The sequence below is a fragment of the Peromyscus californicus genome, unplaced genomic scaffold, assembly GCF_007827085.1.
Source record: "Peromyscus californicus insignis strain IS unplaced genomic scaffold, ASM782708v3 Scaffold_41__1_contigs__length_357258, whole genome shotgun sequence".
Taxonomy (NCBI): Eukaryota; Metazoa; Chordata; class Mammalia; order Rodentia; family Cricetidae; genus Peromyscus; species Peromyscus californicus.
This window is the reverse complement of record NW_026294553.1, coordinates 286,412-357,259: the sequence shown is the minus strand read 5'-3', so window position 1 is coordinate 357,259 and position 70,848 is coordinate 286,412. Positions and strand designations below refer to the sequence as shown.

At 45.0% G+C, this 70,848-nt stretch overlaps 2 protein-coding genes and 1 long non-coding RNA gene across 3 annotated transcripts; all 3 read left to right on the top strand.

Annotated features, from left to right (window-relative positions):
- The first annotated feature begins 20,742 nt into the window (after nucleotides 1-20,742).
- Nucleotides 20,743-39,256, top strand: LOC128123704 (uncharacterized). Its single transcript, XR_008222787.1, has 5 exons — nucleotides 20,743-20,897; nucleotides 23,575-23,631; nucleotides 23,951-24,222; nucleotides 27,691-27,962; nucleotides 31,410-39,256. It is a non-coding gene; the product is annotated as an uncharacterized LOC128123704 (long non-coding RNA).
- A 12,175-nt stretch (nucleotides 39,257-51,431) lies between these two features.
- On the top strand, nucleotides 51,432-56,255 carry LOC128123702 (homeobox protein Rhox13-like). Its single transcript, XM_052759972.1, has 3 exons — nucleotides 51,432-52,964; nucleotides 53,640-53,685; nucleotides 56,022-56,255. Exons 1-3 carry the CDS (start codon nucleotides 52,573-52,575, stop codon nucleotides 56,139-56,141), a joined length of 558 nt encoding a protein of 185 aa, XP_052615932.1. The 5' UTR covers nucleotides 51,432-52,572; the 3' UTR covers nucleotides 56,142-56,255.
- A 5,692-nt stretch (nucleotides 56,256-61,947) lies between these two features.
- LOC128123703 (homeobox protein Rhox5-like) lies at nucleotides 61,948-63,057 on the top strand. Its single transcript, XM_052759974.1, has one exon. It carries the CDS (start codon nucleotides 62,409-62,411, stop codon nucleotides 62,913-62,915), a length of 507 nt encoding a protein of 168 aa, XP_052615934.1. The 5' UTR covers nucleotides 61,948-62,408; the 3' UTR covers nucleotides 62,916-63,057.
- Nucleotides 63,058-70,848: the final 7,791 nt, after the last annotated feature.

Genomic DNA, 70,848 nt, shown 5'->3' with positions numbered 1-70,848 from the left:
CCTGTTCAAGGCAGCCTTAGAATGGTTCCTTCTGAAAGAGAGAAACTCAAGCATACCCAATCTCACAAGGCGACCTTCGATGTACTCCTTCTGACCAAAGGGATTTCGGTGATGTGCCCTCTAATCAAGAGTAGGCCAGAACTTCAACTTCTGCCCTAACAAACCCCCGACATACTCCTCCTGCCCATGGTGGCTTCAGTCCTTACAAGCCTGTCAAATTGAAGTTCTATTGATATTCATCTCAAAAGGGGAGCTTGGGCCCTACTCTCTCTTACCATGGCATCATCAGATCTACTTATCCACAAGCTGGCCTCATATTTTTCCACTTTGTGTCCCACATGAAAAATGGGAGTTTAGAATGTTTCCTTGTCATCAAACATCTGTCAAAACTTTGACCTCCATTCCATGCTACCTCCAATTTATTTGAGGCATCAGACAGGCCCCCCTGACTATGAGCAAGGCAGATGTTTCCCTTCTGATTAAGAACAGACTACAGGCCGGGCGGTGGTGGCACACGCCTTTAATCCCAGCACTGGGGAGGCAGAGCCAGGTGGATCTCTGTGAGTTCGAGGCCCAGCCTGGGCTACCAAGTGAGTTCCAGGAAAGGCGCAAAGCTACACAGAGAAACCCTGTCTCGAAAAACAAAACAAAACAAAAAGAACAGACTACAGTTTCTACCCACAACATGCTAAACAATCTATTACCCAGTGAGAACAGCATGTGCTCCCCACTGACTAATGTGGCCCTAGAATGACTTCATCTGACCCAGAGGGAGAAAGGATCAACTCCCTCTGCCTAAGAGGCTCTTAGTGTTTCTTTTTCTAATCATCTGACTTTATGACCTCTGTGCAAAAATAAAAGGACCTGATGCCTGAAATCCTAGATCCTAAGAGTATCCAGCAGCACCCTAAACTCAGGAAATATGTATTTAACTCAGTCAGCAGAAATAAAGAAGCCATGCCCTTCCTGTTCAGAAGTAGGTAGCTGAATTGGTCAGGAGACCTAGCTGGGAACTGCCTGCTAGCATGTTGGAAATTGATCACACTGCTGCCTGCCCTGCATGACATGGATGTCCTAGATTCCCAGGAAGATTGGATAAGGAAATGTTCTGGGCTTCTCTAATCCCCAAATTGACACTTGATGTGCCACTGTTCCCCATCAGACTCTTCAAACCTTTCTGCTTTCCCCAACATAGAATGAGACTTTATGCCACCAAAGAATGGTGTCCTCAAATACCCTGTTTGCCTGTGGGTGCCTCAAACATTCTGACTCTGTCCAAGGGTTCTCCAAATTGTGTTTCTAACAAAGGGGCCTCAGACTTATTCCTTCAGATCTAGGAAGACTCATACTTTCCCCAGTGCCTGAAGTGGAGCTCAGATTGTTCTCAGGGGCTCATGGTGTGCTCAGGGACATCTCTTCTGAACCAGGAAGACAAATGGCGCTCCACTAATTCTCAAGCAGGCTTCAGACCTACCACCTGATAACCACAGGTCTTCAAATGCAGTATGGACTCAGGGGGGCTTCGGTAATAAGCTTCAAAACCAGAGGCTCTCAGGTCTTCCCCAATGGCCAAGGTGGCCTCAGTTTTAACTGTCTAGAACTAAGGTAACTCACAACTTTCATCAGTAACTCAAGGGGAGTTTCAGATCTACCCCCTTGACATCAAAAGCTTCAGCCATTCCCCAGTGTTCAGGGGACACACCTTTCCTTTGAGAACCAGAGGCTTTCAGACATTTACTAATGGACAAGTGGACATCATATTTACCTCTTCAGAATAAGGGGGTCACACACATTCTTATTGACTGAAGGGGGCCTGATGTATATAACTTGAGAAACAAGTGGCTTCAGACCTCTCAAGTGTCCCAGGAAAGCCACAAATACAACCCCCCGTTAAAATCGATGGGCCACAGAATTTCTGCAAAGTCACAATGGGGCTTCAGACTTACCCTTCCAGAATGAGGGCAAGTCATGCCTCCAGCTAATAACACCATCAGGAGTTAGATATGCCTCCTCAGAAGGAAACTAACTCACTAATGCAGGGGACTTAACACTCACTGGAACATCTTCTGAAGAGGGCCCTAGACTTATTTCCTCCAACCATAGAAGCCCCTGACTTTCAAGGGATGCCAAAGGCAGGCTGCTGTAACATACCTTTGAACAAGAAAATTTTAGTCATTGTCTGTCTGTACTGGAATGGTCTGAGATGTACCCCTTTGATGAAGCAAGCTGTAGAGCTGGCCCTGTGACTGAAGGGAGTGTCTAAAACATTCACACTGCTGACAGGTACTTGAGACTGAGACCCTATTACCAAGAAAACATAGGAGCTTCTGCTTGTGTTCATGGCCAGCTCAGGTCTACCAAACCATTAAGAGAGACTAGAACTTCTCACTCAGAACTGAGTGGCTGGGAAATACACTTGATCACCAAAGGAACCTCATGGAACTCTAGATTGATGTCGCATGGCAGAAGAATAAACACCTCACCTGGAATCCAAGGCCATTTATTTTCAAGCTGCTCAACAGAAAGGTGACTGTCCTCCATGTTCACACCTGTGCAGCTTATCATGAGTTTTAGTAGGGAACAGACCCAGGGACTGTGACCCACTTGTCAGAAGAATGCTCTGATTGCTGTCAAGCCTCAAGAGGAGTCCTCAGAGACAAGAATTTCCTAGAGTTCCCTGAAGATTTGCAGAGTGACTAGAGAGTGCCTGGACCGTCCTCCTCTAGAGAAGGTAAGCAGGGATGTTCCCCTCTGCTCAACAAGGTCTGGGGTTGGTCTCCATTTCCAAACCTTATTATTTTTTGATCTGATAACTTGGGCCTTAAAATTTGCCCTTTTACACAAAGGGCCATCAGGACTTTCTTCTCTGAGCAAGGGCATGTGTGATATTTCACCTCAGACCAAGGGGCATTGGTCACCCTGGTTAGAGTTGACAGAAGAAGAGCAAGGAAATCTGGAATTTCTCACTCACTTCTTTGAGTGAGACCACCTGTCATGGTGTGGAATCATCATTCCCACCTAGTTCTGGTTGGATGAACACAATTCTTAGGAGTCAACCACACTGAGGCTCCTACCCAAGCTGCTAGTGAATCCTGGTACTGAAGTTGGCCTCTTGTAGATTCAGCTAAAGATATGGACATCCGAAACTGTGAAGAAGAGTTAGAAGTTGAGGCAATGCTAGGACCTTATGAGGTATGGCAGTCAAATTAATTTTTGTTCAGAGTTGTATGGGATTTTCACACTCTGACCACATCACCCCTGTCGCATGGGCCTCAGAAACGCCTCTCTCTTCAAGGGTACTCAATCCTTCTCCCTTTGGTTAAGGAGACATCTGATCTTCCTCCTGAAATAAAGGGAGCCCTATGTCTTTCTAGTGTGTCCAAAGGGGGCCTAGACATTCATTTTGTGTGAGTGGGCCACACACTGCCTGATATTATGGAGTGGTTCTCTGACATTCTCCTTATTAAATGGGTCCCAGATTTGCCCTTTAGTACAAGGTAAACTGTAAGCCCAATACTGATGTCATGAAGAACCTCTGACATAAGACCTTGGCAAGGAAGTTGGCTACATTCTACTTTCTCTGAACAAGAGGTCTTTAGACACACCATTTCACTTCAAGGAGACTGATACAAAATTGACTGATTAAGCAGATACAGAACAGGCCAGTGACATGAAAATTCACACAGATGTTCATCTTTTTTTGAAGTACACTTCAAATCAACACTCCCTGATGAAGGCTTCCTCAGAGAAACCACTTGTAAAACCACTGTAAAAATCTGACCCCCGATTAAACACCTTCTACTTTTAAGATTCTCACCAGAAATGGAGCGGTCCCATCTTTGTTGCCCATGCCTGCGCTGAGAATGAAAGGCTTGTGGAGGACACAGAGCCAGGGATTACCAACCAACCTGTAAGAAGGTCTCTCTGCTATTACAAGTAATACCCAAGAACTTCCCTTTCTGTCCAAGGAGGGTTATAAGAATGATTGTCTTTTACTATAGCAATCTCAGCATTTCAATTTTGCCCAAGGGGACAAGGATCAAAGGGTCCTCAGAGCATCCCCCGTGTGCACGTGGGCCTCCAAATTTTCCCTCTAATGGAGGGCCTTAGATCTTTTCCCTCTAACCACGGCCACTAGAAAATACATGTGTGACCCAGGGGACTTCACTTTGTTCTGCATTGAGTTGACAGAGTCTGAAACTTAGGTCACCTGTCCTACATTCTAGTCACTGAAGTGAAGAGGTTGCATCCTTCATGTACACACCAATGTAGCTGATGATAAGAGGACTTAGAGACTGAGGTTGGCAATCGTGACTGATGAAGAATGCACAGATTGCTGCCAGGCCTGCCACAGTGTGCCTGAAGATGTGAATCTTCTAAACTGTGATGGAGTCCTTCCTCCACTGCACAAGGTAGGCTAGGACAGTCCCTTCTCCCTACATGCTTTGTGACTTTGCTACTCTCCCTACATCTGCTCTAGTCTTCCACTCATAAACACCATCAATTTCTGCACATTAGACATCAAATGCACACTCTATAACCAACAGGGCCTGATCTAACCTGCATGACTGAGGGAACCAGAGATCATCTCTACTTGCCCACGGCCCCAAGGCTTTCCACTTCCAATCAAAAAGGCCCTCAAAATTTGCTCTCTCTGACCAAGGATTCAATCATTCCCTTTGAGAAGAAGGAGGGTTCAGACTTCTATTTAAATATGTCTTACCTCTAACACCTTATCTGAAAGGGACATCAGAACTAGTCCTTTGGTTTCTGAGCCCTCAAATTTTCATCCTCTGGTCAAGAGGTCTGAAAACCTCTTTCGTTCATAGAGGGGATTCAGAGCCTCTCGCTCTGCCTGTGGGAGCCTCAGACACTCCACTTCTACTCAGAAAGACTTAGTTTTTCTCCTGTGCCAATGCATTCAAGGCTATTCACCACTTTCTGTTACTTCAAGTTCAGTGTCACTGGGTTTCTGTTGAGGTTTGAGATCCATTTGTACTTGAGTTTTATGCAGAGTGATTCCTATGTAAACCAGCCATCGGGCTACTCATTTTTGTGGCTCCTACATGCTCTCTGGTGCTCTTGGCTTCTAGTCACCTCTCTTGCTCTTCTCTTTTTTCCTGCTCTCCACCCTCTCTCCTTTCGTGGCCTGGTTCAATCTGGACCCTTCCAGATGTCTCTGGCTCTTTTCAATCTCATATTGACATTAAGACCTCTCCTCAGCCATGCCAAGGAGCAGTTATGAACAAGATAAACAAGAAAGAAATCATTATGGCATAACAGTGATTTGTTTGTGATTCAAGTTGACAAGGGGTCCATTGGCCTGCCTAATTTTATGTCAATTTGACACAAGCTAGAGTCATCTGATATTAGGGAAAGTCAATTGAGAATAATCCATAAGATCCACCTGTAGGGAATTTTCTTAATGAGTGATCAATGGGAGACGGCCCAGGCAATGGTGGATGATGATCTGTCTGGGCTGGAGTTTCTGAGTTGTGTAAGAAAGCAGGCTGAGGAGGCCATGGAAGGAAGCCTGTAAGCAGCAGGAAGAGAGAGCCAATGGGCTTGGAATGAGATTCTGAAACCTAAAATCCCAACCCCCAGTGACACACTTTCTCGCACAAGGCCATTTTTCCTAATCCTTTAAAATAGTGCCACTCTCTGGTGACCAAGTATTCAAATCTATGAGCCATGGGGGCTCAATCAAAACCACCACATCTACAGACATAAAAAAATATATAAAACCCCTATTCCTGTAGGGTATGTTGGTGCACAACTTTGATCCCTGTACTTGAATGCAGAGGCAGGTGAATCCCTAAGTGTTTGAGACCAGCCAGCTCTGTATAGAGGGTCCCAGACCAACTAGGGACACACAGCAAGACTCTGACTGAAAAACCTAAATCAAACCAAACCCTACCCTCCCAAAACAAACAATCAGAATAACCTATTGTTGAAGATACATACACTTCAATCACGGAGTTGAGGAAATCAACTCAAAGTTGGTACTGACCTGAAGTGTTTCTCCCTGATGCCTAGATCTCATAGTGTTGGAAGGTGCTATGCAGGCTTCTGGGGGAGAAAAGCTTTAAGCAGTCCTACCGTAGAGCCCATGCAACACAGTCCCTGCGGTAGAGAAAAGGAAGCACAGCAATGTTCACCAGGCGAGATATGCCCAAGGGTGCAGTACTGGCACTCATGCCCAGAGGAAACCAACACCTGTCCATTGAACTTAAGGAAGGAGTTTGTGCCTGGTGTTTTAAACTTAGCCAGGAGCACACAACAGAAACATACAAAAGAAGAATCAATCAATTTAAAATAAACCGAAATAAAATGAAACAGTCATCTGAGAGTATAGTGAAATGGAAATGAAGGTTCATCAAAGACAGGCTGGACTTGCTGGCCTGTGCTTGAAATCCCCACCTTCAGAAATAGAAGTTCTTGGGTTTGAGTTCAGTCAGAGCTACTGAAGGAAATCTCAAGAAAAATAAAAGGGAAAAAAGAAGAAAAGAAGTATAAAAAATTCTTTGAAATCAATTGTTTCTTAACCAAACAGTGCAATGTTAAGCAGATTCCAGGAAACTCCTTAGATTACTGTTTAAAGGATGTTCAGCTGCATCTGGATGTAGTGCACCACGTGTGTGCCTGTTGCCTGACTAGGCCAGAAGAGTGTCTTCTATCCTCTGAAACTGGAGTTACAGATTTTCTGAGCCACCATGCAGGTACTTGGAATTGAACCTGGGCCTTCTGGAAGAGCAGCCAGTGAGCCATCTCTCTAGGCCATGTGGGAAATATTTTGAAGCTTCAAAGTTCATCACAAACAAAACAAAAAAGATGAAGAAAATTTTTATTTTAGAGAGTTCAAAGGTTTAAAGTTATTTTCATAGAAATTACAAGATGGCTTTGCAGGTAAATGTACCTAATGGAAAATCTGATAACCTTAGTCTGATTCCCCAGTACCCACATGGTGAAAAGCGTGACTGAGTCCTCTGAGTTGTTCACTAACCTCCATGCACACACCGTGAGCACACATCCCACAAACACATGCACACACAAATAAATAAGATCATTGGAATTTAAATATATGAAAACAAAACTATAAAACCAGACACTGTGGTCCAAGCCCAGAAGTCAAGTACTCAAGAGGCTAAGGCAAGAGAAATGCAGATTCTAGGCTAGCCTAGGCAAAACAGCAAGATTCAATCTCAAAATAGAAAAACACACAAAAAAGCCTGGAGTGTAGCTGAGTGGTATAGGGCTTGGGACAATTGAATAAGGCACTGGACTCCATCCTTAGACCCCAACACATCCCATTATAAGAACTAGGTATGGTGGGTGTCAGAAAATACAACAGTAACCTCAGACATCTGGAGTCTGGGGCAGGGAGATTAGGATTTCAACAGCAGCCTGGGCTACACAGTGCAACACTGTCAAGAAACAGATAAAAAACAAACAAGCCTAAGAATTTAGCACTGTGTTTGACCTTCAAACTTTCAACTCATTCTTTAATGGATTATAGAAACAACTTAATGCAAGACAGTACGAACTTGCAATAAGGCAAAGATGACCCTTACAAGCATTTCTGGCCATACCTTAGAGTGTTTGTCTATACCTTTTATTTTATTGAAACACATTGTCCAATCATGCCTCTCTTACATGCTGTGAATCAAGCACTCTTGCAATATATGCTCAGTCCCAGCACTAGCAGGGCGCTTGCTATCCCTTACCAGAAGCCTGAGCCTTGGAAGTCTCTCACATTCCAGCAACACGCCGGTCTTCCCCACCATCACTTCCATTCTTCACTAAAGACCAAGACTGTGCCCTAGTTTGCTTGGTCACCCATGATAATTTCATAAACACATGCTGGTAAACAGTCCTCAGCAGTGCTTTTTAGGACAATGAAAGTGCTGCTCTGCCAAACTAGGTATATCATTTCACTCATCTTTGAAAAGTATTTGTAGTGGATATGATAAATTTTAATATCCATGAAGATTCCTGTTGCAGTATCTCGGAAATGCTTCCTGGATCATTTGAGGTGTGCTCCTGCCTGTTTTCCTAGCTGCACCTGTCAGACTTTCCATCTTGCACTTTGCCTGCCCTTGACCCAGCATCTCTCTGTGTAGCATGCAGATCCTATCTCTACCTCTTCTTCAGTATTTGGAGGTACTGGGTGCATTGACCTAAGCACCTGAGTTTTACTTCTGGCGCTGAAGGGTTGGGAACTAACACACACCAGTCCCTCAGTTCCATCCCCAGCACCACATTCATAAAAGAAAAGTATCTGTTATCTCATTACACTGCACAGAGAATTTCATAATTGATTGTGCAGTCATCCTGCACAATCACATTTCATTTTCCATGAAGTCACTGCTTCAAGCTTTGGTTTCCACTTCACATTTGGAAGAAAAGAGTAAATAAAGTCCAAAACAGTAGATTGAAAAATATTGGTGTAACGTGAGGCTGGAGAGATGGTGACTCAGTGGTTAAGAGCACTTGTTGCTCTTACAAGGACCTGAGTTCAATTCCCAGCACCCACATGGTGGCTCACAAACATCTGTAACTCTGCTTCCAGGAGAATGAATTTCTACTTCTGACCTCTTTAATCACCATGAATACGTGTGGTGCCCTTACTTGCATGAAGAGAAAACAGGCATACACATAAAATAAATCTCATGTTTAGATTTAGAGACTCCAAACTTCCTCTATATTAGAAGTAGCCAGCTATCTTACCAAATCTGTAAAGGATTTTGTGACCAATAGCTCCTTTTGGAATCTCCTTTTAAATGTGGGCATTATAGGAGCATTAATCATTCTGCTTTCATTCCTTATTCCAGTCATCTTCCAACGTCTAGGATCAGCTGTATGAGTTACCCAGAGAGAAGTCCACACATTACAATTATTAAACGAAAAAAGGGGAACTGCTGCAGGCCACAGGAATATATCATAAGAACTCAGCTGGTTATGGCAAAGTCACTACCTGGAGGAATCAGGGAATTCCTCCAGAAGAAGCCAAATCCCAAGGAGTGTTTGGTGTTACTTGGCTTGTTGTATATGTTATATACATAACAGCTGTATTCTGTTATGAAAATCATGTGTGCCTTCATAGTTTTCCCAATTGATTTTTCCCTAAGAAGGGCTAACAATGTGGACTGAATCACTCTCTAGACATACACATTCCAGGCATTTGGAGAACAGCCTCAGGAAAGGCTTTCTCTGGAATCAGATAGCTCCCTTGGCCACTTTCAAGGACTAGCAGTAATAACAGTCCACATGCAATTTTCCTGATTTAAGGTAAATTCCACAAGGAGACACCACCTAGGTCAGGTGGACGTTAAGTAGTAGCTTTACACAATTCAGCTTGGACCCTCCTTTCTAACTTTGTAGACCGCTAACTCCTTACCTAACAATTTCTAGGAATATTTAGATAACCTTCTGCACTGACAGCTATGCTCAGCCAGAACCCCAGTTCAAGCCTCCTGTAATTTTCGTCATTGGCAGCATCCAGCCAGGTCCATCCCCAGTTGGAGGAAAGCACCTTCTCAGAGATACCTCCGTACTCTCTAAGAATAGACTTAAGCATCCAGGCTACCTGTTTGAGAAGGCCTGGCGGGTGTGCCAATTCAGCCTTACTTCCTCTTTTCCCAAACCTTACCTGTAGTTCCAGATCTCCCTTTAACTATCACCAGAGGCATCTAGGTGTACACAGGTTGCCTAGCGACTGAGCACACTTTCCCCCACCCTGCAGAAAAACGGCAGATAGCTTGGACAGATAGCAGCCATAGGAAAAAAGAAGACAGTTTTATTTTCTCCATTGACCTAGCAACTTATAGATTCTTAACATTTTCTACTAATCATGTTTAAGAGTTTAATAGTTGAGCGCATAAGATCCCTCTTCCTAGATATTACCTGAATTTAGCCTTTAGTTAGTTCATTTCCCCATTGGTCACTTCCTTTGGGGTTTCGAAAGATAATTAACGGTTATTGCCTCCCAATGTGATTCTTATCACCCCTCCATCTGACCCTGGAAGCCTGGCTTTGCATTGCTAGGGAATACTGCTTGTAATTGTACATATACCAGGACTTCCAGGGCACAGGGGGATGGAGAAGAGAAAAGAGAATGGAAGAACTAGACGGGTAAGAACTTGAGAGGAACAAACTGAGATGGGGAAGAAATAGATTGAAGGGCTAAAAGAGAGGACTAGAGGAACGAGATGGAAGATGAGGAAGAGCCAGATGGAGAAGAACAAGATGAGGAAGAGCCAGATGAGAGAGAAGGAGACGGAAGAGGAGCTGATAGGGGAAAGAACTAGATAGATGAGAACCTAGAAGGGACAGAACTAGATGAAGGAATTAAGATAGAACCTAGACGGGCACAGTAGATAAATATAGAGAAATCAAGCAAGAAAGGAGCTAGACATGAGAGCAGAATAGAAGCTGTGTAGAGAGAGAACTACCACAGAATTAATAAAGTGTATGAACTAGGAGTCTCGTGTACATAGATTCATTTCTTTTCATCAAAGATTAATTATCAGCTGGTTGTAGATTCTTCCTGGACCCTGGGAGAGGACTATTAAGGGGCTGGACCCCCTTAGTCCCCGATACAACCAAAAAAATAAAACAGAAAACAAATGTGAAATTTTTCATTGGCACTTTCTGTTTGCTGAAACAACGTCCCACTGTGTAGTTCTGGCTGCTTTCAAACTTACAGTGACCCTTCTGGCTCAACCTATGTCTCCAGAGTGCTAGGGCTATAGACTGATAAGCATGTGCCACCATGCACAGTTCTGTGGTGTGTACTTTCCATACAGAACATTTGCAACCCAATCACTAGTTTATATAAGAAGAAAGAGATGGTGTCCTTGGGGCTGGAGATATGGGTCAGTGTTTAAAAGCACTGGCTGTTCTTCTAAAGGATCTAAGCTTAGGTCCCAGCACTCACAGGGCAGCTCATGATTTCCATAACTCCAGGTTCCAGGGATCAAACACGCCTCACACAGACATACATGCAGGCAAAACACCAAAGCACATGAAACAAAAATAAATGAATCTTCTTTTAAAAATTCAAAGGTTCCTTTGACAAAGAAAAATCTCGCCTTAATTTTTGTCTCCTCAAAAACCAGGTATGCAGTATCAATAGTTAAAAAGAATCGAAGCCAGAGTATATGCTCTTCCCAAAGACCTTGTGGAAGTAAAAGCCAAGATGGTCATGACCGTGTTTGCCTGATCACATCTATCCTTTTCTCCTTGTCGTAATAAAACTCTTGTTAGTGGATTCTGCTGTGTTTCGTCACTTTTCCTCGCAGGGTGAGAGCGCACCTAAAAACCATCAGGAGGAGTCTCAAGCTCCCTTCACTTCCCACTTCCTAGGAGATGTAATTGCACCTGAGTCTTTGCCCCTCCCCCAAGCATCCCTCTCCAGGGGAAGGCAATGGGGATATTGTGAGATTTCTTGCTGCCCTGGAAAGCAAAGAAACACACCTCCTTGTCCAAGAGAAAGAACCTCATGGGCTCCAATGTCCTCCTTGCCCCTCCCCTCTGAGTTATCTATTTCTACCCCAACAGCCAGGAAGTGAGTGAGAGATAAACAAAGCCTGTGAAGTCAGGGCCTTTGAGCCAAGGCTGGGCGCCTCAGCAGGCCCTTGGTCAAAAGGGGAGCCTCAGCTGGGAAAGAATACTGGGGGTTGGGATTGTAGGGAATGGAGGCAGAAAACTCCACACTGATGGAGGCATTTAATAGCCAGTTGAGCGGCTGCTGGTTTGGCTTGGCATGTCTGAGAACCTGGGTTCCATCCCCAGCTCCTCATTTAAAAAAGGCCATTTTAAACCACTCCTGCCTTGGGATTTCAGTGGCTTTACTTTTTACTTTCTACCGTGGATCTGGTTTCAAAAGGATACTCCTGATTGAGACATCCCTAAGGAAATATTTTACAGAAGCCTGTTTCAAACAGGACTTTCTTTCTCTTGTAATTTTGATGGTGTGACCTCCTAGGCTTTTGCTGGTGCAGGAGACAATGCCCTGCCCAAGGCCTAGAGATAGTAAACAACTGCTTGGGCTACTGCCTTTCACATGTAAAATAACTATAAGCTAACTCACCCTCCATCCCAACCCTTCAGGAGTATTTATTTCCCTACCCTAATCTCCCTGGGGCCAGTTACTAGGTAAGACTGGCCTCACCCACTGAAACCATTCAAATTAGTCAGTCTTTAACCTGAGCACCTAGCCTAACCCCCTTCTTACCTATAGAAATCACAACAAAGGGGCTTTTCTACAGTCCCCAACCCATTCCTTCTTCACATCAACCCCCACCCCGCCCACCCTAGTGCTTCCCACTGTGGCCAACTTCTCTCTTAGGACCTATGAACTATATAAATGTGTTCTAAAGAATCTCTATAGTAGAATCGGAATCCCTCTTCAGGCAGGTAAGAATATATGCAGAACACTCATACACAAAATATAAATAAATAAAAATTTAAAACATCGCCATCTTGGGGCTGGAGACTTGGTTCAATGGATAAGAGCACTGGCTGCTCTGCCAGAGGACACAGGTTCAATTTCCAGCACCTCCATGTCAGCTCACAGCTGTCTGTAACTCAGTTCCAGGCAAGCATGAACTACAGGAGACCCTGTCTCAGGTGAACAAACAAACAAACAAACAAACAAAAGTGGCTTTATCTGGGACTGGGAGGCTTGGACAAGCCCTAGGACCTTACACACGCTAAGCATTCTTCCAAACTTGGCTGGCTATTTTTAGTTCAGTAAGATCATGAAGCAAATGAAAAGACAAGAGCGAAGTCCTATTCCTTCTGTATTTCTGGCCTGTGAAATCGAGCAAGAGGAAATTTTAATGTTACTCACTTCTGGTCAAGGAATGAAATCATGTATCCAGACCTAGTAGGCAAATAATGGTGGTGTTCCTTTACCTTTGATTGGCAGTGCTGGCATGGAACCCAGGGCCTCCTGCATGCTAATCTAGTACTCTAGCTACACCTGTTATCCGTGTGCCTCTTGAGAAGATTGTGTCTTGTCTTTGGTTTTGAGACAAGATCTGGCTACACAGCATAGGCAGACTTCTGTTACCTCTGCCTTCTAAGTGCTGGGGTCATGGATGTGGATCACCAGGTCTACCTCACATAGATTTATGGAAATGATATTAGTTAAAAGTTTAACTAAGCACCTAGACAGCTACTTACTGACAAACAGAATAGGAATGTATGCAAAGATGATTCAGACCGAACACCACTGGAGTAACTGAGCTAAGGTCTACTTCTGCAAACAACACAAAACGCCACGCAGGACCCAGAGGGAAAAGACCAACAGCACTTTCTGGGCCAGAGGGAAGACAAGGAGTTCTCACCATGCAGCAAAGGTGTTAATACAGGTGAGGGGTGGGAACACAGTCACAGCTGTGTAAGGGCCACATATCAGACTCTCTGGAAATGAACTGGTCCATTTACAAATGCATTAATTGTGTGGGTATATGCCAGAAACACTTATATCAAAGCAAGGGTCTCGACTTCCATGTAGTTTTACTATGTAACACTTTAATTATGCCTGACTACAAATGGCCGTTTCCTGTTAACTGAAGTTCCAAGCTTTGGGCAGTGTGTGTGTATGTGTGTGTGTGTGTGTGTGTGTGTGTGTGTGTGTGTGTGTGTGTGTGTGTGTGTCTGTGTGTGTGTGTGTGTGTGTGTGTGTGTGTGTGTGTGTGTGTGCACAAACCAATGTTAAAGATTCAATGAATCCAATTAGTTTGTTGGAACTTCTGGTGGATATGAAGAATAGGAAGGATGCAAGACCTGAGACAGAATATCTTGGGCTATCTTTACCCCATTAAGAGCCACCTAATGTTCACCTCTGTAGGACCAATTGCTAAATGGTCTTATTAATAAAAAACCCGGAGCCAGATATTGGGGTAAAAAGCTGAGAGATCAGAAAAGCAGAAAGAAGTGAGCCATGTTCTTATCACTTTGAGATCCTCTGCCAAAGAGACCTACTTCCTGTATACCCATGCCTATATGCCTTTCTGTTCTGCCATGTCATTCCCTCTCTCTGCCCAGCTACATCACTTCCTCTTCCTACCCAGCTCTGTTACTACCTGTCTGTCTGTACAGACCTCCAGACATTTATGGTTAGTGCTGGGATTAAAGGTATACACCACCATGCCTGGCTCTGTTTGCAGTGTGGCCTTGAACCTGCCTTCCAAGTGATAGAATTAAAGGCTTGTGCTACCATTTCATGACCTCTATGCTTACTATAGTGGCTGGATTTTTCCTCTGATCCTCAGATAACCTTTATTGATGTACACAGATAAAATATCACCACATTACCACCTTTTTTGTCTAAACAAAAATAAAATAAAGTTATGACTAATATAAGAAAAACTATATACAATAAGAACAATAACTATGTACAACATATACAAGCAATAAATATATCACAATGTCTGGTCCATTTGCATTTGACAAATTCAGTGAAAATATTCCACTATCTACACTATTTTTGTGAATCCAAAGGATTGTATCTAATTTACGTTCGATCTGAATTTGCATTACCAAAACTATCTTTTGATGTCTTTCAAACTTTTACACTTTACACCTCTTAGTGAATTTCTTTTCTCAATTTCTTAACAAAGAAATCTGTAACTATAACTATCCAATCTTCAACTCCCTCAGAGACCTAATAAGAAATTAAGATTACCTAGGAAGTACAAATATGCGACTTCCAAAAAATGTGAGTTATGACAGAAATAGCCAGCCGCCTGAACAGTCACCCAAGTTTTCTCTGCGATATTGGGGCATCATTTTCAGTCTACAGGCTTAGCATATCTGACAGAGTCCTATGGGAAGCAAGATTTTCTACAGAGCCTTCCTACCTTGTCTTGGCAAGGATCAGCACTCCATTGTTTTGTACCCTGCTTGTTCATTTTGGATAGCATACTGTCAGCAGTTGATGAGAGGGCACTTTCTTGCCCAGTGGCTAACTTTTGCCACAATGAAAGTAAACTCCATATGAAGTTTCTTCAATACCCATCTTCTCTGAAGTAGGTTGGTGCTGCCAGGAGCAGACATGTCTCATAGTCATAAAAAAATGAAAAAAAGTCCATGTTATGAAAATATTTTAAATGCCTTATTCCATAGATCTCTGAAGTGTTTGAAGATAATCTGTCTACCTAAATTATATTCCTGCTTGACCTTGAAAACATACCTAACATGACTACAAGTTCGATTGCAATGACTAACTACTAACTTTCATTTCTTTATATCCCAGTAGTTGGTAATGATAACTTTCAAGGACTTGTAAATTGCATTACACTATTAAATGAACTGTAGAGGTACAATATCTTGAACAAGATTAGAAATAGTCGTAGAGTATTTTCTAACAAAATCAATCCCACCTTTGTATCAATATACATAATTTGTATACAACATACAAAAATCCAATCCAATGTAAAATATATGAAATTAGTAGTTGCCTTCTAAAAGTAGATTCAATAATTGAACATTTTGTCTATATCATATCTAAATCCTCGCTTTTTTCTTTTTAGAGTAGATTCAATAATCTACCCTTCATAGTATCATCTCTGTGTCTTTTTTTTCAGGGTAGATTCAATAATCTATCTCATATCTCTATCTTCTTTTTTCTTTTTCCTTTTTTTTCTTTTCTTTTCAAACAAGAACCTACCTACAAGATTTATCTAATCTCCTTTTTTATCCTTTTTTTTCTGATCCTTAACAATAACAAATTGTAACGAACCATCCTAAACAATAATTATCATAAACCCATAAACAGACCAAACACCACTCACACCACCTCTTGGGAATGTGGGCGTCATGTTAGTAAAATTAATTCCTGCTGTTTGGGGACAAAGGAATCTTTAGGGGATCCTGAAAAGAAAAATTTTGAATTAATTGTCAAGTCCTGGGGGAGGTAGCTCTATCATTTGTTGTCCAGTCTCTGCATAATGCAAAAGTGCAGGGATTATCTCAAGTCCTTGTTCAAGAAGTCTGTGAGGCTGGATCATCGCAGAGAGCCATTTTGGAATTGTCCTGAGCAGTTTGTAGTCCAAAGCTGATCTTTGGGTGATGTTTGTCAGCTTAGTGGTATTATTATTGTCCATGTGGAATAGTCATTGTGGGGCCCCATCATCTTTTTAGAGACTTCAAACTGGCTGTTAGGTGTGGTCGTGATTCCTTGCAGAAAACTGAGAGAGACTCAAACACAAAAACTTGTACAGGCAGCCAGCTATCTGTGTTATTTTAGATTTTTTGAAGTTGCTTACAACGTACTTCCTGTTTTCTTAGGTAATATATCCTTCTGGAGTCTTTGATGTAGTTGAAGAAAAGATAATTATAATTATAATTTTTCCTTAATTATGATAAATGATCAATTAAATACAAAACTTTAGACTCACAAATATAGGCTAGATAGAATATTTTCATTGATTTTTGCCAAATACAAATAGTCTAGATATTATAACTGCAATTCTTGCTTGATAACTCTTCTATTATATGCAGTTTTACTATGTGAAAGTTAAAACTTTCCTTTTTATTAGATAGAAAAGGGGAAGGGCTGTGGGATCTTTCTGTATGCTGTGAATATGTGTTGCTCTGATTGGTTGATAAATAAAGCTGCATTGGCCTATGGCAGGGCAGGAAGGAGCCAGGTGGGAAAATCCAAGGGAGATAGGGAAAGGAAAAAGAAGAGGCAGGAGAGACACTATCTTGCAGTCAAAGAAGCAGCACGTAATGGCACACAGGTAAAGCCATGGAACACGTGGTGACATATTGATTAATAGAAATGGGCTGATTTTAGTTATAAGAGCTACCTAGTAAGAAGCTTGAGCCATAGGCCATCACCATACAATTCATAATTAATATAAGCCTCTGTAAGTTTATTTGGGTCTGAGCAGCTGTGGGACCAGGCAGGGCACAGGAAAACTTCAGACTACACACCTCTCTGTATGAACTAATATCCCTGTACTATCAAGTGAAATCCTCTTGGAATAAAGCAACAGATCACTACTTTCTACCCACCCAAAGGCTTGGAATATTATTAAATGATTATTGAGCTTATACTAGATTTTACCCAGCTAGCTTTAATCTCCCATACTTGATGCTCCCATCAATAGAACTGGGGCAGAGAGAGCGAGAGCACACAGGGCAGAGGTGGCACATGCCATTAGAAATTCATTAACAATATTTATTCAATAAGCAGGGAATTCTTTTTCTATGCCCTATCTTATGTCAATTGTTCTGGGTGTGCTACAAGCACATATTCATAATCCTATATTGTTAATGGTGCCAAAAGATTTTGAAAACTCTAATTCAATATATTGCAAGTGTATCATGGGATTTTATCATTGCTGGTTTTTCTAATAGAATTTCTTGCCAGGTGGTGGTGGCTCACTCTTTTAATCCCAGCACTTGGGAGCCAGAGGTAGGCAAATCTCTGTGTTTGGGGACAGTCTGGTCTACAGAGCTGGTTCTAGCACACTAGCACAGTGTGGTCTACATGGTGAAACCCTGACTTGAAAACACACACACACACACACACACACACACACACACACACACACAGAGAGACAGAGAGAGAGAGAGAGAGAGAGAGAGAGAGAGAGAGAGAGAGAGAGAGAGAGAGAGGTTAAACTTAACACCAAAGATGAGAGGAGAAAGATCACCAACCCAAGTCATCATTGCCAAATTAATTAAAGCAAGCTTTTTTATTTTTATTTGTGTACATGGACTGCCCTCCCCTAAGTTGGAGTCAAGAGGTCAACAATGGACATGAGGAAGAAAAAGGTTTTGTAGCTTAGAGGTAGGGGCTTTCCAAAAGGGAGGATTTGGTGGACAAAGTAGGTGGCATTACAGGAAGAGAACAAAAGCATAACAAGTTCATCATAACAGTCTCCTCAAACAAAGACATAGTGGCAAGGTGGGCATAACAATCTAGTTATAACAACAGGTAGTCATAACAACTTTTTGAAACAAAGATATGGTTGTCTTTTCTCAGAGCAGGCCATAGAGAACCATGTGTAGATAAGGTTACAGGTGAGATATAACCCAATCCTTGAGAAGCAAAAGTTTAATCATAAATAGGAATGAACATAGTTTCTCTTTATTATAAGATGATCTTTCACTCTAAGATGGAGGAAGGCTGATTCATCAGTAGCCCAGGCTATTCTCAAATTCACTATGTAGCCAAGGATGATCTTGAATTTCTGATCTTCCTAACTCTACCCCTTATGTGCTGGGGTTATATTCATGTACCACCATGCTTGAATTTTGTGGTGCTGGGAATCAAATCCAGCCAGGACTTCCTGCATACTTGGTAAGCAATCTACCAAATGAGCTCTCTCTCTCCACAAAAGCTGTTTTTGCATTGACAGAGGAACATCTGGCTTGAACATTGTACTCAATTGTAATTTCTAGCTGGCTATAGACTGCTGTGGAACAATCTCTGTACACTGTAAACATGTATTGCTCTCATTGTGAATAAAAAGCCGATTGGTCAATACCTAGACAGGATTTTTTTGGGCAGAGAGAATGCTGGGAGGGACAAGGGCTGAGTCTGAGTGTCATTGGCAAGATACAGAGGGAGCAGGATATGAGGTAACAAGCCATGAGCCATATGGCAGCACATAGATTAATAGAAATGGGTTAATTTAAGTTACAAGGCCTAGCTAAAAATCAAGTCTTAGCAATTGGTTGCACATTTATAATTAATAAGAAGTTTCTTTGTGGTTTTTTTGGGGGGAACTGGCTGGTGAAAAATGAAAGTCTGACTACAATAGACAGACACAGGTGCTCCTAGTAACTTTCTGAAACATGATGTGTTATCCATATTCTTCTTTGAATCAAGCAGTAAATCCATTCGAGCAAAAAGAGTATTCATCCTGCCCTAACCCAATGCTAGGCCATATGTAGTTCCTTAAATGACATAGTGAAATAATAAGGAAATGTAAAGATATAGGGGCTAATGTAGAGTTGTAGGGACTGGGGTATATATTAAGCATGAGGTTCATTTCTCAGCACAGTCACCCAGAATAGGATGCAAATATTTAATGATATACAAATATGTTGTCAATGTTTTAGAAAATGAACAGAATAACTTACAGAATAATTTGGATAAGATACTTGAATTAAACTATTCCTCACTTGCTTGGCCTGGTAGTGCAGACTTGTAACTCCAGCTGCTCTGGAGGTAAAAGCAGGAGGGTAGGAAGTTCAAAGCTGGCTTGGGCAACTTAGCCAGACCCTGTCTCAAAATTTTTGATTAAAAAGAGCTAGGGATGTAGTTCAGCCAGCTCAGGCTAGAGTGTGAGTCCTTGTTTCAGAAACAACAAAATGAAAACATTTAAGCATTTTGTTTAAACATTCATCAGAAAATGGACATGTGTCTTGTTTCACACTTGAGGTCATGTGAAAAATGGTATCAGGAACATACATGGAAGGAATTTTTAGTAGAATGGGCTGCTTTCAACCAAATAGGAGAAGGACTATTTGAGTGGAGGTACAGGACGATCAGATAGAAAGAGGAAATCAGGGGTACAGGGTAGAGTGGGGGAAGGGGGAATGAAAAAGTAAAAGGAAACACGTCTATAAAAATGTCATTTCATCAATAACGAAAGGCAACAATTTGTCTGCTAATTTAAAAAATTAACACTGGGAGGTGGTAGCACACATATTTAGTTCCAGTACTTAGGCAGATGCAGGTAGATCTCTGAGTTTGAGGCCAGTCTGAATCTACAGAGCGAGGTCCAGGACAGCCAGGGGTACACAGAGAAACTCTGTCTCTAGAAAAATGAAACACCAACAACAGCAAAAACCTTTAACAATCACAGAGCACATATAAAAAAGGAATATCTCTTTTGGTTTCTTGGCTCTGTAGTAGAGCACAGGTACCATGAAGACAGGAAGGGGAAATGGGGGGAAACATAAGTGGGGAGGGCAATGAGGGGGGTGGGGGTGGGGGTGGGGGGAGGGTGATGTATGGGGTGGGAAAGCTAGCAGGAGAGGGGATGGATAAAGAATGCTTTGGGTGTTTGAAAAAATCCATAGGCAGATCTAGTTCTCATAGGCTTTCTTAAAAATGCATATACAAAATATGTACATGTAGTTTAATTGGAAATATCCCATCCTGGGGAATAATGCCCTCCCCTGGAAGCACAGACATTAGGAGAAAAAAATCTGGTGCCAGGTGTGTGAAACCTCCTTTGAGTTTTGTGGTTTGATAGTCCAAGAGATTTCCTCAGACAATATAAACTGTTGCCATTGGTCTGGTTGCCTGCCAGAACTTGAGGACATGCCCCTCCTGAAGAGCAAGCAACCACTGCTCTTCCAAAGGACCCAGGCACAGTTCCCAGCACTTCTGAGGCAGCTCACCGCCATCTGTGTCTATAACTTCGGTTCCAAGGGATCCAGTGCCCTCTCAGTTCCTCTTCTGTCCTCTGTGGGCACAAGGAATGCTTGTGGTACACACACATATATGCAGGCAAAACACCCGAAGGGGTGTGGTGGCACAACACTTTAATCTTTATTAAAACCTATTTAAGCTTGTTTCTCCCGTAAATGCTAATTTCCCGTTATATGGTTCCCTCAGTCACCCTTTGTCTCACTTAATGGAGCCAAAGATTTTCTCAGGAAGTAGCAAAGAAACCCTCGCTGCTTTCCCAGGTCCACAGCTCCCGCCCCTTTGAGACTCTGGGGCGGATCTAGGATAGATCAGTTATCCGCTGGGCGGGGCCAGCACTCAGAGGGACAGGAATTTCCTTCTTCCTTTCCTACTTCCCCCTCAACCAAGAGTTGGGAGAGTGGGAAGAAGGCGCCAAGTGCACGCTGCTGGCGGTTGCAGCTCCCCAGAGGCCTGAGATCCGACCACAGGACGTCCCTGCCTGGACCACGTAAGATTCTTGCATTATCCCCACCTTCCTGGTAGCTTGAGCGATCTCTCTGGAGCCAGGGCCTCTCCAGTCCCTGAGTGTGGGACCCTGAGCCTGGAGCCTTGGGACTTGGCGCTCACTGGGACGGACCCTCTGGCAGGTGGAGGAGACACCACGTGGGATGGCCTTGTTCATGAGTTTAGGGACACTTGAGTTTGTGCACTGGGCAGCATCCGGAAAGCCTGGTGGAAGGGCCTCGTGGGGGACCCGGAATCACTTCCCTGGTCCAGAGGAGGCTGCGGGAGGCCAGAGAGGGCTCAGGGACTCAGCACTAAGCAGGGCCCCCTACTCTCTGCCTGTGCACCGCCATTTAGGCGCGGGTGCTGTGGTGGTTTGAGCTAAGTAATCGCTAAAGTGTAGCCGCCCTGTGCAAGGCTGTGCGGGTTCCCCAAACTTAGTGCAAGAACGTTTACTTTCGGGGATGTTTCAGAGGGGAAAACATCACCAAAAACAGCTGCCTTTCTGAGTGTGCATTGGAAAGATCTCACAAAATTTCAGGGGCATTTTATTCTTTCCAGAAAGACAGGGTTTCTTTGTGTAGCCCTGGCTGCCCTGGAACTCGCTCTGTAGACCAGGCTGTCCTCCATCTAAGAAATCCTTCTACCTAATTCTCCCAAGTGCTGGGATTAAAGACAGGGACCACCGGCCAGTCACATTTTCACTGGTCTAGACTCTAGAGTTTTGTGAACTGGAGAAGATATGAAATCATGGTTATGAATATTTTACAGCACTGATTTACCAGGACCTTGCTCATGTGAGGAAAAGCACTCTGCCCTACAACCACTTGCTCCCTGGAATATTAAAGGAATAATGAAACTTAAATTTTAAAATTTTTATGACTAGATTCTTTCCTATCCCAAAGTTTATAATAATACATAATATGCCTAAGAAGAGCAAGTCCTACTTAAAAAAACAGATCAAAATGCAAATTATGTACAAATGAGGGCATTGTTGGTATTTGTGGGTGTTCCTCTGTATCCTTGTATTGGTGGTTAATCATACTGAAGCATAAGCCTCCAATGCAGCATTATTTAAAACTTAAAGTTTCTGAAGAGATTGATATCATAGTCCCTACTTATTTACCACGATGAATATTATGTTCACATATAGCCACGGGCTTTTTTTTTTTTTTTTTTGCTGTGTTTTTACTCAAATGTAGGAATACTTAAGCTTCCTCCTCTAGAGTCTAGAATGATAAAGGAATGTCCTAATACACAAAACAACACAAAACAAGTTACCTCTCTGCTTAGTTTCTGCATCCCTACAAGGTTTATCAAGGTTTATCAGTGAACCAGGCATGGAACTAGGAACTTCCTGTACATAGCCATCGCTCTTTCTCAAGTTTGTGTATACTCCAAGGTGACTTGATACCTGAGAAGCTTTAGGTTCTCTTCCTCTATTATTTTTCAAACTAAGTGTCTTGTCTCCAACATCCTCCTGCTTTCATCACCCAAGGCTAAGATAAGAGGCCTCTTATAACACATTCAGCACAGCAGAATTATTTTTGAAGTTTACTTTATCTTTTAATTTTCTATGTGTGTGTGTGATAGTGTGTGTGCGTGTGTATACAAAGTGTGTATGTGTTGCATGAGGCACGTATACACAGTGGTTAGAACAATTATATCCAGTTGGTTTTCATTGTTAACCTGGTCTGAAACAGGGTCTCTCTTATTTTTACATTTTCAGCGCACACTCCAAAATGGTGGACCTCAAAATTTTGGCGTTATTCTGCTCGCTTCTTTAATTTCTATCTACCTAAACAAAGGTAGAACAACAGGGGCACTATAATTTGCAGAGGATCTAGACACAGGTTTTCAGGCGCACACAAGGAAATGTTTTTACCTGAGACACCTCTGTGATCTTACAATTCTTCTTCTATGACTGTTACAACTTTTTATATGTCGACAACAATTTTAAGTATATTTTTAAGTCAAGGAAATTACTCCGTGTTTATATCCTTATAGGAAAGATAAAGAGTGGGCTTTCAATGTCATTTGAAATTATAAGGGTCAGGATAGAATAATTAACATAATCATATGATATATATATATATTGTATACACATTAAAAATAAAAAAAATATATAATATGCATGAATGCTGTATAAGATCTCATGTATTTAAATTAAATATTCTCTCAGAAGAATTGCTGTCACTGTCCCATGGAGAATCATGCCATTCTAGGCTGCATCGGGGTTGATGTGGGGAATTTCTCATGCCGTACTTCACAATGAGTAAACGGCCACATAATGACCCACTAAATATGGTGGAGCCTTCCCAGCAGCACCCACATTTCACTTCTGGAAACCATACACATACTACCAGGTATCTAGAGTGGTACACAAAAGCTTAGGGACATATGGTAGTGTGGCCACATGTCTGTCATCCATTTGGCTCACTCCCTGACATCCTCTCTAATCTCTGTCCGCCAGGCTAGGGGGCAGTCCCTATCTGTCTATGGACACTTTTTTCTGTTCCATGGGTCTGGGAATCTGGAGGGAATTATGTGTGAGTATACCCGGAAAGTTGTGGGAAGTCACAGAGGAAAGACAGGGGAGGGTGTTTGCTGGAGGCATCCTGGTGTTGGTGTTAAGAGTGAGAATAACTTCCTGTCTCTTAATTATATGTTGTCTGTCCTAGGTCCACTTGAAAATCCTGACAGAGCTGAGTCTTGTGTGTGCCTAGGCCCTGCCACAGGTAGGTGGGTGTCCATAGAGGATACAGAGAGTTCCTTGCCTGACAGGGTCTTGGGGATGTTAGAGAAAGGAAAAGAGAAGTTTCCTGAGTGGTACCTGGTACTTGGGGTAGGGCAGGGTGGGGAGGTGGGAGGTTAGGGGTGGGAGGCAGAGGACTGTGCAGAGGAGAGGGATTGTGACAGAGCTGGAGGTAGGTCAGAATGGTTGCCTGCTGCTGCCTAGGAGACGGTTAAGGTGGGGGCCGGGGCCCAGGGTTTGGTGACAAGAGGGCAGGTGGGCGCAATGTTTCTTCTTTTGATGTGTCCTTGTCTCCTCCTCAGGGACCTGGTCGGCCTGCCTGTTGAGGCGAGGTTGTGGATGTCCCCGGACCCTAGTGGTCCCTGCTTCGGATGATGTAGGGCAGCATCCACCTGAATGCACATCACTACCAAGGCCAAGGTTTTGGAAGGAAGCCCTTCTCCTCTCCCATCTCAATATTAGACCATGGGACCCTGGGCCACCGGGCTCAGGCCGCCGACCCTGGAGCCCTGACCAGTGAACACAGCTGCCTGTCCTTTACCCTTGTGTCCATCCAGGAGCGGCCATCTGCCAGGTGGGAAGCCCGTACTGGGCCTAGGGTCCCATTGAGTCGGGTGGTCTCCTCCCTTGTTGTCACACCTCCCCGTGTGCTCTCGGTTCTGGGACACCACCAACCCACTGCCCTAGCAGGAACGGGGTCAGCATGGGAGGCCCCTCTTGGCTGGTCCCTTGACCTTGAAGCTTGGGTCAGCAGACCCAAGGCCATCCTGGCAGCTGTACTGGTCACCTTGTTGTGTGGAGTCATGTAGACAGCTGCTGGATCTCTGAAAGCTGCTCTGTGTGTGTGTGTGTGTGTGTGTGTGTGTGTGTGTGTGTGTGTGTGTTTGGGGTGAGGGCGGGGTGTGGGCAGGGATGCAGCTGTGAGAATACCCTGGTTTGGCAGCTAGGGGGTGATGCTCAGCCCCTGCTCCCCAAATCCATGAGTATGTTTCTAAGACTCCTCCCCTTTAGTCCAGATTGGCATGTGGTTTGTGTAGGATTCCCTTAGGGTCTGGTGCGGGCTCTCAAGTGCTTCTGTGCCCACATGCACACACTCCCCACTTGGCCCCCTCCGTGACACCCTCCACCACCTGCCCCCTCTCCAGGTACTACATGATACCCTCAGGCAGGGCTATCATGGGATGGCACGTGCCCAAAGCCAAGTGTCACAGGGCAGTGCAGGGCATGCAGGAACCTGTTAAGGTCGGTATCCTCCATCTGCACACCGCACCCCACCCGCTGAACACCCTGGGGTTACTAGCAGCAGCCCTAGAGTCTCAGGTCAGTCCAGTCCCTTCATACTTACTTGGCCTCCATCTTGGAACTTGGCAGGAAAACTCTTTTTTTTTTTTTTAATTTTTTTGCTTTCCGAAGGGCGGAGGGAGAGCACCCTGCACCCTTGGCCGTTGGCATTCTCGGTGCACTGCTGCCATCACGCGGATTCAGTTTGCCGATTCCGCCAGCAAGTCCCTGTGCTTCCCTGGAAATGGAGTCAGCTGGCTAGGGAAGGGCTCCCGCCTGGGTCCCCCAGGACCAAAGAGGTTCTCTTTCCCACTCCAAGAGCCAGGAGAGCTGGAGGAGGAAGCAGGGTCCAGGAGACTAGCTCCGGGCGGGCACCACGAGGCTTGGCTTGTGGGTCACGGAAGCACAGCCTCCCGGGTCCTGTGGCCTCCATGTCTGGCCGCAGCAGAGGACCTCTCCGCAGGGGATTGTGCAGCCTGGGCTGCATCATGGTCGTTTTGGGGAGATTTCCTACCCGTCCATGTGCCGGGCCGCCTGCCCTTACTGTGGTGCACAAGTCCACCCTGGGACCCCCTAGCTTTTGTCTGAGCCTCCCTAGCGGTATCCACAGCTCACTTCTGGAGACCACACAAACTCTGTCCTGCATCTCTGGGAGGTACTCAGGGTCTCAGGCCTGGTTGCTAGCCACCTTGGCCAAATGTCTGTCATCCATTTAACTCTCTCCCTGCCATCCCCTCTCCTCTCTGGCTGCCAGGCCTTCTCTCTGGCTTTCCTTTTGTTCCTTTTACAGGCTTTCCCCTTGAGCTGTGCTATAGGTGGAATTCAGAGACTGGGACCTGTCAGAAAAGGTTCCTGCTGCAGAGCCACATCCCCAGATCCCTACAAGGGGTCTTAAAGCTCCCCACCCATCATCAATCTATGCAAGGTGGTTGTGTGTACCCAGCAAGGCAGTGTGGTGGCTCAAAGTGAATCCCAGTAGAAGCAGCTAGAACAGGATTTGGACACAGGGGTGCTCATAAACAGGCATGGCAGATCGTAGGTACCGTGGTGGCCAGGTTTCATGGTCCCTGCCTCCCCCGACAAGCCTCCTCTGTGTTATGCAGGACACACATAGAGACCGCATACTCCTTCCTCTGTTCTGCCTAGCTCACTCTGCCTTAAACCCAGGGAGACCTCCCAGGGTCAAAGGTCAAAAATCCCCTTGTCCTGCACTCACTCCCCTGTGCAGGCCTCATCTCAGCAGGAAGAATACTTAGAGAAGGCTCTGAAATTAACAGAAAGCTCTATCTAGAGTCCTAGAACTGCTATGCATGGAGGAGTGTTTGTGAGTGTGTGTGTGTGTGTGTGTGTGTGTGTGTGTGTGTGTGTGTGTGTGTGTTGGGTGTTTGTATACCTGGGATTATTGTGGCCTAGTCCTGTGAGAAGCCATACGCAATGGCTGAGAGGCACAGTATGTAACAGTTATGGTGGTCAGCTCTGGGATGTAGAGGAAGGACAGGTTTGCATGCAGGGGAAGCCTTCTAGGGCTCTATCCTTCAGCTCCAGCTCAGGTGAGCACAAGGTTTGGAGTGGTGCATCGTGTGTGTGGTTTGGGGCTCAGGCCTTGCCGGGGCATGGTGGATGAGAGCATTGTGTAGGAACCATTGGAAAGGTGGTGGGACCCTCCATTGGAGTGGCCTGCCAGGCAGGTCTAGGAAGTCAGGGCCTCCACCCTCACCAAGGCACCATGAAGCTCCCTTTTTATCCTAAGCAAATGTCTCCATGAGGCTTTGTAGAGAAGCAGATTTGGAAGAGCATAGACAGGCTTGTCTCCAGGTGGCAGGGAGAGTGATTTTCTTCGAGGCTCCATCATGGAAGATGTCAGCAGTGTGGAGGAGGGCCTCTGGAGACTTTCAGTGCTCATGGAAGGAAGGCTTCCTGTTGGGGAGTGGAAAGCATTTCCCAAGGGAACATGGCCTAGCTACCGTGGATACCAGGGATGGGACTGTACATAGGAGCGAAGGATAGAGAAAGACAGAGATAGAGGTAGAGGTGGAGGTAGAGGAGGATAGATAAATGAGGGGGGGCGACAGGGAGAGAGAGGGGGTCGGGACAGGATGAGAGAGGGTGGGAGAGCACATCAGAATCTGCATGTGGGGTGTTGGGTGTTTTCGTGATTGTTGGTGTTTTTTTCATGCAGGCTGGTCGGCAGACCCACTCTGTCTGTGGACACTTTTTTCTGTTGCATGGGTCTGGGCCCCTGGAGGGAATTTTGTGTAGGACACCTGCAATGTTGTGGGATATCCATAAGGACAGACAGGGTGGGTGTGTGCTGCAGGCATCCTGGTGATGGTGTTAAGAGTGAGAATTACTTCTTGTCCCTTAATTCTATGTTGCTGTCCTCGGGCCAGTTGAATCTCTTGAGAGAGCTGAGTCCTGTGTGTGCCTAGGCCCTGCCACAGGTAGGTGGGTGTCCATAGAGGATACAGAGAGTTCTGTGCCTGACAGGGTCTCGGGGAAGTTAGAGAACGGAAAAAGAGAAGTTTCCTGTGTGGGGCCTGGTAGTTGGTGTAGGGTAGGGTGGGGAGGTAGGAGGTTAGGTTTGGGAGGCAGAGGACTGTGCAGAGGAGAGGGATTGTGACAGAGCTGGAGGTAGGTCAGAATGGTTGCCTGGTACTGCCTAGGAGACGGTTATGGTGGGGGCCGGGACCCAGGGTTTGGTGACAAGAGGGCAGGTGGGCGCAATGTTCCTTCTTTTGATGTGTCCTTGTCTCCTCCTCAGGGACCTGGTCGGCCTGCCTGTTGAGGCGAGGTTGTGGATGTCCCCGGACCCTAGTGGTCCCTGCTTCGGATGATGTAGGGCAGCATCCACCTGAACGCACATCACTACCAAGGCCAAGGTTTTGGAAGGAAGCCCTTCTCCTCTCCCATCTCAATATTAGACCATGGGACCATGGGCCACGGGGCTCAGGCCGCCGACCCTGGAGCCCTGACCAGTGAACACAGCTGCCTGTCCTTTACCCTTGTGTCCATCCAGGAGCGGCCTTCTGTCAGGTGGGAAGCCCGTGCTGGGCCTAGGGTCCCATTGAGTCGGGTGGTCTCCTCCCTTGTTTTCACACCTCCGTGTGTGCGCTCGGTTCTGGGACACCACCAACCCACTGCCCTAGCAGGACCGGGGTCAGCATGGGAGGCCCCTCTTGGCTGGTCCCTTGACCTTGAAGCTTGGGTCAGCAGACCCAAGGCCATCCTGGCAGCTGTACTGGTCACCCTGGTGGGTGGAGTCATGTAGACAGCTGCTGGATCTCTGAAAGCTGCTGTGTGTGTGTGTGTGTGTGTGTCTGTGTGTTTGGGGTGAGGGCGGGGCGAGGGCAGGGATGCAGCTGTGAGAATACCCTGGTTTGGCAGCTAGGGAGTGATGCTCAGCCCCTGCTCCCCAAATCCATGAGTATGTTTCTAAGACTCCTCCCCTTTAGTCCAGATTGGCATGTGGTTTGTGTAGGATTCCCTTAGGGTCTGGTGCGGGCTCTCAAGTGCTTCTGTGCCCACATGCACACACTCCCCACTTGGCTCCCTCCGTGACACCCTCCACCACCAGCTCCCTCTCCAGGTACTACATGATACCCTCAGGCGGGGCTATCATGGGCTGGCATGTGCCAAAAGCCAAGTGTCTCAGGGCAGTGCAGGGCATGGAGGAAGTGTTAAGGTCGGTATCCTCCATCTGCACACCGCACCCCACCCGCTGAACACCCTGGGGTTACTAGCAGCAGCCCTAGAGTCTCATGTCAGTTCAGTCCCTTCATACTTACTTGGCCTCCATCTTGGAACTTGGCAGGAAAACTCTTTTTTTTTTTCAATTTTTTTTCTTTGCGAAGGGCGGAGGGAGAGCACCCTGCACCCTTGGCCGTTGGCATTCTCGGTGCCCTGCTGCCATCACGCGGATTCAGTTTGCCGATTCCGCCAGCAAGGCCCTGTGCTTCCCTGGAAATGGAGGCGGCAGGCTAGGGAAGGGCTCCTGCCTGGGTCCCCCAGGACCAAAGCGGTTCTCTTGCCCGCTCCATGAGCCAGGAGAGCTGGAGGAGGGAGCAGGGTCCAGGAGACTAGCTCCGGGCGGGCACCACGAGGCTTGGCTTGTGGGTCACGGAAGCACAGCCTCCCGGGTCCTGTGGCCTCCATGTCTGGCCGCAGCAGAGGACCTCTCCGCAGGGGATTGTGCAGCCTGGGCTACATCATGGTCGTTTTGGGGAAATTTCCTACCCGTGTGCCGGACCGCCTGCCCTTACTGTGGTGCACAAGTCCACCCTGGGACCCCCTAGCTTTTGTCTGAGCCTCCCTAGCGGTATCCACAGCTCACTTCCGGAGACCACACAAACTGTGTCCTGCATCTCTGGGAGGTCCTCAGGGTCTCAGGCCTGGTTGCTAGCCACCTTGGCCAAATGTCTGTCATCCATTTAACTCTCTCCCTGCCATCCCCTCTCCTCTCTGGCTGCCAGGCCTTCTCTCTGGCTTTCCTTTTGTTCCTTTTACAGGCTTTCCCCTTGAGCTGTGCTATAGGTGGAATTCAGCGACTGGGACCTGTCAGAAAAGGTTCCTTCTCCAGAACCACATCCCCAGAACCGTACAAGGGCTCTGAAAGCCCCCCACCCATCATCATCCTATGCAAGGTGGTTGTGTGTACCCAGCAAGGCAGTGTGGTGGCTCAAAGTGAATCCCAGTAGAAGCAGCTCGAACAGGATTTGGACACAGGGGTGCTCATAAACAGGCATGGCAGATCGTAGGTACCGTGGTGGCCAGGTTTCATGGTCCCTGCCTCCCCCGACAAGCCTCCTCTGTGTTATGCAGGACACACATGCAGACCACATACTCCTTCCTCTGTTCTCCTGCCTAGCTCACTCTGCCTTAAACCCAGGGAGACCTCCCAGGGTCAAAGGTCAAAAATCCCCTTGTCCTGCACTCACTCCCCTGTGCAGGCCTCATCTCAGCAGGAAGAATACTTAGAGAAGGCTCTGAAATTAACAGAAAGCTCTATCTAGAGTCCTAGAACTGCTATGCATGGAGGAGTATTTGTGAGTGTGTGTGTGTGTGTGTGTGTGTGTGTGTGTGTGTGTGTGTGTGTGTGTGTGTTGGGTGTTTGTATACCTGGGATTATTGTGGCCTAGTCCTGTGAGAAGCCATACGCAATGGCTGAGAGGCACAGTATGTAACAGTTATGGTGGTCAGCTCTGGGATGTAGAGGAAGGACAGGTTTGCATGCAGGGGAAGCCTTCTAGGGCTCTATCCTTCAGCTCCAGCTCAGGTGAGCACAAGGTTTGGAGTGGTGCATCGTGTGTGTGGTTGGGGGCTCAGGCCTTGCCGGGGCATGGTGGATGAGAGCATTGTGTAGGAACCATTGGAAAGGTGGTGGGACCCTCCATTGGAGTGGCCTGCCAGACAGGTCTAGGAAGTCAGGGCCTCCACCCTCACCAAGGCACCATGAAGCTCCCTTTTTATCCTAAGCAAATGTCTCCATGAGGCTTTGTAGAGAAGGAGATTTGGAAGAGCATAGACAGGCTTGTCTCCAGGTGGCAGGGAGAGTGATTTTCTTCGAGGCTCCATCATGGAAGATGTCAGCAGTGTGGAGGAGGGCCTCTGGAGACTTTCAGTGCTCATGGAAGGAAGGCTTCCTGTTGGGGAGTGGAAAGCATTTCCCAAGGGAACATGGCCTAGCTACCGTGGATACCAGGGATGGGACTGTACATAGGAGCGAAGGATAGAGAAAGACAGAGATAGAGGTAGAGGTGGAGGTAGAGGAGGATAGATAAATGAGGGGGGGCGACAGGGAGAGAGAGGGGGTCGGGACAGGATGAGAGAGGGTGGGAGAGCACATCAGAATCTGCATGTGGGGTGTTGGGTGTTTTCGTGATTGTTGGTGTTTTTTTCATGCAGGCTGGTCGGCAGACCCACTCTGTCTGTGGACACTTTTTTCTGTTGCATGGGTCTGGGCCCCTGGAGGGAATTTTGTGTAGGACACCTGCAATGTTGTGGGATATCCATAAGGACAGACAGGGTGGGTGTGTGCTGCAGGCATCCTGGTGATGGTGTTAAGAGTGAGAATTACTTCTTGTCCCTTAATTCTATGTTGCTGTCCTCGGGCCAGTTGAATCTCTTGAGAGAGCTGAGTCTTGTGTGTGCCTAGGCCCTGCCACAGGTAGTTGGGTGTCCATAGAGGATACAGAGAGTTCTGTGCCTGACAGGGACTCGGGGAAGTTAGAAAATTGAAAGAGAAGTTTCCTGTGTGGGGCCTGGTAGTTGGTATAGGGTAGGGTGGGGAGTGGGAGGTTAGGAGTGGGAGACAGAGGACTGTGCAGAGGAGAGGGATTGTGACAGAGCTGGAGGTAGGTCAGAATGGTTGCCTGGTGCTGCCTAGGAAACGGTTAAGGTGGGGGCCGGGGCCCGGGGTTTGGTGACAAGAGGGCAGGTGGGCGCAATGTTTCTTCTTTTGATGTGTCCTTGTCTCCTCCTCAGGGACCTGGTCGGCCTGCCTGTTGAGGCGAGGTTGTGGATGTCCCCGGACCCTAGTGGTCCCTGCTTCGGATGATGTAGGGCAGCATCCACCTGAACGCACATCACTACCAAGGCCAAGGTTTTGGAAGGAAGCCCTTCTCCTCTCCCATCTCAATATTAGACCATGGGACCATGGGCCACGGGGCTCTGGCCGCCGACCCTAGAGCCCTGACCAGTGAACACAGCTGCCTGTCCTTTACCCTTGTGTCCATCCAGGAGCGGCCTTCTGCCAGGTGGGAAGCCCGTGCTGGGCCTAGGGTCCCATTGAGTTGGGTGGTCTCCTCCCTTGTTTTCACACCTCCCTGTGTGCTCTTGGTTGTGGGACACCACCACCCCACCTCTCTAGCATGTCTGGGGTTGCCCCGGCCAGTGGGGTGTCAACAGGTGTGACCCACCTGCAGGAGAGAATGAAAGGGAAATGAAAGGGACGGGGGAGACATGAAAGAAGACAACAAGACAGTGTGTTCTGATCAAGCTGCAAGTATTATTCTCCTGAGCAAGGCTTATATAGCATGGGAGGGGGAGGGGGAGGGGGCAGGAAGGAGGGAAGGGGTGCACGATGTGCCATTCGTGCAGGTGAAGGGGGACGTGAAAGTCGTGAGGGTGTTGTGCTAGGTGGTATGGTCACTGGTCAGGGCCCATTGTTCTTTACTATGCTACCTGACCTGCCTGACCTGTTCTTCATCTTTGGGGTCATCTGGTTTAGGGCAGGGGCTTGTTCTCCGGCATAGCTATTACTTTTCCATGGTCCATGTTTGGTCTCTGACACAGGGTCATCCTGGGAGGCCCCTCTTGGCTGGCCACCTTGACCTGGAAGCTTGGGTCAGCACACCTAAGGCCATTCTGGCAGCTGTACTGGTCACCCTGGTGGATGGAGTCTTGTATACTGCTGCTGGATCTCTGAAGCATGCTGTGTGTGTGTGTGTTTGTATGTGTGTGTGTATCTGTGTGTGTGTGCACACATGTGAAGGACCTCATGTAGAGGTTCAAGGACAACTTTCCAGAGTCAGTTCTTTCCTTCCACCCTGGGACTTGGCGCTTACACTATGGTTGTTGGGCTAGCATAGCAAACTCCTTTACTTGCTAAGCTTTTTGTTGCCTTGTATTTCTTCATTTTTGTCAGTGTTATGCTTTGTGGGGGTCAGGGGTTTTCAAGAGGGGACATACAGGTCAGTGATCATTTCTGAATTTAGTAATATTTTAAAAGTCCATCCCAAAGGTAAATAACTTAGCTTCCGTGGTGTAGGAGACAGTTAAAAATGCGTATGGAATAAAAGACTCCAATTTTCAGTCAAGGGTCAAGTCTCCTTTAGACTAATTTTTATGCAGTGTTATTCTAAGTAAAGTTTCCTCTGGGAGCATGTTAGAATTCTCTACTGCAGACTTACCCAGGAGTTTACATTTGAACATCATTCTTCAGGGATTCATGTACATACTCAGTATTAAATTACTGATATCTAATTGTTATAGAATGATAGTTGCTGAGGTCATTTAATGAAGAGGAGGGGTACCATAATTGTGACTTTCATTGTGGCTGATCATCTCTTAAAGGAGAAAAACTGCTAAACCTGACTTGTAAACCCAAATACCATTATTTAGAATAATTGTTACCGGTGATAGAAGGCACCATAAGTTAGTATAAATTCTTTTCGTTTTTGTTTATACAGAAAATATTTATACAAAGATCAAGATCGTTATCCATAAAAAGTTCACATTTTAAGTGTAAGTTGATCATTAGATCGTTTCCTAGGATCCATGTAAGGGTGATGGGAAGTTTGGGGAAGAGTTTCTGTGTAAAAACCACAAGCTTAGGGCTGGTGGTGGGACTTGAGGGCCTATGAGGTTAGGGGGCTCTGGGAACTGCAGAGAGCAGGAAGAGAATGAATGTGAGGTCCAAGGGAGCTGATGGTTGGGATGCTTGGCCCATTGCAACTGGGCAACTTACTCCATGAACTGGCCAAGAACGATGGTCCTCCTAAACCTTACCTAAGCTGGTTTATAAGGAAAAGACTTCATACTGAGAGGTAAAGAGGAGCCAGGGAGTCTAGGGATGACTTTGTCCTGCCACTAAAAGGTACAGGTGGGAGAATAATAGACTTCTGCCTCCATCCATAGAGCAGTAATAGACAATGCCTGCCAATGCTGGGCATTAGGCTCCTAGAACAGAGAGTTCTACAATGCCTCCTAAGGGGACTACCTTTATTCTGAAGCAAGAATGAGAAGACTCAAATGCAAGGACCCTATTAAAATGTAGATCTTGCTGGCAAGCAATCAAGAGAAGAGTAGCCACAAGAGTGCTGGTAGCAAGTGAAAACAATGGATAGTTCCTCTTTACAAACAAGAGCATCAAGCAGCTGAGAAAACCCCTCTTGATGTTAGGAGAAACCCTCAAAGACCGTCCCTGCCTTAGAAAGCATCTGATGGAATTTCACTCTGGGGCTCCTGGTTTCAGAGTCAGCACTCAGGCCATGACAGAGAAGACTAGGTAGAACGGTATGGTGGGAGAAGATGTGACAGACGTGTTCTGGTCTTATCATATCAGAAAGCAGAAAGGGGACCAGAATCTGCGTAGGCTCTGTCCTTCACAACCCACCCCTAGTGATCCATATCCACCATCTGGGAGACCCTGTCTTCCAAATATTCCCCAGCCTCCCAAAACAGCAGTACTATATGGGAACCAAGTTCTTAAACATATGAGCCTGTCGGAAGCAACTTACATCCAAGTCACAGCATTCACATTTATTTATATCAGTGTGGATGCATACATGTTTATTCTATAATTTGTGTTATCATTCAATATGTCTGTGTTCATTTTATTGTGTATATTGCTGCAATTTGATAGAGACCTTTTTTTCTTCCTTTGGCATACCTCCATCCTTGTAGGTGTGTGTGTTGGGGGGTCAATACTTCGGAGAATGGTATGTCAATGTTTGGCATGGTAAGGGGTTGTCACACCATTTCTAAAGTGGCATTCTTATTTTGCATCTCTATTAGAAATGGATGTGTGTCCCTGTTGCTCTGTGTCTTAACAAGCAACTGATACAATTTTTTAAAAAAGATGACCATTTCTTTTCATATTTGTGTCCTAGTACTGGAATTCAAGACCAGATGCTTGTATATGCAAGATATACTGTCTGATTTTTGGTTTTGTTTGTCAAGTTGGAAAGAAGGAACATTTGTTTAAGAACTGCCTTTATTAGATAGCCTTTGGGCATGTGTGTGGGACATCTTGACTGCTGATTGATAGAGGAAAGGTCTAGCCCACTGTGAGTGGTCCCTTGCCTAGGTAGGCGGCCATAGGTTATATAAGAAAGGTAGCATAGTAAGGCAGAGCAGAAGCCAGTAAGCAACATTCATTCATGATCTCTGCTTCAGATTCGGCCTCCAGATTTCTGTCCTCAAATTCCTGCCTTGACTTCCCTCCACAGTGGACTGTCACCTGTAAGCCAAATAAACCCTTTCCCAGAATTGTTTTGGTCTGTGCTTTGTCACAGCAGTAGAGAAACAAGCTGCCACACCATGGAACAATTTTGCCACTGATCTCCATGCCCTACATTGGCATTTTGTTTTCTTGTTATACATTTTATTCTTTAAGACAATATTTAAATTTATATTTTGATCATGATTTCCCCAACCCACAAGTCCTTCCAAATCCTCTGCCCTTCCCTACCCATCCAAATTCAAGTTCTTTCTCAAAACAAACAAACAAACAAATAAATAAATAAACAAAAACCAATTCTTAGAAAGTATGTAGTTATAGTTGGTTTCAATTTTATGGCTTTATTTTGAGTAGATATTAATTTTAGATTGCCACTTTTTCTAACATTTATGCTGTATTTTATCATCATTATTTCCACAAGTATCTTATTTTTAAACTTTTGTTTCAGTAGAGCTAAAGCTTACCAGAAATTTGCTCTTATTTATAAATCCCTTTAATTTGTTAAATGAATCCTCTTGACGTACTTTAAGAAGGAATTACTTTTTAATGAGAGACAGAAAGTGAGTGGATCAGGATGGGAGGAAGATTGGGAGAAAAATGGGAGAAGTAGAGGGAGGGGAAATCTTAATCAGGATATATTATATGAAAAAAATGGTTTCAATAAAATAAAGGAAGGAAAAAAAGAAAAAAAAGACAACACACACAGATGGGCTGAAACACTGAAGAGGCAATGTTCCTAAAATGAATCCTAATCACTTTAACGTCTGTCTCCAGTACTGTATGGATTCTTAAAAATGGATTGTAGTTGTAAGTTGGCCTTTCCCAGTGGATCCTTCGGCATTTAACTACTTCAGAAAAGAAAACAGAGGTACCTGTCTGAAACTGAAGGTCCCTTAGGAAGCTTGAGTTCAAAGTGATTGCTACTGTGATGGCGCTGACATATGGAACTGCAGATAGGGAAACTTCCCTCGCTCCTCCCTCCTGCTCTTGCCCCCTCACCTGGCCCTTCTGTCCTCATGATGTATCCCAGAATGTTACAGAGCAGCAAGGCAGCCCTACAGCAGCACCGGATTGGGAGGTCAAGTCTCCTATCCTCCAAGTCTATGTGTCAAATAAGCTTCTGCTCAAGTAGGTTTCTGTGTGTCTGTTTGTTCTTTGGGGACGCTTTCCCCTTTGTTTGTTGGTCCCATTCTGATGTGTTAGTTGTTTTAGTTTATCTTATTATCCCTTAGACGTGTTTGTTTTCTAATGAGAGACAAGAAGGGGGTGGATTGGATGAGAGAGAGGTGGGAAGAAACTGGGAGGATTATGTAGACGAATTTCTAAGTGGTCTTATTAAATAAAGAACATGGAGCCAAATACAGGGGTGAAAGCCTTAGGGATCAGGCAAATAGTGAGAGTCACCAACCACCTTACCTCACCAGATCTGTAGCTTCCAAAATGCCATGACTTCCTGTCTACCCAAGCTTTTATTGCCTTGCTGTTCTGCCCTCTCATTGACTCAGCCCAGCTAGCTCACTTCTTTGTTACTGCCTATCTGTACAGACCTCCAGGGTCTCTATGGTTGGTCCTGGGATTAAAGACCTGTGCCACCACGCTTGGCTCTGTTCCCTAGCGTGACCTTGAACACACAGAGACCCTGCCTGCCAAGTGATCAGGTTAAGGGCCTGTGCTACCACTGCCTGATTTTTGTGTTTACTTAAAACGGCTTGCTATTTCCTGTGATCTCCAGGCAAACTTTATTTGTTAGCATACAAAAAAAAAATCACCACTTTTCAGCACAAATAAAATATCACTACAGAATTAGAGGGAGGAGAAACCTTAATCAGGATATATTATGTGAGAAAAAGATCCAATTTCAATAAATGGGAAATATATACATATATTTATGGGGAAAAAGAAGGATATTCTTTGGATTCATGTATAACTAAAAATATTTGACTTTCTATTTAAGCAAACTTGCAACATATTGTCTTTTAAAGATTGCCTTGTTCATTAATGATTAGTGCTTCTAGACGAAGATTTGAGGTCAATATGATCTCCTTCTAAGTGTATGATTTTGGTCGGTTTCAATATATATCCTTTTGTGCCTTGTAAGTCAATACATTTATTATTCAGTATTATTTTTCATAGCGTGCCATGTGTTTCTTGCTTTCCTTCTCTTTAGAAATTCTCTCTTCACTATTTCATAATTTCAGCTACCCTCTGATATTTATTAAACTTAGGAAGTCTTCACTGGATGTGTTGCATACTCTAGACTTGTTATGGACAAGGCTAAGATAGCAATCTATTTGCCCTTTTGTCTATGCTTGTTCTCTGGAGCCAGAGATATCTATATATCTTCTCTTGTTGCAGGATATTCGATCACACTGTGACACTCTTAGACTATGTTAATAATGTTAACGTTGAATGAGGGGGTGGAACCAGTGGCTAACTGACTGGAATTAGCCATAGAGAAGCCAGGAATACAGATAGGGAAGTTGGACCGGAAGGAGGAGGGAGGGACTTGGAATTCAAGAGCTCTCTTTGACCTGGGACATGTGGATAGAAGGTGTGCTGGCTGGGTCTCCAGTAAGAAAGGGAAGGTCAGCTGGTCACTCCTCCTGTGCTTCTTGATCCATAAGGTTTTGACCCAATATCTGATCCTCGAGTTTTCATTGGTAATGGACCCATTTAGCAAAACACAACATTCTCTTATCATTTCAAGCTTTTTTGTGCTTAGGGTAATAACATTTTTTATAATCATTTATTCATTCAACAAAATATCATGAGTACTCACTATGTGTTCTACTATCTTTAAAATGTTGAGGTTATTTAAATCATCTTAATTTTCCACAAAGTATATACTTTTCCCTATTTACCTGGTCTTTACTGGTATGTTTAAACATTTTGTTTTCATTAAGCTATATTTAACTACATTTTATGTTTCATATCTAATAATTCTAATGTATAATGATCCAGTAGCCGAAATTTTCTGTTGTCTTTTTCAGTCTTGTTTCCTAAATTAGGTAAGAGTTTTTGTATCTATAACATGATCATTTCTCAGAAAAAATTCAATGGAATGTTTGAGGGCTGAGAGAAAGGACATTCCTCTAAAAGATTTGAGTTTTCTTCTGTGAGTCTGGAATCGATATGAATTAAATTCTTGGTTTGAGGTTTTGTGGCACAATTCAGTTAGCGTGAATTAGACTTACTCATATGTACCTCTTTGTGGTTATGAATTCTCTGAGGATTTATCTTTGTACTCACTAACAAGGTTGATACTAGCAAATTTACCTGTAGTTCTCCGGCTTCTCTCTTGGGGTTGGATTGTCCATGAGGGTTTAATTCTTAGTTTGCCTTATGCTGGAGTAAATTTCCCTGTCCTAGTCTTAAGGGGATCTTCGGTTGGGCTTTTAAGCCCTTGAATTTCCCCATGATTCTGAGAGTTAACTCAATCTCACCCAATTCTCTTGAAAGCAAGTCAATTGAAGTTCTCAGAGATTTGACCATCATTCATTGCTTAGCCTAAATATTCTTTTAATTGTTTTGTCAGTAAGCAGGTATCTGTGGAGACTTAAGGCTATTTTTTAGTATTTGTATGTTTTGCATTTGAAGGTTTATCCAGGTCATCTAATTTTCTATCAAGACCATTGTTCTTTTTTAATCCATCAGGGCACTGTTGGTTTTAGACTGCATCACCATAAGATTCACCTTGTTTGAAGCCTCACTCTGAAATATCCATCCTTAATATTTTCCTCAAGAAAGATCTCATTAAAGGGAGATTGATTTAACTCATCCTGTTCTCTGACAAGAGTAATTCAATAGACACAAGTACATTAATAAGTTTTGATTTATTGGCTAAATATCAAATTACCTGACATTGTTATTCAGCAAACAGGAGTATCATAAACTCATATCAGTAAAAGTTTTTATAGACTCAAAAGAAGACAAATATCGGATTTCAGAAGCTTTCTGTTTGTAGCGACGCCCTCATTACTACCCGTATGTCCGAGTGAGGGGCTGAGGATTAAAAAGAGAGACAAGACAGTGGGTCATTCCTCTCAGTAGAATGCCCCCTATTGAAGGAGGAAGGAGGCCTTAAATACAGACTTACAGTACAGTAGAAGAACCTGGGAGGGTAAAAGTAGGCTACAGGAGTTTTACATTCTAGCATTCCACCAATATGCAGGATACGCAAACAAGCAACATTTGGTAAGCTGCTTAGGAGGAATGAAACCGGAAGGGAATTAGCATAGGGAGGACATCTGATCAAGGTCAGCGAGCAAGGCAACAGCTCCCCAAAAACGGGGGCCAGGGCCCAACATCTGATTACTGTGTTCCAAATTAATTCCTGACTTTTCTAGGTAAAATGAAACAAAACAAAACACCACCTATAAAAAACCCAAACCCAAAACAAAACAAAAAATAAGGTCAATGTTGGAACAAACAATCAGTCTGAATTCTAATCAATGAAAGTATCTGAACTCAACTCTGAACTCTGGATTCCTATTCCGTAGTTTATACTACTTTGCATCTGAGGCAGTCTGTGGGAATTGGGTTTTCCGCCATGTGGGTCCCAGGGATTGAACTCAGGTCATGAGGCTTGGCAGCAGGTGCCATGACCTGCTTAATAATCTTGCCAGACCAGAAGGTGATTATTTCCTGCATAGAGATTTAAAATCCCATAAAGAACCTTGGGTTGTGTTGATTCCGGTCAAAATAATCCTGTGTAACAGTGATGATGCTGTTGCTGGGTTGTTCTATGCTTTTTGCAGAATGTGTATAAATACATCTATAATTGTTTCTCATAACACACCTAGAAAATATATTAGATTACTCATGTTAATCACGAAGTCATCAAAACAGTAAGGCTGTGGCCAGGTTCCTATGTCTCCAACTATTAGCTTCACACAATGCTATGGCAGCTCCATAACTGAGCAGTGACAATGTTTTATGCAAAGGAGAGCTGCCTTTTTGCATCTCCTGACACAGGATGGATGATACCATTACCTCATTGCAGTTGTCAGCATGTCATATGCACATTTATATGTGTGTGTGTGTGTGTTCGTTCATATTCATGTATATGTGTGCGGCAGAGTGTTGAATGTGTACCTGTATGTGTGTGGAGGCCAGAGATGTATGTTGGGTGTCTTTCTCAATTTGTTACTTTTCTTTTTCTTTTCTTTATGTATGTATTTATGTACTTATTTATTTATTTATTTAGTTTTTTGTTCTTTGGTTTTTTGAGACAGGGTTTCTCTGTGTAGCTTTGGACCCTTTCCTGGAACTCACTCTGTAGACAAGGCTGGCGTCGAATTCACAGAGATCCTCTTGCCCTTGCCTCCCAAGTACTGGGAGTAAAGGCATGCACCACTACCGCCCAGCTAGTTGGGAGATGGTTTTCTTACTGTTGGGTGTTACTGCTTATAATTTTACACAGGATGACTTTTTTTCAGTTACAGTGTTTCTAAATATATTCTCTCAGGCTCCTCCCCACCTTAGACAGTCATGTGCAAGTGCCTTCACAGATATACTGAGAGGTGTGTTTCTCGAATCTCTCAGGTGATTCTAAATCATCCTGAATTTTACTGACAGTATTAGGAAAGAGTCTGGGTTAATAGATATACATGGGTTCTGTACAACTCTGTTCCTCTAGATGGTACTGTTCCAGGGAAGAGGAATCTGATATCAAATAGTTTAACTTAAAATTTAAAAATTCAGTAATTCTATGTTCAATGAATTCAAAACTTTTTGACAGAGGAATTGGCACAGCCTTCATTATAGTGTGTTTTGACTCTCATATAGCATCCAGCATTTTTCAGTTTTAATTGACTTAAGAACCAGTTTTTTAGACCATAGTTATATTTATCTCATAATACAATATTTTAGAGACAGCAAAGGGCTTTCACCTAAAAAACAAATTAACATTAATGCTGAAACAACGTCACCATGTCTTTGGTATATGGGGGCTTAGCTTTGCTTCCTATCAGCTTAACCAAACATCTGTGATACCAACTGATTGTCAGTGAGGAATACCTTATATGGTGATATTTTATTTGTATTAAAATGTTATTTGTATGTTAATAAATAAAGTTGCTCGGGGGTCAGAGCTATTAGCAAGCCATAGGAAAGCAGGGCAGTGGTGGCATACACTTGTAATTCCAGCACTTGGTAGGCAGAGCTGGGTAAGTCTCTGTGTGTTCAGGGATACAGCCATTATTGGATACACATGCCTTTAATCTCAATATCAATCATGGAAAACCTGGAGGCCGATACAGACAGGCCGTGAGGAGGCGGTCATGTGGTTGGGTTTACAACCAATGAGAAGGCAGGACAGGAACTCTGTATAAAGACTTTAACACAGGGGTAGCTCTGGTTCGGAGAGGTAGGACCACCGCAGGAGGAAGGGTAAGGTTTTAGCTCTTAGCTCTGACCTCTTGGCTTTATTCTTTGCATTGGTTCTGTGTTTCTTATTTAATAAGAAGGTTGGTTACATCTACAACCTTATCTATTCAGAGTCCTCAAGGACAAAAACATACTGAGAAAGAAGATGACAGCCAGTATATGAGAACCCCAGTGGTAGAGCACTTGCCTAGTATGTACAAGAACCTAGCTTCCATCGCCAGCAGAGCCGACACAAAACATCGTTTGTAGTGGAATTGATCTTCCTGCTTCCTCAAGGACTACCCTGACAACTATTTAGAGTATTGGGGGTAAACAAAGAGATAATTTGTCCTCTGCTCATTTCCTTAACAAGTCCTTTTCCCCTGGATTCAGCTGTTAGCACATAGTTAATTCCCACTGCTGTGTGCTGAACACATCCTCCTCTCCCTCTCCTCACGTCCCTTCCATTTATCCTCCTCTTGTATAATTTCACATTAAGTGCCATTGTCAATGCCCATATTTTGTATGTTGCTCTCTGAGTCCACGTATCCCTACATTTGGCTGGGGTTTCTGAATTCAGGCATCCCCATGTCCCCCCTAAGCACTCCTCTCAGTGTTACCCCACTTTTAGAATTTTCTAGACAAATACAAGGATACTGAGTTTCCTTCCTGTTTGGCTTCTTTACATTCCAGAGAATCTAAGTGAATCTACACTGGTCTCCATGGTAAAAATTTTTGAAGTGTAGTTTTGGAAATCATCATGCTCAGTTAAGGTTCATTTCTTGTGGAAAATTTCCTAGAGCCAGATGATCTTTGGGACTGAATAACAAGAAGAAATCGAAGATAAAATAATAGATTTTAAGATTATGTGTGCCATCGCTCTACAGCCACCTTTAAATTTTTTATTTATTGTCTGGATATGGGTCTTTGCTCTGCATGCATGTCTGTGTTAGACATACATACCTAGTACCCCTGGAGGCCAGAACAGGGCATTGGATCTCTTTGGACTGGAGTTACAGATGGTCGCTTGTGAGCTGCTATATGGGTTTAGGAAATTGAACCCAGGTCCTCTGGAAGACCAGCCAGTGTACTTAACTGCTGAACTGTCTTTCCAGCTCCTTCCCTCTACCTTTCCTGCTTCCTCCCTGGGTTCCAGCACGAAGTCTAGATAAAGAATAAATATAACTTTTACCTAGCTCTCGCCATTCTCCTTGGATGAAATGTAGGTCAGTTGTTAAGCTGTGTGAGCTACATGTCCAAACTTCTTGTGATGGTGGGCCTAAGATATAAACCACTTATCATTTTTGCTCTCTAGTAGGTAGTGCCCCCAAAACGGAACTAGTGATAGGTGGCAAGCGGCTTATTCCTTCCCCTTTTGTCTGCTGCTCCTGTCAACGTTACTGAAGCAATGGCAGTTGAGTGTTGTGGAATATTATTTTCACTAGGCAAACATGCTGTAGAATTTTACTTTAACTGTGTAACGGTGTGTTACTTTTGTTTATGCTGCATTTGTATAATGATGTACGGATGTGTATTTAATTATGTAAAGTTGTGTTGCATCTGTTTCACCTTGCCTGCCTAAGGCAACTGATTGGTCTAATAAAGAGCTGAATGGCCAGTAGCTAGGCAGGGGAAAGGATAGGCGGGACTGGCAGGCAGAGAGAATAAATAGGAGGAGGAGAACTCTAAGCTCACGAGAAGGAACAATGAGAAAAAAAGGAGGAGAGAATGAGGGACATGCCTGGGGCACGAAGCCAGGCAGACACCAGCCAGACACAGAGAAGCAGTGAAAGTAAGAGACACAGAAGAAAGGTTCTAAGCCCTGGGGCAAGAGGTAGATAAAGAGAAACAGGTTAATTTATGTTAAAAGGGCTAGCCAGAAACCTGCCTAACCTATGTCGAGCATTCAAAACTAATCAAGTGTCTTGATTTGGGAGCTGGTTGGTGGCCCAAAAGAAAAAGCCTGGTACAGTTGTCTATGGCCTTCACCTGCCTTTAGTCCTCCAGTGCCAGCCTTGCTGTGCTCCTTACTTGCACCAGAAACATTTGGGTAGCGTGTCCCCCTTGGTGTCCCCTTCTAGGTCTGAGACCCAGCTCTGTGGTAGTTTGTTGTTCTCATTTTGCTTTTCCATTGATGGCCAAAGGAATTTCTTGCATTTGACTCTGTTGAAATACATGATATGAGTTCTGATTCCCTAAGAATTTTTTTTTTTTTTTTTTTTTTTTTTTTTTTTTTTTTTTTTTTTTTTGCCAGAGTCTGAATGTATCTATCGCCATGGTAAGGATGCAATGCAGGTTCTTTTTAAAAGAAAGCAGGAAAGAGAGCTTGGGGGAGCGGGATATCCCAGCTGGATCAAGAACAGAGAGGGAGAACAAGGAATAGGAGACCATGGTAAATGAAGACCACATGAGAATAGGAAGAAGCAAAGTGCTAGAGAGGCCCACAGAAATCCACAAAGGTACCCCCACCACAGACTGCTGGCAATGGTTGAGATACAGCCCGAACTGTCCTACTCTGGTGATGGGATTGCCAAATACCCTAATTGTCTTGCTAGAAACCCCATCCAACTACTGAGGGATCTGGATGCAGAGATCCATGGCTAGGTCCCAGGTGGGTCTCTGGGAGTCCAATTAGCGAGAATGAGGAGGGTTTATATGAGCGAGAATTGTTGAGACCAAGGTTGGATAAAGCAGAGGGACAAATAGCCAAAGGAATGGAAACACATGAACTATGAACCAATGGCTGAGGGGTCCCCAACTGGATCAGGCCCTCTGAATGGGTGAGACAGTTGATTGGCTTGATCTGTTTGGGAGGCATCCAGGCAGTGGGACCAGGTTCTGTGCTCATTGCATGAGTTGGCTGTTTGAAACCTGGGGACTATGCAGGATCGCTTGGCTCGGCCTGGGAGGAGGGGACTGGACCTACCTGGACTGAGTCTACCAGGTTGATCTCAGTCCACGGGGAACGCTTTGTCCTGGAGGAGATGGAAATGGGGGGTGGGCTGGGGGAAATTGAGGGGGGCCGGAGGGGGGAGAACGAGGGAATCCGTGGCTGATATGTAGAATTGAATTGTATTGCAAAATAAAAATAAAAATAAAAAAAATCACGACTGGCCGGAGGTGGTGATGCACACCTTTAATCCCATCACTTGGGAGGCAAATGCAGGTGGAAATCTGTGAGTTCATGGCCAGCCTGGTCTATAGTGAGTTCTGCAGGACTGCACAGAGAAGCCACGTCTCAAAAAAAAAAAAAAAAAAAAAAAAAAACCAAAACAAAATAAATAAAAATGTAAAAATTGGAGAGATGGCTGAGCAGTTAAGAGTGCATGCTGCTCTTCCAAAGGCTGCAAGTTCAGCTGCCAGCACACAACTGCCTATGCTCCACAGAATCCATGCTCTCTAGTCTCTGCAGAGATTAAGGGGATACGAATTGGAAAGGAAGAAATCATGCTTTCCCTATTTGAAGATGACATGATAGTATACTTGTGCGACCCCAAAGATTCAACCAAGGAACTGATACAGCTTATAACACCTTCAGCGACATAGCAGGATACAAGATCAACTCAAAAAAATCAGTATCCCTCCTATATACAATGGACAAAGAAGCTGAGAAGGAAATCAGAGACACATCACCTTTTACAATAGCCACAAAAGACATAAAATACCTTGGGGTAACACTAACCAAGCAAATGAAGGAAGGACCTATATGACAAGATCTTTAAGTCCCTGAAAAAAGAAATTGAAGAAGATCTCAGAGGATCTCAGAAAATGGAAAAATCTGCCATGCTCATGGATAGGCAGGACTAACATAGTAAAAATGGCAATCTTACCAAAAGCAATCTACAGATTCAATGCAATCCCCATCAAAATACCAACACAATTCTTCACAGACCTAGAAAGAATAATACTCAACTTTGTATGGAAAAACAAAAAACCCAGGATAGCCAAAAGAATCCTGTACAATAACACAACCTCTGGAGGCATCTCGATCCCTGACTTCGAGCTCTACTATAGAGCTACAGTAATAAAAACAGCTTGGTACTGGCATAAAAACCGACATGTGGACCAATGGAATCGAATTGAAGACCCTGGTATTAATCCGCACACGTATGAACATATAATTTTTGACAAAGAAATCAAAAGTGCACAATGGAAAAAAGAAAGCATCTTCAACAAATGGTGCTGGCATGACTGGATATCAACATGTAGAAGGCTGCAAATAGATCCATATCTATCACCGTGCACAAAACTTAAGTCCAAGTGGATCAAAGACCTCAACATAAATCCAGCTACTCTGAACCTGCTAGAAGAGAAAGTAGGAAGTAGTCTTGAACGCATTGGCATAGGAGATCACTTCCTAAATATAACACCAGTAGCTCAGACACTGAGAGAAACAGTCAATCAATGGGACCTCTTGAAACTGAGAAGCTTTTGTAGAGCAAAGGATACGGTCAACAAGGCAAAGCGACAGCCTACTGAATGGGAAAAGATCTTCACCAACCCCACATCTGACAGAGGACTGATATCCAAAATATATAAGGAACTCAAGAATTTAGACATCAAAATGCCCAACAGTCCAATTAAGAAATGGGCTATAGAACTAAAGAGAGAATTCTCAACAGAGGAAACTCAAATGGCTGAAAGACATTTAAGGAATTGCTCAACATCCCTAATCATCAGAGAAATGCAAATCAAAACAACTCTAAAATACCACCTTACGCCTATCAGAATGTCTAAGATCAAAAACACTGAAGACACCTTATGCTGGAGAGGATGTGGAGCTAGGGGACCTCTCCTCCACTGCTGGTGGGAATGCAAGCTTGTATAACCAGTTTGGAAATCAATATGGCACTTTCTTAGAAAATTGGGAATCCATCTCCCCCAAGATCCAGCTATACCACTCTTGGGCATATACCCAAGGAATGCTCAACCACACCACAAGAGCACTTGTTCAGCTATGGTCATATCAGCATTGTTTGTAATAGCCAGAACATGGAAACAACCTAGATGCCCTTCAACTGAAGAATGGATAAACAAAATGTGGTACATATACACAATGGAATACTACTCAGCAGAGAAAAACAATGACATCATGAGGTTTGCAGACAAATGGATGGCTCTAGAAAAAATCATCCTGAGTGAGGTAACCCAGACTCAGAAAGACAAACATGGTATGTACTCACTCATAGCAGGATACTAGATGTGGAACAAGGATGACTGGACTGCTACTCATATAACCAGGGAGGCTACCTGGAAAACAGGACCCCAAGAAAGACACGGGGATCACCCAATGAAGAAGAAATGGAAGAGATCTACATGAACAGCCTGGACATGAGTGGGGGTAATGAAAGGCGAGGGTCGAGGGAAAAGAGTTTGGGGGAGTGGGACATCCCAGCTGGATCAACAACAGAGAGGGAGAACAAGGAATAGAAGACCATGGTAAATGAGGACACATGAGAATAGGAAGAAGCAAAGTGCTAGAGAGGCCCACAGAAATCCACAAAGATACCCACACAACAGACTGCTGGCAATGGTCGAGAGACAGCCCGAACTGACCTACTCTGGTGATGGGATGGCCAAACACCCTAATTGTTGTGCTAGAAACCTCATCCAACTACTGAGGGATCTGGATGCAGAGATCCATGACTACGCCCCGGGTGGATCTCTGGGAGTCCAATTAGCGAGAATGAGGAGGGTTTATATGAGCGAGAATTGTTGAGACCAAGGTTGGATAAAGCAGAGGGACAAATAGCCAAATGAATGGAAACACATGAACTATGAACCAATGGCTGAGGGGTCCCCACTGGATCAGGCCCTCTGAATGGGTAAGACAGTTGATTGGCTTGATCTGTTTGGGAGACATCCAGGCAGTGGGACCAGATCTTGTGCTCATTGCATGAGTTGGCTGTTTGAAACCTGGGGCCTATGCAGGATTGTTTGGCTCGGCCTGGGAGGAGGGGACTAGACCTACCTGGACTGAGTCTACCAGGTTGACCTCAGTCTGTGGGGAAGGCTTTGCCCTGGAGGAGATGGGAATGGGGAGGGGGTTGGGGGGAAGGTGAGGGGGACGGGAGGGGGGAGAACAAGGGAATCCGTGGGTGATATGTAGAACTGAATTGTATTGCAAAATAAATTAAAAAAAAAAATCCAGAATGTATGTATGATGCTTCATTTCATTAATTCTCTCATAGAATCTAATTTATTGTAAATTAAATAAAAATGATTGATTATTTGAAGTATAAAAAAAATGTGTGTTATATCATGGGACTTCAATTCTAAAACGGCAGAGAAAATACGTACTTAAATTAGCAATAAATAGTTAAGAATCCGAAGCAAAGAACAAGAAGGAAGAGACATACAGAATAAAGTTAATCACAAAATGCGTTCTGGGAAAATGTAAACATCGTTGAGAAATTCAATACAGTTAAGTTGCTGGAACAATCGAAACAAGACAAAGAAGGCATCAGTGGGACTCCAAGACACACAACCCCCTGAGAGATCCATGATGACAGCATAGAAGAAGGAGAAGAATCAAGTACTAAAGGTACAAAATATGTTTTTAAAAATCCTCATAACAGAAAACTAACTTCTCAGTGCTGGTAACAGAGAGTTCAATCCAGATGTGAAGTGCTTAGAACACCAAGAGACAGACCAGGAAAGAATTGGCCCTCCTCACAATTAGAACACTAAAGACACAGAACAAAGACAGCATCTCAGCAGCAGCCAGACACACCATGTCCCATAGGGCAGAATGGCAGTATGGCAGCAGATTATTCGGCTGCAACTTTACAGCCAGGAGACCCGGGCAGATGCATTTCAATTCTGACTCAACTGCCAACTCAGATGACTATAGCTAGCAAAGCAGTCTTTTGTAACTGAGGGGAAAATACACACTTTGCATGATAAAAAAAAAAAAAAACAGACTAAAGGAATGCATGAGCACTAAGCTAGCTCCATAGAAAATACTTACAGGAATCTTTTGGACTGAAAAGAAAAACAAATTCCTCCACAAATCCACAGCAAAGAATAAACACAGTAGGATAGTAGTTAAGCAAGAGGGGAAAAGAAAAAAAAAACCTACAAAATCAACAAATGGCAGGAATTAACACCCACTTTTCAACAATAACTGAGTATTAATGGTCTCAATTCCACAACCAAATTACAGGGGATCCCACACCACTGGGTCTTTGAAAACCTGCAATCACACGCAGAGACCTACATATAGGCATGGGCGCACACAATTGAAAATAAAAATAAATCTTTGGAAAAAAGGGCACAGATTAGTAGTAGATTGCATCAAATGACAGGAAACATCTACTTGATGCCTCCAAGAAACAGATGTCACTACAAAGGCAGATGTCACCCTAGGAGAAAAGAATGGAAAATGATCCAAGTAAATAGGCCTAGGAAACAAGCAGGTGCCAGTGTTCCAATAGCTAATGAAACAGACTTCCAACCAAAACTAGTGAGAAAATATAAAGAGAGTCACTTCATACTGACTAAGGGAATGTAAGAGGACTTTATGATTCTAAAAGTATGCCTCAAGCAAGTGCACCTGATTTCCTAACAAATAATATTAGATTCAAGCCAGATTAACTACTGGGTGACGCTAATACCTAAAACTCACCAACTGATATGTCTCCCTAACAAAAAATAAACAGAAATATGCAAATTAAATGATATTATAGATCAAATGGACTTAACAGACATCTACAGACTAGTCCATCCAAACTCTGCAGAATACATATTATTCCCATGGAACTTTCTTCAAAATAGATCCCATATTCTGAGACAAAGCAAGTCTCAACAAATACAGGAAAACAATTCCTTGTGGTTTACCTGATCAAAATGGAATGAAACTACCGGAGGTGGTGGCACACCCTTTTAATCCCAACACCCAGGAGGCAGAGGCAGAGGGATCTCTGTGAGTTGGAGGTCAGCCTGGTCTACAAAGTGACTTCCCAGACAGCCAGGGCTGTTACACAGAGAAACCCTGTCCCAAAACACAACAACAAAAAAGCCAGAGAGAGTGCAAATAAATGATACATATGAGAGCCCTCAAAAATGAAGGATAAGCCAAACCCCAAATCAGGAGATGAAAAGAAATCAAGATCCATGCAGGAATTATTGAAATGGAAACAAAAATAACAATAAAGAATCAATGTAACTAGAAGTTGGTTCTTTGAAATGTATGATTAGGCAGACTGATCAAAAGACAAAGATAAGAATATTAGAGACTCAGATTAATAAAATTAAAGATAAAAGGAGAGCCACTGCAACAGATACCAACAAAATTCAGAAAATCATTAGGTTTTATCTTGAAAGTAGGCATCATAAATTTAAGAAAATAAAAATAAAAAATAACCCCAAATTTGCCAGTTAATTTTTTTGAGACAATGTCTCTCTATGCATTCTGGAGCTCTCTACATTGACCAGGCTGGCCTTGAACTCATAGAGATCTACCTGCCTCTGCCTCCCAAGTGGGGGGATTCAAGGTGTGTGCCACTGCTGCCACCACCACCTGGCAGCTAACTTTAAAAAGAAAACAACAGCCGGGCGGTGGTGGCGCACGCCTTTAATCCCAGCACTCGGGAGGCAGAGCCAGGCGGATTTCTGTGAGTTCGAGGCCAGCCTGGGCTACCAAGTGAGTTCCAGGAAAAGGCGCAAAGCTACACAGAGAAACCCTGTCTCGAAAAACCAAAAAAAAAGAAAACAACAACAACAACAAAACTCACAGTGTCAACCTGGAACGACAGCCTAAGGAGGATCACACACTTGGACCGTCTTTCTCTCCTACAACTATGAGAAAGTTCACCTCCAAGTGGCTGTGAGCATCACTCCCACAGTGCATCACATAGAGCCTCAGCTGTCTGGCTCTCCCGACTAACCCCTCCCTCCCTCCCTCCCTCATCTATGATTGAGGACTACAGAGCCTTACACAGGGCCTTTAGCCTTCCATGTACAAACACTGACTCTACCACAGTGCAGATAAACTTCTGTTCTTGGAGTCTGAGGGGAAGAGCTCATAAACTCAGGGTTGCACCGACGTTCTCTAAAGCCGAGGACATGACTTATGCACCAGTTTACTGAAATGCTCTTGTCCTCCTTGTGCTTCTTGGAGAGAAAACCTGGGACTTGGCAATGATTTAACAATTTCTGACAGAACTGAGAACAGAACCTAGGGAACTTCCTAAGTGCCAGACGACTGCTCACAAGCTACAGCCCCAGACCTTTAAAAAAAATTCTTTATTTCTTTGTATTAAAACAAAAGCTATGGACTGGATAGATGGCTCAGTGTTAAGAGCACTGGCTGCTCTTCGAGAGGACCCAGGTTCAATTCCCAGCACCCATATGGTAGCTCACAATTGTCTGTAACCTAGCTCAAAGTGATCTACATTCACACAGACAGACATGCAGGCAAAACACCGATGCACATAAAATAAAAATAAATGTATCATTTAAAAACAAAAACAAACCCTAGGTGTTGGGCAGCGGTGGTGCCTGCCTTTAATCTAATCGCTTAAGAGGTAGAGGCAACCAGATCTCTGTGAGTTCAAGGACAGCCTGGTCTCGAGTGACTTCCAGGGCAGCCAGGGTTGCAGAGAAAAAAAAAACCTTTCCTGAAAAACAAACAAACAAAAACCTGGAACCAGTGGGATAACTCAGCTGGTAAAGACTCAAGCCTGATAGCCTGAGTGTGACAGAAGGACACATATAGACGTAAAGAAAGAACCCAGTACACAAAGTTATTCTATGATTGTCACGTGGTGCCAGAGTATACATGCATCCATACCCACACAAAATAATATTGACAATGCATTTTTCTTAAATTACATTTAAAAATTGAACCCAGGCATGATGGTGCAAATCTGTAATCACAAAACCCAGGGGGCAAAGGGAGGGGAATCAGGAACTCAGGGTCTGGCTCTGCTACATACTGAATTCAAAGCCAGTCTGAGCTATACGAGACCCTGTCTCAAAAAAACGAACAACAACATTAAAAAAAAAAAAAAAAAAACATGACTACACCAAAATCTGAAATCTAATTGTTTACTAAGTTTAACATCAAGCTATGCTGACTAGCTCTTGTGGTTGTATGTGTCTAGAAGACTTAAACCAAACACTACTATTTCTGAATCTTCAAACAGCTATGCATTTTAAGCCCTAAGTATATGGGAACGAGAACATATATAACACTAGGAAATGCCCATTAACAAACAACCTGCCTAAGTAGGTACTGTCAGGGCCAGCAAGATGACTCTGATGGTAAAGGTACTTGCTGCTAATGTCTGTCAGCCTGGGTTCAATTCCTGGATGCAGTGGAAGGAGAGAAACAACTCCTCCAAGTTATCTTCTGACCCACACACGTGGCTATTGCACTCACATACACAATTAGGAACTTAAAGGAAATTTTAAAAAATCTCAACTGAAAACTGTCTCAGCACTCTCCATCAGCCACTCCCCCCATCAGCCATTCCTCATCAGTCACTCAACCCTATCAATCACTTCCCCCATCAATAAGTCCTCATCAGTCACTCCTCCCACCCACCCAAAGTCACTCCACCCCTCAGTTGCTCTCTTATGCTGTGATAAAATACGATGAAAAAGCATCTTAGGGAAGACAAGAGTGCGTTCTAGGACTCAATGTACTAACAGGCACTCTTGAACTATCAGCCACTAATCTGATCATGTCCACTTAGTTCTAAGCCCATTCTCTGAGCAGCAGTGGTAGGTGGAGGGTGAGGTTCACAGAAATTTTCTACATGTTCTCACAAGGGTCCTGTGATCAGTGTGTGTTCCCATCTTTCTCCCATACTCTATTCCCCAATTATCTTGCAATGCTACACAATTCATCCTCCAGTGTCATCTCTATAACCTAGGAGGAACAGGCAGCACGCACATGCATGCAGAAGCAAGCTAAAACTCATTCTACATGCATGCCCTGGAAGCAAGGTTTAACTTCACACGACCTTTCACAAGCCTCTTCACAGTGGCTCCCTCGTTCCTCATCTATTGGTTCACACCCACCACTTGTGCACCAAAGCAAATACCGCCTACCTCAGCAAGAGGTCATAAAGCCCAGAGCAGTCAGTCAGGGAGGGAAAAGCTTATAGCGCCCATCTGGAGAGGAGCGTGTTGACGTCAACCTTGAGGAACATGGAGAAGTGTGGAACATGCGCAGAAGGACACGTTGACGTCACCCTTTCCTCAGGCCTCTCTTGATGCCTCATCAGTAGTAGACATGACCAAACAATAGGCCTTGAGTGTCGTCATTCCTGGGGTCCCACTTCTCTCTGTGGTTTCGGCCCACTACTAGTCATGGCCCGCAAGGTCCATTGGCAATATATATACGTTGTGAGGAATGAGAATGGTGAGGAGATAGCTGAGGTCTCCACCTTAGAGGCTGCCTTGGCGATGGTGGGTGGCAACCCTAGTGGAGGTGACGCAGGCTGCGTAATGGAACTAAATAACGGGGTCCGCCAGGTCCGTGAGAGCCAAAACGACTCTGAGGAGGGCAGTAGGGACCCGAACTCCTCTTCCTCGGAGCCTCACCAAGAGGAGCCAAGGCCCTCAGCCGAGCCTGTGATTCGGATTCCCAGGCGCCGTTCATCACGAAGGCGACGGCGAACCACATTGAAGTTCACACTGGGGCAGGTCGAGGAAATGGAAAAATTGTTCAAAGAAACCCAGTACCCAGATGCGCTTGCCAGGTATGTGTCTTGCACCAGGATCTATCCCCAACCTCCCTGTTGTCTCAGGTTGAGATGTCCTTTTGTTGTTCCAGGCCCTGGTTTCCTGTCATCCCTCCCTAAGACACTGCTGTCTTCTCCCTAGGTGGTGGGTACAGGAGGGTGCCTTGTGTAGGGGTAAAAGTCAGTATTAGCGTGTAGGGTTGGCCCAAACAAGTGTACATAGTCAACACCACTCATTTCGAGTCATATTTTAATTTCTGTAAAATATTGAGACATGAGTATAGTGTGCCAAAATACTCACTAGTGTAAAGTTCACCAGTGTTAAGGATTTACACTTTGTTGGGTGACCTCCTGACCAGTAGTCTCGTCATCTTTTCAGGGACTGTGTACCTATCCATCAACTCCTTTCGCTTTCCCTTTCCCTTCCCCTGCTGCTGTTTTTTAATTTAGTACAATTTGCTCGGCATACACTTTGGCATTTATTTTTAAGTTTTCATAGAGTGTTAAAATTAATCTTTATTAGAAATTTTTATAAGAGGTGAAACCATTGCAAAAGCAAGACTAGTTCTGAGAATGAAAGTTAAAGGGGGGTTGAGGGAAGATAGCAATATTAAAAAAGCATAGAAATCATTTATGACTTTGCAGTTCATGTAAAACACGGCATGCTAAACATTTGTGGTTTTCTTTCCACAGGAAAGAACTTGCACAAGCTTTGACTATTCCTGAAGTCAAAGTGAAGGTCAGTAAATCCAAGCAAAGACATTGAACAGTCAATCTACAGCCTTCCTCATGTTTTGGGAAGCCTTGTCCTAGGCACTTTTTTTTATTTAAGATTTTTTTTCATTTTACATACCAACCACAGTTCCCCTCCTTCCCCATCTCCTGCTCTCATCCCCACCTCCTCCCTGAACTCCCATATCCACTCCTTACCACAGCCGGTAAGGCTTCCATTGTGAGTCAACAAACCTGGTACATTCAGTTGGGGCAGGACCTACTGCATCAAGGCTGAACAAGGCATTGGGTTCTTGGGGACTTCCCTAGCGCCAGGTTTCTCCCTAAACCCATAATGGCTCTCTCAAGATATCTCTTTCATGGCTCTCCCTTTCCATTCCTACTCCAACTTGGCCATCCAGATCCCTCATGCTCCTATCTCCCAACCCCTCCATTCTATCCCCTACCCAGTTTACAAAGGAGATCGTATCTGTTTTCCCTTCCTGGGGTGATCCATGAATGTCCCTCTATGGGACCTCCTCTTTACCTGGCTTCTCTTGGGTTGTCGATTGTAGCCTCATTATTCTTTGCAAGAGAGGCTGATGCACTGCATCTCTAGAGAGGCTGACACACTGCATCTCTAGAGAGACTGATTCACTGCAGCTCTAGAGACTGAAGCACTACAACTCTAGAGTTGATGATGCACTGCATCTCTAGAGAGGCTGATGCGCTGTAGCTCTAGAAACTGGTGCACTGCAGCTCTAGAGAGGATGATGCAGTGCAGCTCTAGAGAGGATGATATACTCCAGCTCTAGAGACTGGTGCACTGCAGCTCTAGAGAGGATGATGCACTGCAGCTCTAGAGACTGGTGCACTGCAGCTCTAGAGAGGATGATGCAGTGCAGCTCTAGAGAGGATGATGCACTGCAGCTCTAGAGACTGGTGCACTGCAGCTCTAGAGAGGATGATGCACTGCAGCTCTAGGGAGGATGATACACTCCAGCTCTAGAGACTGGTGCACTGCAGCTACAGAGAGAAGGTGGACACAAGACACAAGAGAAAACACCCATGGTCTCCTGTTTGCACACTCTTGAGTGTGACTTTCCAATAGCCTCGTTTCTGATTTCCTCTTTCCTCTTACAAATGCAAGCAATAGGCTTTAGGAATCAAACGGGGAACTCTGACTTAAAGTGAGACCACATGAGTCAGCCACTGGGGCTTTATTTGAGTTCATGGAGGCATCAGGATGGTAGTAGGGCTTCTGGTCCTTTGGTTGGTCTTCTTTAGACTATACATCCACATAATAGGTAGGGAAAGAAAGGACATGGAGGCACAAATGTACAGTTTGAGAACTTCCCAATACAATGGACCCTCATTTCACTAGGAGCCTGTGAGGATGGTGACATCTAACAGGTTACTGTGACTGTATTTCCATAGCTAGACCATATTTAGGAAGAGCTGATTTATGACCACTTTCCCCACACTGTTGTGGACCATCTTACTCTTTGCCTTTTGAAGAAAGATGGGCTTTAGATGTCCTGATGACACAACAGGGCCTAGTGTGCCCTCTGTGCTGGACAGGATTCTGGAAATATAGGTGAAACAATGATATTATTCTTCGTCCTGATCCTGGAGAACTTTTTATAGCATGAAAGAATATACTGTTCAGATTTACCATGGGTGGAAGTCATGCTTTCAGCTGAACTCCTGGAGATGGTAAAGGATTCATTGTCCTGTATGTCATTAGGTTAAATTTGTCAACTTTCACAAACACTGGAGGCTGTGATGTCAAACCATTGACCAGGCCTTCTCTGCCCACCACTTGTTCGCTCTCCTGAAATTTCAAGCACCAACAATCCCATTGGAACCCTTGAATGCTATTTTCTTTCTAAAAATCTCCTATGCTTATTTCTGTTGATTAATTACTTCATACTGAAGATTGCTTTTGCAAACAGAAAGCTGTTCCCGTCCATAGGCCTTTAAAATGTGCTAACATTTGGTGATCCACAATCTCTGCCCAAACAAGAGGAATGGATCATTAGTGAGGAGGGTATTCTACAGCTGATGGAAAAATGTCAGAATGAAGACTTTCCTTTACCCAGTTACCATATATTGAATTAATATCAAGGAACTGGAACATGCTGTAATCTAAGCTTTCCATCCAATAGAAAAGAAACCACTGAAGTGTCTATACTGCTGGAAAAAGACAAAATCATGGCCTATTACAGAATTTGACACACAGCTGGTATTTGCTTTTATGAGCTGAATAGAAAGTCAGTGTTATGTGTCTTAAAGTGGTTTTTATCTCTTGGCTCTGGGGTGGAAGCCAATGCTAACTCCAATCCTGCCTTCCTCTAATTTTAGACATGGTTCGTCCATCGGAGAGCAGAAGAGAGGAAGAGTCAGAGGCGTGTCGTAGTACAGAGCACACCTCCTCGTATTGAAAAGGTCCTTCTCATTATCGATAGGGATGACTATCCCTAGAGTGCAATCTTAGTTCAGGAGCTAGAGGGAAATCTGGTGACACCTGTACTCAATGTCCAGCTTCACTAAAATTCAGCACTCATGTTAACAATACAATCATGAATTTCCAAGTTATTTAATTTCATATGCTTTCTGGGGTTTGTAGTATACAGATGTACACTCTTCAGGATATGCCATTTAAACACAATGACACGTTCTATTTTTGGGGGGTGACATTTCTAAGTCATGAGTATTGTTTGCACAGATGACTATTGCCTACACATGGGAATTGTGAAACAGTGGATCACTTAAGCCTTCTTGATTCAGGCTCACTTGATCCTTTGAGCACGGGATTCAGTAGTAACCCTGCAAATGGGGAATCTAAGGAGAAGGTGGGCACAGAAAGTATTGATGCTGATGATTACTTTTTATTTGGGGAGGGGTCACAACAATTCTTTCTTTTTTCTTTTAATGAAAATAGATTTTTCTGTCACATACTATATTCTGATTATGGTTTCCCTTCCCCCTACTCCTCCCAGTTCCTCCTCACTCACCCTTCCATCTGGACATACCTACCATTCTGTCATTAGAAAACAGCTCAGATAGGTGGAAGACACTCACAGGCCATCCTGGGTCCTCAAGACCTGGGCTGCCTAAAGCAGTTGATGGAGGTTGGGTGCCATTATAATGAGCAAATGTGTGGTGGAGAAATGGGAGAAAAAGAGAGACAGAATGGTTCATGTGCTGTGGAAAGATGTGGAATAGAAGAACCGAAGGTGGTGAGGAGCCGGCTGAGGTAGATGGCCTGCTTGTCACCCAGGGAAGTGATGATTCCTGTGCCTGGGCTGCTTGAAGGGTCATGTCTGGGTCCATGGCCTTACTGCAGCCAGGGTCTATGTGTTGATATCCATGGCTCCTGCTGCCATTGAAAGCCATGCATATGTCTGGGGTCTGGGCTGTCACCTGGGACCGTGTTGGTGACCCTGGATCATGCTGCCTCTGGGGCCATGCCAATCTGAGTGCCTGTGCTGCTACCCGGGGCCTTGGTGACATCCAGGCCATGTAGCTGCCTAGGACAATGTCTGGGTCCATGTCCTAATGTAGCCAGTGCCTGTGTTAAAGTCTGTGTCCCGTGTTGCCACCTAGGCCACATGGATACCCAGGGTCTGTGGCACAACCTGTGGACTTGTTGTCCAAGCCTCCAGAGCCATGCTGATCTGAGTAGCCTATGCTACCACCTGGGGCCTAGGTGTCATCCGGGCCCAAGTAGCTGCTGAGGGCCATGTCTAGGTCGGTGTCCCTATGGCAGCCATGGTCTGAGTTGATATCCATGGCTCCTGTTACCACCAAGGGGCATGAAGGTGCCTGAGGTCTGGTCTGCCACCTGAGAACATGCTGGTGTCCCACAGCCATGCTGCTGCTCTGGTTGGCCTGTGCCATCACCTGGGGCCGTGGTATGTCAGGGCCCAATGTTCAGTCTAGGGCCATCTCTGGGTCCATGGCCCCACAGCAGCCAGGGTTTAAGTTGATGTCCATGGCATCTGTTGCAAACAAGGGACATGCAGATGCCCAGGGTCTGGTTAGCCACCTCAGACTATGCTGGTGTCTGAGAGCCATGCTACTTGATGCTGGGGCTGAACTGCTCTGAGTGACATGAGCTGAGACACGGGACATGGTAACATATGGGCCCGAGACGCTCTGGAGGACCACCTCTGGATCTGTGGTCCTGCTGTAACTGGAGTCTGTGTTGACATCTGTGGGCCATGTAACCATAGGAGGTCATGTATGATGAAATCCAAGGGCAGTGCTGAGCCACACCGGCCCTGTGTTAGCCCTAGGAAAGCTGGCCCTGCTCCTCACTAGACACTGCAGCTAGAGTGCTGACCTTGACCCTCACAGGAGAGCTGGCCCCAATGACTCTGGCATGGAGAGCTGGCCCCCTATACTTAGGAGAGTTGGCCCCACCTCTCAACACAGGCATGAGAGAGATGACCCTGATGCCATGGGCATAGGAGAGCTGGTTCCAACTCCACCTGAGGGGGCAGCCTTAGTATCAAGGACTGACCAACTCAACTACCACCCAGGTCCATATCCAGGGCCTTGGATTGGCCCACCCTAACATCAACCCCATCTCGGACCTGCTGGAGCATGTGAAGGGACTGGTTCTGCAGATCTCCATGACTAGGGGCAGCCGTGGGATATCAGAGAGGAGTTTCTGTGAGGATCCAGTGATGATGGTGTACCACAAACCAGAGGCCTTGAACCAGACCAATGACTCATTACAATTTTCATTTTCAGATGGGGCTGATTGAACAAAGGGTATACTGCAGGCCACACCGGGGAACCCAGTGCCACTCAAATGAATGAAGAGATGTTGAACAGGTGGGAGAGACAAAAGAGAGAAGTGGGCTTTTTTGTTTGCGTGGTTGGTTGGTTAGTGGTTTGGTTGGTTTAGTTTGGTATTTCTTTTATTTTATTATAGGGGAGGGATGCTGCAAGGGTGAAGGGAGGATATGCAGGACTGGGAAAGGAGCAGATTTGGGGTGCATGATGTGAAATTCACAAAGAATAAAGATTGTGTGTGTGTGTGTGTGTGTGTGTGTGAAAACATACAGGCTTCAAAGGAATAATAATAAAATCAACTATAGCCAAGCTGTTGTGGTACATGCCTTTAATCCCAGCCCTCGGGAGGCAGAGGCAGGCAGATCTCTGTGAGTTCGAGGCCAGCCTGGTACAGTGTGAGTTCCAAGACTGACAGGGCTACACAAAGAAACCCTGTCTTGAAAAAACCAAAATAAATTCATATATACATACATACATACATACATACATACATACATACAGACTGAAAATAGAAACTAACATGTTAGAATACAACAAAATATTGTGCGGCCTGGGTCACTCAGAGATTCACTGTGACCATGAATAAATTTAAATTAGGACAGGCTTTATTAAATAAGAACTGGTGATCCCATCCTGCCTCAGACTTCCCTTCTGGAGCACAGGTGAGTGCCCTGGCTTGGCCCGGACCCCATCCCTGGGCACCAGCCACTCTGGGGAAGACCTGCCCAACTTGGCCCCAGGTTCTGGCCACTGGGCAGGTTCCCTTCTAGCCCAACCGGAAAGGATCCCCTTCTCCAAGACCCCCGGCAGACCCTGCAATCTCCACGCCTTGTACCCACGCCTATCCACCTGAGACCCCAGGCACTTCCTTAGATTTAGAGGCCGGCCCCCAGCTCCCATCTTGCCCCGGACTTCCCTTCTGGGAGAGAGAGAGAGAGAGAGAGAGAGAGAGAGAGAGAGAGAGAGAGAGAGAGAGAGAGAGAGGAGCTCCCATCCTGCCCTGGATTTCCCTTCTGGACAAGAGCGCCCATCCTACCCTGGACTTCCCTTCTGGACAAGAGCACCCAATCTGCCCCGGACTTCCTGTCTGGACAAGAGCTCCCATCCTACCCCAGACTTCTCTTCTGGACAAGAGCTCCCATCGTGCCCCGGAGTTCCCATTTGGAAAAGAGAGCTCCCATCTGGACAAGAGAGAGAGAGACTTCCTGAATCTGTCAGCTCTGTCTGAACCAAGTGTGCTGATAAGACCAAAAACGAACCACAAGGAGATGGGCAGACATCAAGGCAGAAATACATACAACAAAATGAATATCAATACAGCATCACCAGAACCTAGCCCTCCTCCAACACCTAGACCTGAACATCAGAAATTGGAAGAAGCAGAAGAAAACAGCCTTATGAATGACATCATGAAGAAGGTAGAGGCTTGTGTAGAGGAAAAGACAAAAAATGGGAAGAACGCTGTAAACAACTAGAGGAAAGGGCAAACAAATTAGAAGAAATCATTAAAGTCCTGGAAGAAAACAATAAAGTACTGAAAGAAAATCAAGAAAAAGCAATGAAACAAATGAAGGAAACAGTCCAAGACCTGAAAAGGGAAATAGAAAAAATGAAGAAGACACAAACAGAGGGAATGCTGGAAATAGAAAATCTGAGTAAAAGATCAGAAACTTCAGATGCAAGTATAACCAACAGAATGCAAGAGATGGAAGAGAGGATCTCTGGCATTGAAGATACAGTAAAAGAAATAGATTCATCAGTCAAAGAAAACACTAAAGCCAACAAAGTCATGAACCAAAATGTCCAAGAAATTTGGGACACCATGAAAAGACCAAACCTACGAATAATAGGGGTCGAAGAAGGAGAAGAATACCAACGCAAGGGCACAGAAAATATATTCAACAAGATCATAGAAGAAAACTTTCCCAACTTAAAGAAGGAAATGCCTGTGAAGATACAAGAAGCCTATAGAACACCAAACAGACTAGACCCCCAAAAAAGTCCCCTCGCCAAATAATAATTAAACAACTAAACGTACAGAATAAAGAAAGAATATTAAGAACAGCAAAGGAAAAAGGCCAAGTGACTTATAAAGGCAAACCCATCAGAATAACACCCGATTTCTCAATGGAGACTTTGAAAGCCAGAAGGACCTGGACAGATGTAATGCAGACACTAAGAGACCATGGATGCCAGCCTAGACTAATATACCCAGCAAAACTTTTAATCATCATAGATGGAGCGAACAAGACATTCCAAGACAAAGCCAGATTTAAACAATACTTATCCACAAACCCAGCCCTACAGAAAGCACTAGAAGGAAAATTCCAACCTAAGGAAGTCAGATGCACCCTCGAAAATACAGGCAATAGAAAAAGCCACAGTAGTAAACCCCAACAAAGAGAACTACACACAAATCACCACCAAAAAATAACATGAATGAACAATCACTGGTCATTAATATCCCTCAATATCAATGGAATTAATTCACCTATAAAAAGACATAGGCTTACAGAATGGATACGAAAGGAGGACCCATCTTTCTGCTGCATAATTTCTGCTGAGGATAATTAAAAGCACCTGGGACAGCTGAAATGTCAGAGGACACAAGACCATGCAGTGGCTAATGGCAACAAGACAGTCAAGGCCCACAACTCACAAAGCCCTAGTCAGGGATGGATAAAGGGGCCTGTGGTGGGAGGGGGTTGAGCCACCCCTGACTAGGTTGGCAATGGGTGAACAGAGCATGATCATCTCCTTGGTGTGGGCTAGACCATGTGGACCGTGGGCCCTCCATGTCTCAGCCTATGCTATCCCAGAGAACTAACCCATCTCCTACCAATTACCTCAGCCATTGTCCAGACTCTGCCATGATCCTATTAAAAACAAAAACCACGAAATGACAGACCTCAGTGGCTCTTTTAAATTTTGGGAATGTCACCTACTCTGGAGAGTCTCTCTAACTTTTCCTCAGTTCTGCCCCGTCCTGCAATGATTCTTTGTAGAGCTTGCATCCAGAATTGCTTACTCCTCCTGTCTTTCACCTTCACAGCTGTGAGACAGGTTTGGAGCCAGTACCCAGGGTTGATCTTTGATGCCCTCAGGTATCTGGGTCACCCTAGGACCTTGGTCAAGCACAGTTAGGTAGAGAAAGGTCTCCATCAGAATGAGCTTGTAAACACCGGTGGAATTCAGCCCTGTTGGGAGCACAGTCTCTCAGGAGGATCTTGCCCTGGCCTACCCACATAGTTGCCATCATACAGGGCTCTTCAAGGCAGCACAACCAAGATTGGGGCATTTTGTTTGAAGGACATTTCCATAATTTAATAAAGTGATTTAGCTGGGCTCAAGGGCCTGCTGAGTTTGAAAAAGTCTTTTGGTTACTCCCTATGACTGAATTTGGACAGTCCAGCATTACCCAAAACTAGAGGTATCAGCTAAGGAGCAAACCAGAGCCACAGGTTCCGCACCCCCACCGCACACACTCACTGCAGTTTTTAAATACTCCCTGCTCTTTGCAGCTCTAAAGTGCTTCAGGCTAAGCACCTCAGAGGACAAGCCCACAGCCACTGAGGCTGTGCAGGCCAGAATGTGTGATTGGACACATTGTAATTACGTTGAGTCTCCAGAAGACAAGCCTTCCGGGTTAAGAGTCACAGCTGTACCTCTGGCGTCAGACCGTGAGGACACGGCTTTTAAGTCTTCCGAACTCGGGTCTGATTGAAAGATTCCTGGCATGGAGTCTCGCCAGTGCTGCTGCCACATTTTCACCAGGTTGCTGTGTCTAGGAGCTAATGAAGACCAGGAACAACAGCATGGTCAGTAAAATGGTTCTGACTCTACTTGAGGGAAGTCCGGGAAGCAAATTTGGTGGAAAGGCCAGTGGCCAGGCACTTGGATTACCCGGCTCTGCCTGTGGGCCCTCTCCAGGCTTTCCAATGATCCATGGGCCACGATGCTCAGATCTTTATCTTTGTGTTTTTCTCTCTTGCAGGTGAGAATGAAATAGTCCCGAAGGCTGAAGAGGAAGGAGGAAAGAAAGGGCTTGTACAGAGCGAGCTTGCTCAGGGTGAGCTTGATCAGGGCGAACTTGCTCTGGGCGAACTTGCCCCAAGCAAGCCTGCTCAAGAAGAGCTTGCTCAGTCCGGTCTTCCTCAGGAAGCCACAGGAGTGGTAGAGGAGGTAGAAAAAGAAGAAGAAGAAATGGAAGGAGGTCATGCTGGAGATGGTAGTTCTGGCCCCATGGACAAGGGGATCCAGGCAGAAGGTGGCCATGGCGGAAGTGTTCAACAGCAGCCTCAGCAAGAGGCGGCAATGCCTGAGGGCACCAAGAATCTCCAGGCTTGGGACAGGCAGCCTTTCCAGAGACGCACCAGATTCACCCAGTCTCAGCTGCAGGACCTGGAGCGTCTTTTCGAAGAGACTCGCTTCCCCAGCTTTCAAGTAAGGTAAGCAGAAGGCCTGTTAGGCGCCTGGTTTTCTAGCAGTGCATCCAGGCTGTCCTTTGGTGCTCCCTGACCCCTGATTTCCTCTACAAACAAAGCCACCATGTCTGGACCCTCCAGCAGAAAATGGATTCTGGAGTAAGCAGATGTGCCCTAGTCCAACTGGAAAGATTGTGTTTTGTTGCCTGTTTAATTGACACGTGAGTGGGAAATTTAGACAATGCTTGTTCTAAATAAGTCTCTGTAAGTATGAGTGAGAAGCCTGAGTTGTGGCTGGGAAAATGCAGGAGGGATTCCACCTCAGATTAAAATTTGACTAACACATTTCATCGTGGAGGCTCTGTTAATGAAGCTTTACATGATAAGTACATAGACCACATACCTGTGTTTGGGGGATTACCATTAATTTTGGTCCCTGAAAGAAACCTGTTACTGAAGTAAGTCTCAAAGTAGGTGTGAGGAATACTGTGTGTGTGTCTGTGCGAGTGTGTGCATGTGTTTGTGTATGTGTCTGCGTGTGTGTGTGTGTGTGTGTGTGTGTGTGTTTGTATGTGTGTGTGTGTGTGTATGTACACATGTCCACACACACAAGTGTGGACACAAACATTTAAAAGCAAACAGGACATGTCTTTATACAGTTTATTTCCACTACAAGGCCTGAATGTTGGAATCTTTTCACTTCAGGAAGGATCTTGCAATATCAATGGGTGTGCCGGAAGCAGATGTGTAGGTCAGTATTTTTTAAAAAAATAATGTTTTGGAAGGGTTCCACATCTTGTGATGGTGCTGTCTAGAAGAGAGGTGTAGCAGCAAATTGGGACCTGATGTTGCATCCCAAGGATGCCAGACCCAGTCCACAGCCAAACTAGGCTCAAGATGATGAAAAACCTCCATTTTCTCAGGCAGGAAATGCCAACCTGGACACCTGAAACCTAAGATGCCAAGGTGCTTTGTCTGACCCTCAGTGAACATAGTGTGTTCTCCATGACCTTCTGAAGGCCGTGCAGCCTGCATGCCTCACTTAAGTGAAGAGACCATGTTCTTGCCCACCTTCAACTCTTTCACTCTGTGTGTCTCAGAAAACCTTTTCTCAGACTTCTTGATCTAGTCTGTAAATGTCCCATGCCTGGCTTAGTTCTGAATCAATACTGGGACCAGGAATTTCAAACGACCCATAACACTTTTACCAGGCTTTTGTTGGTTATGTATGTGAACTCTGCTCACCATTACAATCAGCCCTGACTTTTCCAGACCACATGCCCACAAGGGAAAAGGCCTATACACGGTATGCTTGGAGGCTAGGGAGGAAGCATAGAGCAGGAAGAAGTGCCCTTTGTCTCATAAAATGTGCATTCTGGATACCCATAAAAGGCTATCACCATGGAGCCTTTTACAGAAAGCTTTGGGCCTTGAGATAGTACTCCGGGGTTCCAAGAGAACTGTTTTTGATACTTTTCAACACACAGCAAGGACCGGGAACAACCCATGAGCTAGATATGCATGCTTTCCTGAAAGAATGCGTTAAAAGTATCAACTGATGGAGAGAATAGACAATATTCTGGGTCTGTTCCATAGAAGAAGGACTGGGTGTGGGGGTACATATCCTCAGGGGCTTCATGGGGGTGTTTTGACTGTTTCAATGAGAATGAAACCTGTTGCTTGCAGCATTCTGAACAATCAGTACACACTTGAGGTACGTCTTCAACTGTTCTTGGGGTTAGGTCGATAAACAGTTTCTGGGCAATCAGAAATGTGGTGCTTTGCTAGGGGAGTAGCTCTGTGTTGGAGCACATACCTAGCACATACTGGCCCAGGGATGGGTTCCATAGATGTTCTAAAATGCTAGTAAAATTGAGCCAGTATATGTGGTTAAAGGATATGTTCTTCAGTGGTGGTACAGTACAGTGTACTAAAGCAACCCTTTCTTCTGCTTGTAGGATTGGTTTAGGACCAGGAGAGCCATTTTCAGAAGCAATAGAAAGATGGTGCTGATTGATGCTCCACCTGGTCCCCAGAACAACGATCCCTGAAGATTTTGGAGCAGCTCATGTGTGCCCTCTTTCCAAAGCCAGATGACCTGGAACCTGGCCCTGCCCCCAATGTCTCGGCCACCTGTGCTGGTCATGACAACCGTTTCTTCCCTGCAATTATCTCAGCAATAAAGAGGTGGATTCTAAGTATGTTGGTTCCATTGTTTTTCAGATTACTAAAATGTGGGTATAAGTGTTTGAACCATAGTAGCCTATTCCAGAAATGGCATTTATGGCAGGAGGTGACACTGGCAAGCTGTGGTCACTGTGCCTTGCTGAGTGAGGAAGATTTCCAGGTGCTATACTGCTTCATGCTGACCCCACATGATTCTCTGTACCTTCATCAGGGGCTTATCAACTCACTCCACCTCTGTGTAACAATTATTTATATTGTCAGGTGGGGCAAGTCTCCAGCAGAGGACACTGTGTTTCTAGTCATGGCTGTTTCCACCCACACTCCAGTATGTCCCACCCTAGACCTAATCCCCAAGGGGTCATGGTGGGGAATCACACAGGGAGAAGCAGAGATAGAAAGAGAGATGGGTTCACTGGGGACCTGGAGGCATCAGGAGGAAGGGTCCTGAGGCTCCACATTGGATGTTCCAGCAAGACATGACTTTCCTGAGTTCCATACAGGCCCTGCCACCAATCTTCCAGGTACAGAGTGTTATCTGCTGACATGCTCCAGTTCCTGGCTGCCACATCCAGTGGCTTCAGTCTTCTCACTGGGGCTGATGTTCCATGAACGGAACCTGTGGGTGGCATCCTGTGCCTCAGCTGACTGTGGATTCTCATTCTGTGCTCCCCGGTTATGTGGAACTCAGATGTGCTGTTGACACTCTTCCTGGGGAGACGGGAGTAACTGGGAACAAACATCTTCTAAGCCTAGTTGGAGCCATCAAGCCTTTTACTTCCTGTGTCTTAACCATCTCTCCCTTATTATGATATGTTTCGCCTCCATTTGGAATGTCTTTTGTCTTCAGGAGCTTTCCTCCAAATGGAATGTCTTATCTTGGAGGAAACGGCTACACAAAATGTGTATCCAGCTACAGGGCCAGATCCTGTGGAGGCATGCTCTAGGTGACCACATGTCTGACTCAGTTTCTGACTGGACTTCCTATCAATTAGAAGAGGCTACACTTTTCAGTAGCTTACATTGCTGTGCAAGGGACCGTGTGTCTGTGAGAAGGCACCTTCATAAAACATGGACGGAGACTGTGGGGAGACCAGGTAAATGTGTGAAAAGGGATCTGTGTTTCTATTGGCTGACTACACATGACTGGCTGGCATCTGTGTCTAAGGGTAAGCGTTTTCATTGACACTTTAAGAGAAAAGACTTTCTGCTGTTCATTGAGGACATTTTGTAAACATCCCTTCACTCAGATATCTCAAATCCATATACATCTTCCTCCTGAAATCACGGGACTCGGTTTCTATGACTTCCCTTGTGTAGTAGGACTTATTAAAGTCAGAGCCCCCACTTCAGGGACTCTGAAATCCCTGTCTTACTGCTGGGTTTACCGCGCTCTTGAAGAACTTTCCACCCACAGAGAGCACTGTGAGCATAACCACCATGCAGCGTCAATCCTTACCTTCTGGATCTTTCTCTCAAGCCCTTTCAGTCCATAGTAGCAGTGCTCTATGTCTTCCCTTCAGTGAAGGGCTGGATATTTCCTCCAAAACAATGAGCTGTTTGATTTAGCTAATATCCAGCATTATTTGACATGGTTTTCCTATTTCTAGGCATGGTGTTCATGTTTATAGGTTGAGATGTTTGCCCTACAATATAATTAGAATTCCTGGGGGCTGTCCAGCCATGCTGCAGCTCTATGCACAGCTAAGCCTCCAGTTCTAATACTTCTTTTTTGTTAGTTAATTAACCAAAAGCCAGACATTTCTATGCACTCCTGTGACCAGTGGGAGGGTATAACACAAGGAAGAACAGCACTAGTCTTCCTGATGTACACAGTATGGGACATGTGAGGTTCAGGATTCCCTGGGATACATGAGAGACTGTCACAAACACAAAACGAAGACACAAACCAAAGGAAAATACTGCATTTTCATTCTCAGGTCCTATTAACACCCCACTGTAGCTGGAGTTTTCTCTCAGGGGCCCACCAAGCCCAGGCAGCCCGGCAGCCCACTTATAAAATAAACACACAGATGCTTATGTTATTTAAATTGTTTGGCCTAATGGCTCAGGCTTCTTGTTATCTAGTTCTTATATCTCAAATTAACCCATATCTATTAGTCTATAAGTTGCCACATGGCTCGTGGCTTAGAGGCACCTTACATCTCGCTTTCCATGGCGGCAGCTGGTAGCATCTCTCTGACTCAGCCTTCCTGTTCCCAGAATTCTCCCCTCTACTTGTCCCGCCTTTACTTCTTGCCTGGCTACTGGCCAATCAGTGTTTTATTTATTGACCAATCAGAGCAACACATTTAACATACAGAACATCCCACAGCACCCCACCCCAACCCCAGCACTCTGAAACACTGTCAATGAGATCAGTCACTCTACCACAAGAAGTGCACACAACCTCTCCGTTGTTTATGGCCTTCCAGAGTCTGTGGCACTTACTCTGCCCAGGTTATTGTACAAATTCACCCTCAGCCCTCAGCAGTTTGTACTGCAACACAAAGGGTGCAGTTGGTGCAGTGTCTGAACTTGCAGAGCTGAGAAGCACTGGACAGGACCTTCTATAAGCATTCTAATGCAGATTCTTCACTGGCTGTCTTGAGTCTGTTAACTTTTGCAAGGGTTGCACTGGCTGTTTCGAAGTGCTGCACAACACACTGCAAACATGGGACTAAAATGCCACTGCTGAAGGTGGAGGTCCGGAACTGGCCTCTGCTTTCAGAGTCCTTGAAGACTCTTGAAGCAGACACATGCAGAGCTGACCCTGTCTACTCAATGTTCATCTCATGTGTCATAGAGACTCAGAAATGTGGGGTCTGGAATGTTGAGAAATTTTCCAGTCTTCACCCAAGCCTCATGTACTCATTGTGAGTTTTTCCCATCTTCCCCAAGAGATATGGTCCACACATTTCCACAAGGCCTCAAAATTATTGTTTTTTTTCTTACTCACTGCAGATTTGTTCCCATAGTTGACCCCCACCCATTTCCTAGGAAGATAATTCCCCAAGACCAGGGGACTCAGTTGAGATGCCACTTGGAAGGTTCCTTCTACACTCGCCTTGCCCAAGGGCCACACCTTCCCTGTAAACACATCCTGCTTACTGAAGCTCCAAACTGCTGTGAAGGGGGAGACACTGCCAGCCGCAGCCAGGGCAAGCAGCATGTTAAGATGCCGGTAAGCCACGAGCCATGTGGCAAGGTATAGATTTATAGAAATGGGTTAAGTTAAGATATAAGAACAGTTAGCAAGAAGCCTGCCACGGCCAAATAGTTTAAATAATATAAGCATCTGTGTGTTTATTTTATACGTGGGCTGTTGGACTGCCGAGGCATGGCAGGACCCAGAGAGAAAACTCCAGCTACACTGCTGTTGGTTTTGGACCTCAGGGGCTCAGTCCATTGCAACTGTCAATCATTCCAGGAAGCCAGAAAGGAAGGCTTCTGATTGGTTAAAATAACTTGGATGTTAGGTCGTTAAGGTATAGAAGAGAAAGAAGCCTTCCTGGTGGAGTAGTTCTCCTGCCAGAAGTATATGGGTCTCCCCCTCAGAATGTGAAGGGACACAAAGGAAGGCAAACCTCAAGCGACTTTGACAGCATTCCTGTCATGGAGCGTGGAAACATCAACCATCTGCCTCTTGAGGGACCTGACTAGGAAAAATGGAAAGGTCAGTGCATGCTAGGAGTGGTGGGTTGGCCATGTCCATGAGGGGATGTTGTTCCTCAGAGGTGACTGGAGAGGCGTGGGGTACTGAGGGCTTCACCTGCCTTGATGTCATAGCAACTTTGCACCACCCTGGTCCCTGTTGCCTCTTCTTTCTGTTTTCTACTTTCAGGTGCTGAGACACCGATGCTCTCCCCATATGAAGAGGGAAGAAATGAGGAAGAGGGTGGAAGAGACCACCCTGCGTCGGGACCCCAACAGCAGAATGGAGAGGAGTAGAACAGAAAAACAGGGAAGACTGGAGAAGGTCCTTCTGCTACTGTACCTTCAGGCCTCATGGATGACCGAGAGAGTACCAGTCCCAATAGCGAGGAGAATGAGCGTCCACCTCAGAAGCCAGTTCCTGAGAGCATAGGGGGTACCGAGGCTGTGCAGCTTTGTGATCTGTGTACAGCATATGTCACATCTGGTGCCTCGAGTACAGTGTATGTCAGTAACAGTGCCTGGTGTACAGCCTCTGCCTGTTACTGTGCGCCAGGTACAGCCTATGCCTGTGACTGTGCCACAGGTACAGCCTGTGCCTGTTACTATATACAGCCTGTGTCTGTTAATGTGCCCCAGTTACAGTCTATGACAATCACTGTGTCCAATGTACACACCCTATGACTGTTACTATGCCCCATATACAGCCTGTGCCTGTTACTGCCCCATATACAGCCTGTGCCCGTTACTGTCCCAGGTACAGTCTGTGCCTGTTACTGTGCACCATGTACAGCCTGTGCCTGTTACTGTCCCATATACAGTCTATGCCTGTTAATGTGCCCCAGTTACTGCCTATGCCAATCACTGAGCCTCGGGTACAGCCTATGCCTGTTACTGTGCCCCAGGTACTGCCTGTGTCAATCACTGAGGTCCAGATACAGCCTATGCCTGTTTCTGTTCCCCATGTCTGTCCTGTGCCAGTTACTATGTCCAATGTACAGCCTATGCCAGTTAAGTGATCGAGCACACCACCTATGGCAGTTCCTATTGCACACCCTATGCTCTTCCAGGTGGGTGGTGTACAGCAATACCAATTACAGTACCCAGTGTTCAGTCTATGCCAAGTACAGTGTCAGCCAATGAGCAGCCTGTACCATTACAGGACCCCATTTCCAGCCTGTGTCAGTTCTGACGCCCAGTGCACAGTCAATTCCAGTTACCGTGCCCAAAATGCAGCCTGTGCCAGCGCTGGGGTCCTGCAGCTGCCTCTCTGACAGGGCTACAGCTGCAGGAGTTGAAACACCTTTTCCAGAGAAATCACGATCTAGTGCTGAGGAAGGGTAAGCCCCTTGTGTGGCTTCAAGTCCCTTTATAGGGTACAAGCTGGTACAGAGAGGCCTCTGGCTGGCTCTCAGCTGTGCTGCTTGTCTTCATTTACTGAAAAGTTCAGATTACATTTTGAAGTTTTATTGTGTCTTGGCATGAGTGTGTAGGGGGACGAGAGGAGCTGTGTCTCACATTTGGAGGTCAGAGGACAGCTGGAAGGACTTGGTTCTCTCCTTCCAGGATGTGGGTGCTGGGCTCAAAGTCATCTCCTCAGGCTGGCTGGCAGGCATGTTCATCTGCTGAGCCATTTTGTCTGCCTCCATTTTTCCCTGCAGAACCAAAGTCACCCACACATTCCAGCCTGCAAGACCCCTGCCTTGCTGTCCTAGGCTTCCAAAAGGGAGTGGGAGCTCTATAAACTGGGAGTGGAGCTATTCTCATGTAGTATTTAGGTGGAACAAGTAGAAATGTTTAGCGGGGCAAGCCTGAGGTGTGGTTGGGATAATTCAGGTACCACACTGCCTTTGTTTATAATGTTGATACATCTGTATCCCCCCTCCCTCCTCCTCTCCTCACATAGCTCAGTCTGGTCACATCCACTCTGGACTCTCCCAGATGTCCCCGCCTCTGGTTATGCTCTCCCACAAAACTATTATAGACTTTTCTTCCACCATACTAGGTGCAAGTCATGTTCCTACTTCTTTATGTCTTTTTTTACATTCAGTATTTATACCAATATCTATATACAAGTGCATTCCAGTCCTTTAATGTTGGCATCCTTAGGGTAGGTTTTCTCT

Excerpts from the sequence above, each read along its gene's own strand:
- LOC128123702 (XM_052759972.1), top strand. The coding sequence starts at position 52,573 with ATGGCCCGCAAGGTCCATTGGCAATATATATACGTTGTGAGGAATGAG. Across the intron at positions 52,965-53,639 it reads TACCCAGATGCGCTTGCCAG|GAAAGAACTTGCACAAGCTT; the intron begins GTATGTGTCTTG and ends TTCTTTCCACAG. Across the intron at positions 53,686-56,021 it reads TTCCTGAAGTCAAAGTGAAG|ACATGGTTCGTCCATCGGAG; the intron begins GTCAGTAAATCC and ends CTCTAATTTTAG.
- LOC128123703 (XM_052759974.1), top strand. The coding sequence starts at position 62,409 with ATGGGCCACGATGCTCAGATCTTTATCTTTGTGTTTTTCTCTCTTGCA.